The sequence below is a fragment of the Schistocerca piceifrons genome, chromosome 5, assembly GCF_021461385.2.
Source record: "Schistocerca piceifrons isolate TAMUIC-IGC-003096 chromosome 5, iqSchPice1.1, whole genome shotgun sequence".
Classification (NCBI taxonomy): Eukaryota; Metazoa; Arthropoda; class Insecta; order Orthoptera; family Acrididae; genus Schistocerca; species Schistocerca piceifrons.
The window spans coordinates 567,819,692-567,891,780 of NC_060142.1; the positions used below are offsets into that span (position 1 = coordinate 567,819,692).

General features: G+C 40.4%; 1 protein-coding gene across 1 annotated transcript; it reads right to left on the reverse strand.

Moving 5' to 3' along the window:
* Nucleotides 1-3,745: 3,745 nt before the first annotated feature.
* On the reverse strand, nucleotides 3,746-37,946 carry LOC124799144. Its single transcript, XM_047262682.1, has 4 exons — nucleotides 37,855-37,946; nucleotides 35,902-36,120; nucleotides 4,833-4,938; nucleotides 3,746-4,722 (listed from the first exon to the last, which is right to left on the reverse strand). Exons 1-4 carry the CDS (start codon nucleotides 37,944-37,946, stop codon nucleotides 4,510-4,512), a joined length of 630 nt encoding a protein of 209 aa, XP_047118638.1. The 3' UTR covers nucleotides 3,746-4,509.
* Nucleotides 37,947-72,089: the final 34,143 nt, after the last annotated feature.

Consider the following 72,089-nt stretch of genomic DNA (forward strand, 5'->3'; position numbering starts at 1 on the left):
ACATCAACAACAAAATTTTTGTAGAGAATATACAAGGTGGTGCAAATAAAAGTGGTCTGTAGAACATAGATCCAGGGTACAAAGAAACACAGCAGAGGAAAGGAAATACAGTACTGACATGACTACAATGGATGTTGAAAGTGACCACCATTCATCTCTTGGCACCTTTGGGCCCTGGTCAGCAAGTTGCTGAAAGTAGATTGAAGCTCTGCAATCTCATCTGAAATGTTCTGCTGCAGTTCTGAAATACTACAAGGGTTTCTGTTATATATCTTACTGCTGAGGGCTCCCCACATAAAGTAATTGCACACTTACAGATCAGGTGACCTATGTGGCCAGCTAGGGCCACAACCAGACTAACCTCTCCTAACGACTCTGACAGGTGTGAAGATTCTGTAAATGTGGTCTAAGGTTTGGGTGGCTGTATGGGTAGTTGCTACATCCTGTTGGAAGTAACAGTAGTAACAGTAGGTCTTTTCCTCCTCCATTAATGCTGCCACAAATGGTTTCAAAATGTTGGCAATGTAGCACATCAAAGTCAGCATCTGATGAAAGATGATGGGATTAATAATGCAGCATGTGGACATTGCACATCAAACCCCAATCTTCTGATCATGCAATGGTGTTTGTGGAAGTTGTTCAGATTCACTGCTAACCAGAACCTGTGATTCTGTGAGTTAACACAACCACTCATGTGCAACCAAGCTTCTTCAGACATAAAGAACAGATCCATGTCCAAGCTATCTCAGTGAACAGCCACTCATAAAACTGGAGGTGCTGAGGAGCATCTTCTGGTCTTAATGGACAAACAAAGGACACTCAGTAGGGATGCACATGCAGGTCAAGGTGGAGTATTCATCTGCATGATCGACATGATATGCTGGTCTCTTGCAATGTGTCAGGTTGATTTGATAGGACTCTGAAGCATTTTCTGGTGAACTGCAGATACATTCTGTGGTGTTCAGGCGCATTTTGGAATGTTTTTTGACTTGTTCAAAATGGATCCTGTCAAATGCCATTTTTGGACTAAGTGCTGAATGGCACTCTTTGGTGGCAGTTTAATATCTTTCAACTTCTCAGCAAGCAACTGACCATACTGTTTGCACTACTCTGTTGTCACCCAACTTTCCACAACAAACACCCACTGCTCCACTGTGAGCAACGTCATCCCCTCTGCCTTGCTCCACTTGGACTGACACAGGCTGCACTATGCTCTGAACAAGTGTGGATCACCATACGAGTGTGGGTCACGTGGTGGGTGCACACATGTGTGCACATCACAGAGTGTGGTTATATTCATACATTCATTTCCAACTGTATCCACTAATCTGGGCCACTTTTATTTGCCCCACCCTGTATATAATGAACCTTTCATCCCAAAATGCAGAGCCACAGCATCTTTGCTGATATTTGCAACTTTATCACTTTATTGAGCAACAAATAAGAGCACACCCAATGATGGCAAATTCGACAATGCCAAAGAGGCATTACACCACCAACTCATGAAGACACCAGAGAAACAGTTGTGACATCTGATTTATGACGACGTAAAGGGCAACAGAACACCATCTCAGCTTTAGAGACATCTCTGTATTTCAATCAAGTCATTGCTCATGCCAGACATTACGCTTTGGATGCTATTGCTTATGAAACTACCACCACAAATACAGGTGGGAATGACCTTGCATGAAAACAAAATGACAGATATTTGGAAACCTGCAGCAACTACAATTCACACATGTACTAGGCAACAGTGACCACTGCCAGTGCCTTCCTGGTACAATACACTGCCTGCAGCCACTACTAGCCAATGTGATCTGAGAAGTTCTGTACATTCACAAGACTGATGTCACTATCTCCCACCTTGAGACCACTGGCCTTCGGCCAACTGCACCAACTGAGCCCATGGCAGACAATAACAGTGCTAATGTATCATAATTTTTACCTAACATTCCAAATGATATATTTTTCCACTTTCTTGATGTACAATGTGTGAAATAATACTGAATCACAGTAAAATTAGAATATAGACTTCTGGATGACAAAAGAATGATACAGGCAGGCTCTTGTGACTGTGATTGTGTTGGTTCCATGATCACTTTGGCGACCAGGCACACAATTACTTCAAGCCATGCAACCACCCAATAAAACATACAGATTGCAGCAAACACTGATGGTACCCACTGCTTAGACACAAGGGGCAAACTAGTTTTTCCCCATCTCTCAGAGACAGTGGTAAGCTTTATTTGTTAGATCACTGAACAAATCAGTACTTTCTGATTTAAATTGGCTTGGAAGTGAGCTGTATCCCCAGGGAGAATTCTTCAATGGATTTTACAACACCATCCATCCAACTGTGAACCACAAACAATACCCTTATCAAACTCCACAGCACCATCACATGAACCATAGACCCTGGCCTCCATAAACTTTTGTGGTAGCTCTTCAGTATGGATTTTCATGAGCCAATCCTGATTGTGGATTTTTTCCACTGCTCTCATATCTTCCCAGATTTGACCAAGGAATACTTATACAGACCAATAGTGGAGAATCAGTACTTCAGGTCACCGGTAGCTTGCCACTTTATACACATCTGCCTTCAGAAGACACAACTCTATGTGCATCTTCAGGTATGATCCACATGAATGGGTCAGCAACCATCATGATGTCAACAGTGAATACATATGTACAATCAAGACAGAATGCAGTACTTGTTCCACCAAAGACATAAGTCAGTACAATGAATTTTTCTCACAACTTGATGGCCTGAGCACATACCTACGATTCCACTATGACCAACCCCACCAAATCCGAGGATCATAACATCAAATTTTTTATTTCCCTCTCACTGAGAAATGGTCCAACTGTGCCATACATAGCAGCCAGCTAAAGCACGATTGGTCACACACAGCTGCTTGAAGATGACTTCAGCAGTTGCAACCTCCAGTAACCTCCACCCCCAGTGCTCCACACTCCCAGGGAATGGGGGAAGGGGAGAGGGGGTGTCTCCGCAGAACCTCACCATCGATAAAGCAAATATAAGATGATAAGATTCTTTGATCAGTGGTTCAGCTCCTGCAAGGTGCATATATTTAATGTTATCAGTCTGCCGCATGCTATTGTATCATGTCCATATATCTTGCTGTCTCTCCATATTAAACAATAAAGTGTGAGTGAATTCCATTTATCTGCTCTCTGACTTTCAGTAAGAGCATTCCAACAGAGGATTTGCTGCATCTATATTAAATATTTTAAAATCTCTATGTAAGAGATTTGTCAGGCTTTGTATAGTTTTCATGTCTTATGTGATAAATACAGTCCACTGTGTATTTTAACTCAGAAAGCTTGTAAAATTGCATGTCAAAAGCCAAGCAAGAAAGTTTGCTCTGTATTACTTACAATGATGATGCCCTTCATCCATCCTCAAAGAAACAACTTAAATTTAACAAATATTATATTCTGTAAGGTTTCAATCAATTATGAATTAACAATGAATGTTATTAGTATCTGTGGCTTAATAGTAAACCAAATGCAGAAAAAGTATCTTTGAAATAATAACATTAGAAAAAAGAAATTGGAAAATAACAAGCTGTGAAATGTGGACAAAAAAGTGTATCATCTTATTTAACATTTGCAATAAACTCAAAGTCAGGCCAATTAAAATTATTTACTAAAGAATTATCCAGCTGAACATTTTGATTACTATTGGTAGGGTATAGTTTGAATAAAATTTTCATACAGCAAATTAACAATTGACTAACTTTTACTTCAAGTCTTTGCTACATCTACTTTACAGGCACTGTAATTTCTGGGTGTAAATTTTTCATTGTTGGGGTGCATGACAGTGCAGCTATTAGTGTTCTTACATGGCTATATTATATATCACTGCAGGTAAATTAAATGGAGATTATACAGCATCTTTAAAGATAACACAATAACAGTTGATACATAATAAGATTTCTGAAAAAAAAAATTTGTAGTAAAAAGCATTTTCAAAGGCAAAATTTGAAGTTTTCAGAACATTAAAATTTACAGAAAAAGACCTTTAACCTTATTCTTTAAAGTTTAAATGTAAAATGAAAACTGTAGTGGATGTAAGACTGTGCTGTCTAATCAGACTTTCAAATGAAGAAACTTTATTTGCTAGAAATTAACCATCTTGGTAACTTGAACACAAAAATGATAGGCTGATAACATTTTTATAGAGACAATGAAGATAATCAGCATGGAATAGAAACCAAAACAAATTCTCTCATCATTTAGTTTTGCCACTCTTGCATTGGCTGTGCTTTGCATAACTGGTCAACCTTATAACCAGTAATGAACTCTCTGACTTGCATTCAGTGTAACTCAAAAGAAACCCTTAATGACAATACATCTACATGCAATATACACTGTAAGAAAAACAATAAATTGTTAGTTGAAAAAATAAGTTTACTTTTCCATGTCAAATAAATTATGGTGAAACAACACATGTAAATACTGTCATATAAATATATCTTCAAGATATTATTTGTTTATTGTCTCTTTAATATTGCTGTACTCTCCAGTCCCTGGATTGTAAGAAGCATACAGATCATATTTTTCTGTGCAATTCCTATAAAAATCTCCCAGATTATCATCAAAAAACTTGTTGATACCCCTCCGTTTAGGTGAATTTCCATCTGTCAGCTCTGACAAGTAAATGCGATTCTTATGAGGTTGTTCTGGAATGGGAGTGACCTATGTACAAATGAAGAAACAAAAATATTATAATTTTGTTATATATTTCATTATGTAAATATTTTTGTTGCATGCCTTTAACAATTGTCATCTAAAACATTTATACTCACAGGCTTTGTCCATGTCTGCTGGTGAGGTCGATAGTCATACATTGTTGTAGTACGATAATCAGTTAAACCATAACTTTCCTTATCAACATGTTCAGACAACTTCTTCCTACAACACACACAAGGAACTAGTGACAAAATAATAAATAAGATATGTAACCTAAAACATCATAAAATAAGTGATCACACGCTATACTTAGCACAAGATGAAACTAGTCAGTTTTTGTTGTTACTCACTTTTAAGAAAACTAGGATTAAAAATAGAAATGTGTAAAGATGATAGATAATCTTTCATTTTTTTACTGAAAGGCTTTCTTCTAGATCACTGAGAGAAAAGAGACATGATATTTGCATGTCCCTGTTGCAATGGCAGCTGATCAGAGGAGGCAAGGGGGGGTAAGCTTCCACACATTTCTGTGGTAAAAGTAGCAGCAGTAATTGTTTTTACAATCAACCTATACACATCTTTGTCAGTGAGAGTGAAAGACATAGCTTCTGTTATTTCTTGTAAATCACCAGCACCAGAGAGCAAGTCAAAGTGCGAAAGCTGAACCCTAACCTAATGCAGCCAGAGGCATGAAGCATGCGGCGAGGTGACCAGATATGTGCGTGCCTGCCTGCAAATTCTCAGTTGCTGTGGTAACCTGACATCACTAATAGGAACAGAAGAGATGGTACAGGCTTCCATAGCCATGATGCGGTGTGCTTCACTGTCACAGGAGGCCAGCAACTGTGGTATTGCCCTCTATGTTTCTTTTATATTAGTTGTCCTGTGTGTAGTGAATATGGATGAAGACCAACCTTGTACAAGGGCTGATGTAATGTTTTCAAGCAAGGACATCATTACTTCCTTGCAGGAACTTTCTTTTTCAAGGAGATGTGAAACTGAATGGGTTGGGTTGATTTGGGGGAGGAGACCAAATTGCGTGGTCATCGGTCTCATCGGATTAGGGAAGGACGGGGAAGGAAGTTGGCAATGCCCTTTCAAAGGAACCATCCCAGCCTGAAGTGACTTAGGGAAATTGTGGAAAACCTAAATCAGCATGGCCGGGCGTGGGATTGAACTGTCGTCCTCCCAAATGCGAGTCCAGTGTGCTAACGACTGTACTGTCTTGCTCGGTGAAACTGAATGACATGAAATTTTGAAGAAAGGACATCTAACACTGGCACTATGCCTTCTTCAGAATGATAAGTTCAAATCACATGCATTCCAGAGTTCATGGTATGAGCAGCACAAGTAGTTATGTGCTAACCCTACAAAAGGAAAATTATTCGGCTGGCCATGTCTGCTCTTAAGCACAAGAAAACCTGTGTGGTCTGCTGAGGGTTTTGATGATCTGAAGAATCTGTCTAGAGGTTTATCACAGAATACTTCTTCTAAAGATCATATAAGTAATTTTATTTCATATAAATAATTATGAAAACAAGTGTTTAGTATTTCAGAGCTACTTAATGAGCATCTCAAACTGATGAAAATCAGACATAACAATGAAGTAAAAGCTAACAGAGACATCACGAAAATTACAACTGATGTCACAAGTCTTTTGCATCAGCAGGAGATAGCTTTCAGAGGTAACAGTGAGACAGAAGATTCCCTGAACCCCAAAACTTTCAGAGGCATTTCAGGGATTTTCAAAAACTATACAGAATGAATTGGTTGAATGTAGAAATTAGGAGATTTGTGAATAATTGCTACTCACCATATAGCAGAGATGCTGAGTCAAAGGCAGGTACAACAAGAAGACTGTCAGAAAATCCATGGGTGTGCCCACACAAAAGCACACTTTCTGGCTGCTGAGGTGTGATCATAACAACCAGAGACTCGATCACATGTGTATGTGAGTTGTGTTTGCAGAAGCATATGTATGTTATATCTCTGACAAAGGTCTTGTTGGCCAAAAGCTCATTTTCTGACAGTCTTCTTCTTGTGCCTACCTGCGACTCAGCATGCCCACTATATGGCAAGTAGCAATTACCCTTGTCATAATATTGTTACATTTTCCATTGTTGAGATTTGTGAATATAAATGTTTCAATTTGAATAGAATCTCATTTTATGCCTGCATTTTGAATGAAACAACAGACATTTCAGACAAACCACAATGCTTTAGTGTTGTGCCATTAGTGCACATCAATGGTAGCATTCAAGAACACTTCTTGATTTTCATAACGTTAGCCAAGCTAGAACGTCTACTGCTTTATTCACTGTGCTAAGTGGCATGTTTCGAATTATGATATGAGGAACAAACTTATGGGTCAAATCTATGACAGTGCTTCTATTCTGGCAGGAGAATGAAATGGGCTGCAAGCTAAGGTCCATGAAATTACTCTCCAAGCTAATTTTACTCACTGTTTTGCACATCACCTAAAATTAATATTGCAGCAGAGGTGTTCTTACATAGAACCATTAAGAATTTTTTTCCCCATTTTTCAGGATATTCCTACTTCCTTCCACCAGTCTTCCAAATGAACAGCAATTATCGACAGTATTGTTGGTAAGCACAATCATTCAAACAGTGAAACAAGATGAATTTATAATTCTAGAATATTGTCTGCCGTTAATGAATCTGTTCAGTGCTAATTGAGGTCTTAAATGAACTGATTGACAGTTGAGACTCCAGGGCAATGACTGCATGAGCAGTGTTTGTTTTTCAAAACATTTTTTTAAAGGCTTATCTGCTGTTTAACATTCTTCAGAAAAAACAATGACACATAATGTTGCAACAATGCTGTCTCAAGAATGCAATAGGTTAGAAGAAAAACTTAAGAAATGAAGATAAATTGATCAACTTTTTAAATTCCACAAAACACTTGACAAATTCTCAAGCCGAAGCTTCCATGAATAGAGCTGAAATAATGGATGAATACATTGGCAATCCACTTGTAGGTTTTATATGGTGTTGAACTGTAATAACACACTTTTAGGCTCGAAAGGACATTTATTACGTCACACACGAAGTGTGCGGCTCGGGCTCAAAATCATCAGGGTCCCACGTGCAGCTGGTTGTGATTCAAAAGGGGCCACAGTTGCAGTTGCAGTGGGTGAGGCGTCAGTGGAGTTTGGCAGGGAGCGGCAAGAAGTGACTTCGGGAGGGACCACACAGGCTTTAAATGTTGTATCGAATCTGTACTCAGGTGGCCGTTGAGCAGAATCATGAATGTATTGGCCCCGTGATGTAATACGCTGTGCGGGCTGGAGTATGGAGGTTGAAGAGCTGCACACACAGAGTCATCTTGTAACATGATGAAATTGTATGATTTCAAGTCCTTATGAACAAGCACCTGTGGCGTGGTGTGAGCGCGAGTTAGAAGCAGGTGAAGGCAGGCCACATGAGCACACACTCATTTGATGTGGGCCAGTAGGTTGGTAATGTCCATCATAGAAGTGTCCTCAATGAATTTGGCAGGCAGGACAAGCGGTTCACCATACAGGACCTCCGCCAACGAAACATTGATGTCCTCCTTGGGTGTGGAGCAGATTCCCAGCAATACCTATGGCAGAGCCTCAGACCAAAGCCTGCCGTGGCACATGAGTGCAGCTTTTAGCATTCTGTGCCATCGCTCCACTAGTCCATTGGCCTGTGGACGATATGCAGTAGTGTGAAGTTTCGCCACCCCGTACAACTCACACAGGCGAGCAAAAAGCAACAACTCGAATTGGCAGCCCTGCTCCATGGTAAGTGACAGGGGGCAACCAAATCTAGCCACCCACACCAAAATGAATGTACGAGTGATTGTCTCAGTTGTAATGTCCACCAGGGGTACCGCCTCAACCCAATGGGCGATAGGTGATGCGGTCGATTACGGAAAGGATCTATTTGTATCTATCGGAGAGGGGAGGAGGACCAAGCATGTCAATGTGCACATGGCACAGGCGGCCCCTGGGGACATCAAACTGTCCTAAAGGTGGTTGCGTGCATGTCTGCTCACCTTGCTCCATTGACAAGGAATGCATGCGCATAACCATGGGCGGCAATCATGCGTGCGGCACGAAACGTTCGGTTACGAATCATGTCATTGCCCGCGTTCTGGGGTAGGCAAGATTATGTAACACGTCGAAAATCCCATGCTGAAAGAGTGAAGGCACCAAGGGGTGGGGTGAAGCAATAGAAACGTCACAGATGACAGGAGTTGATGACCTGTGCAGGACAATAGGTTTGAGGATGAGTGAAGATCGGTCATCCGAGAGAAGACATTGTATGTCTGCATCTTCAGCCTGAAGCCAGGCCAGTTCCTCTAAGTTCAATGAGGTGAAGATCATCAAAATGCGGGACAGGTAGTCAGAAACTACATTTTCCACACTGTGGATGTAAGAAGCATGTGAAGAATGTTGGCAATTGTGGATGCAAGAAGCATGTGAAGAATGTTGGCAAATAAAGTCCATGTGCCGGTAGCGGCACAGTGGGATATCTTTTGCTGGGTTGTGGATCGTGTCAACAAGAGGTTTGTGGTCTGAATAAATGGTGAAAGTGTGTTCTTTGACATCACTCCTGAAATGTTTGACTGCTTCATAAAATGCGAGGAGCTTGCAGTTGAAGACCGACTATTTACATTGACTCCTTGTTAGCATTTTTGAGAAGAAACAGAGTGGCTGCGTTGAGTTGGCAGTGTGCTGTTGGAGGACAGCAACTACCACCAACTCACTGGTGTTGGTAGTGATAGAAATCCGTGCCTCGGGGACATTGACAGAGGACAAATGTAAACATAAGTAGAATGCACACCCCTCATTCCACCAACCATCGTCAGTTGAAGGGTTGGGTGGCATTTCCACGTTGATTCTAATCTCATCAGACTGCATTTTGTGATTACATTTGATTTAGTGCTTGGTAACAGCTGATTGACTTGGTGAAATGCCATTCAGAGTTCTTGTATACAATTTGTGGTTCACTCACATTGCATGAGGTAAGCACTGCCCAAGAAAGATTAAATGGTTCAAGAAAATCTTTACTTAATTTGAACGATGTAGGAAAAGTTGGATTGATACTTACTGTAAAGAAGACATGCTAAGTTGCAGGCAGTTACAATTAAAAGACACTTACATAAAACTTTTGGCCACAGCCTTTATCAGCAAAAGAGAAAGAAGCAAGCAGCCATCTGGAAGGGACAGAGAAAATGAAGAGATCATAGTGTATGGGTGAGGAGAGACGCATACACTGTCTGATGTGCAGGGACTAGAATGCCAACAGGACTAGAATGCCACAACCTCCTAACACTGCATCTGTTGGCATTCTAGTCCCTTTGCACTCTGCCAGACAGTGTTCAGTGTTCTCTCCACCCATACAATACTATCCCTTCCCCTTCATCTCAGCTGTTTCACTAACAGAATTCGTACGATTCTGTATATGATGCGTTATGTTTCAGGCTAAAATGTATAAAAAAGAATTTAATGTGTTACAATTGATATGTACTAACAGTTAAAATTACTCTTCTTTTAAGAATAATTGAAATTATAAAATTTCTGGAATACTTAAAATTCATATTATTAATTGCACAATCAAACACTAATTATTAAATTTGTTTCTGAGTTTATTTATGAAATAATGATATAATTTGGTAAAGATTCTTCTTTTGTTGAGAAAGTTTGTAAACTCTTTTGCTTTGTAAACTCTTTGGAAATTGTGATTACTGCAGAGTGCAGAATGTAAGTAGTAGTGGGCGTGTCTCGGCTGGATGTAGATGTTATTATAAGTTTGTTACCAACAATATAATTGTTGTTTTTTTATGTGGAAATTAGAAAGTCAGCGTGATTTAGAAGAATGGGATAAAATAATAAAGAATTCATAGCAACAGACAAATCTTCATCAGTTATTTCGTCTGCAGAAACCCGTTAAATCAAAATTTGAGCAACAGGGATGTACCCCTAGACTTGGAGTGCATGACAGCAAGATAATGAATATAAGTAAAAAAATTCTTCTTTTGTTATCTTACTCCTCTCAAAGTTTTCATAATTTGTGCAAAGAATGGGAACTTTAATGGTGAAGTGTGGGACGGTAAGATTACAAGTTAGCAGTCATGTGCATGAGGACAACTTGCTTATGTGTCTGAATAGTGTTAAGCCATTAAAAATTTGTTTGTAAAGTGCAAAAGTGAGTTCTTAAAGTATAGTGAACGTATTGCTAGATTAAAATGTGTAATCAGCAGTCTAAGAGTAGAAACCGACAGCCTGAAGTCCGAAAATATGGAGCTGAAGTTGAAGCAAAACATGGATCCACAGAAGAACAAAAACTTTCGCCAGAACATGGATACGTTGTAGCAAAATGACGCTGATAAATCATCAAATTGAAGGTAGTACACAACAAGCGTCAAACACTCAGTGCTAAAATGTCGTCTACAGCAAATGTTTGGAGGTTCGAGAATGTAAACAATTTTGATGTGCTTTGTTCTAGTAATAGTCTCACAAAAAGTGAAAACAATCATAAGAAGAGTGTGCTGGTAAACCATCAGAAAAAAGTTAGGTTTGATCTTCTAAAGCCACAACATTCAGTTAATAGCAGTGAAAGTGGCAGTGGTGTGATCCAGTATGCTGTGAGTGAAACATCAATAATTTGTCTTCACATTTTCACTGATGGTCATGGTAGAGGCATGGCTGATATAGTGAAAAGCAGTTTTAATGCTGTCAATGTTTGTGGAATCATGAAACCAGGTGCTAAACTTGAAGATGTTGTAGCGTAGTGTGATCTTAATAGGTGGCTCAAACAACGTTGCCTGCAATGAAGAGAATGATGTCATACACTCGCTCAGGAAGAAAATATCAGCGCTTCATCAGTCTAAGGTATTTGTTGTGAACATTCCAAAGAGACATGACTAAATCCCACAGTCCTGTGTAAATGAGGCTATCTCACAAACAAACTCTTAGTTCGCAAAGTTGTGTAAGCATTTTAACAATACTTGTGTAGATATAGGCAGTTTTGAACGAGAATTACACTATGGGCCATCAAAATTGCTACACCATGAAGATGACATGCTACAGATGCAAAATTTAACTGACAGGAAGAAGATGCTGTGATATGCAAATGATTAGCTTTTCAGAGCATTCAAACAAGGTTGGCGCCGGTGGCAACACCTACAACGTGCTGACAAGAGGAAAGTTTCCAACCGATTTCTCATACACAAATAGCAGTTGACTGGCGTTGCCTGTTGAAACATTGTTGTGATGCCTCATGTGAGGAGGAGAAATGCGTACCATCACATTTCCGACTTTGATAAAGGTCGGATTGTAGGTGGTGGTGGTGGTGGTGGTTAGTGTTTAACGTCCCGTCGACAACGAGGTCATTAGAGACGGAGCGCAAGCTCGGGTTAGGGAAGGTTTGGGAAGGAAATCGGCCGTGCCCTTTCAAAGGAACCATCCCGGCATTTGCCTGATAAGATTTAGGGAAATCACGGAAAACCTAAATCAGGATGGCCGGAGACGGGATTGAACCGTCGTCCTCCCGAATGCGAGTCCAGTGTGCTAACCACTGCGCCACCTCGCTCGGTTGTCGGATTGTAGCCTATCGCGATTGCAGTTTATCGTATAGCGACATTTCCGCTCGCATTGGTTGAGATCCAATGACTGTTAGCAAAATATGGAATCAGTGGGTTCAGGAGGGTAATACGGAAAGCCATGTTGGGTCCCAACAGCCTCATGTCACTAGCAGCCAAGATGACAGGCATCTAAACGCATGGCTGTAATGGATCGTGCAGCCACATCTCGATCCCTGAGTCAACAGATGGGGACGTTTGCAAGACAACAACCATCTGCACGAACAGTTCAATGATATTTGCAGCAGCATGGACTATCAGCTTGAAGACCATGGGTGCAGTTACCCTTGATGCTGCATCAAAGACAGGAGCGCCTGTGATGATGTACTCAACAACGAACCTGGGTGCATTAATGGCAAAACATCATTTTTTCGGATTAATTCAGGTTCTGTTTACAGCATCATGATGGTTGCATCCATGTTTGATGACATCGCAGTGAACGCACATTGGAAGCGCATACTCGTCATTGCCAAACTGGCGTATCACCCGGCGTGATGGTATGTGGTACCGTTGGTTACACGTCTCGGTCACCTCTTGTTCGCATTGACGGCACTTTGAACAGTGGACGTTACATTTCAGATGTTTTACGACCTGTGGCTCTACCCTTCATTCGATCCCTGTGAAACCCTACATTTCAGCAGGATAATGCACGACCACATGTTGCAGGTCCTATGCGGGCCTTTCTGGATACAGAAAATGTTTGACTGCTGCCCTGGCCAGCACATTCTCCAGATCTCTCAACAATTGAAAACGTCTGGTCAATGGCGGCCGAGCAACTGGCCCGTCATTGATGAACTGTGGTATCATGTTGAAGCTGCATGGGGAGCTGTACCTGCACACACCATCCAAGCTCTGTTTGACTCAATGCCCAGGCATATCAAGGCCATTATTATGACCAGAGGTGGTTGTTCTGGGTACTGATTCCTCAGGATCTATGCACCCAAATTGTGCGAAAATGTAATCACATGTCAGTTCTAGTTTAATATATTTTTCCAATGAATACCCGTTTATCATCTGCATTTCTTGGTGGTGTAGCAATTTTAATGGCCAGTAGTGTATTTACAAGACATGGTATGCACCTGGAGATGCCATCAAAACATTCAAAATTTAAAAAAAAAAATTATAAGTGAGTCGCTTAGACAGCTCACGAAAAGTGTGGTTAGATTAAAAACTGTCCATGTCCATCAGTAAGTTGGATGCAAAACTTGCCTTGTCCCTTTTGACAAATCGCATTGCAGGCTGGGGTCATGTGACTGTAATGCAAGATGGCTACCATTAGCATGTAAACATTGTACTTGTGTGGTCTATTACAGCTGTTTATTCTGAAAGTTATACACATTCTCAGAATGCTATAAAAGTCCAAGGGGAGCCTAATTATAATTCTGAAATCAACCTACCGGTGTCCATATGCAAACGTGGGTAACACTTAGGACACATAAACTCGAGCTGCATTATGAACACTGTTGTTCCTATTAATGAAAAGAAACTGGAGGATGTTTCAAAACTCCTCGAGAAACACTATGGTGAGTCCTGGAGGGAATGTGAATCCCTGTCATGGCACATGACATTACTAGGTTCCAGCGGGTCAGGGGCATCAGCTGAATCAGAATGCCTAGCAGGAGAAGATGAAGACATTGTTCCAGATATGATGTATTAAGTGGATTGCAGTTTGTCAGTTGTTACACCATGTACTTTCAGAAATATTAAAAGAAATTAAAACTGAATACACAGTTTTATGTTCACCCCATATCCTCTCCTCATGTACAGGGTGATTCAAAAAGAATACCACAACTTTAAAAATGTGTATTTAATGAAAGAAACATAATATAACCTTCTGTTATACATCATTACAAAGAGTATTTAAAAAGTTTTTTTTCACTCAAAAACAAGTTCAGAGATGTTCAATATGGCCCCCTCCAGACACATGAGCAATATCAACCCGATACTCCAACTCGTTCCACACACTCGGTAGCATATCAGGCGTAACAGTTTGGATAGCTGCTGTTATTTCTCGTTTCAAATCATCAATGGTAGCTGGGAGAGGTGGCCGAAACACCATATCCTTAACATACCCCCATAAGAAAAAATCGCAGGGGGTAAGATCAGGGCTTCTTGGAGGCCAGTGATGAAGTGCTCTGTCACGGGCTGCCTGGCGGCCGATCCATCGCCTCGGGTAATTGACGTTCAGGTAGTTACGGACAGATAAGTGCCAATGTGGTGGCGCTCCATCCTGCTGAAATCTGATTTGTTGTGCTTCTTGTTCGAGCTGAGGGAACAGCCAATTCTCTAACATCTCCAGATACTGTAGTCCAGTTACAGTAGCACCTTCGAAGAAAAAGGGACCAAAAACTTTATTGGCTGAAATGGCACAGAAAACGTTCACCTTAGGCGAGTCACGTTCATACTGAGTTGTTTCCCGCGGATTCTCAGTGCCCCATATACAGACATTGTGACGGTTGACTTTCCCGTTAGTGTGGAAAGTTGCTTCATCACTAAACACAATCTTTGAAACGAAAGATTCATCTGTTTCCATTTGAGCAAGGATAAAATCACAGAAATCGATTCTTTTAATCTTATCAGCTGCAGACAGTGCTTGAACCAATTTCAGACAATAAGTTTTCATAACTAACCTTTTTCGTAGGACTCTCCATACAGTTGATTGTGGAATTTGCAGCTCTCTGCTAGCTCTGCGAGTCGATTTTCCTGGGCTGCGAACAAATGCTTGCTAGATGCGTGCTACATTTTCATCACTCGTTCTCGGCCGTCCAGAACTTTTCCCTTTGCACAAACACCCATTCTCTGTAAACTGTTTATACCAACGTTTAATACACCACCTATCAGGAGGTTTAACACCATACTTCGTTTGAAATGCACACTGAACAACTGTCGTCGATTAACTTCAGCCGTACTCAATAACACAAAAAGCTTTCTGTTGAGCGGTCGCCATCTTAGCATCAACTGACGCTGACACCTAGTCAACAGTGCCTCAAGCGAACAAATGTACAACTAAATGAAACTTTATAGCTCCCTTAATTCGCTGACAGATAGTGCTTAGCTCTGCCTTTTGTCGTTGCAGAGTTTTAAATTCCTAAAGTTGTGGTATTCTTTTTGAATCACCTTGTATAACTAGTCAGGTTCAAAACTGTCCATGTCCATTTCAGTTGCGTGCAAAAGTGGCCATCTGCAAAGTCAGATGCAAAACTGTCCAAGTCCATTTTTATTTTGCTTATATCTTACATGCATTGAGTTCCTGATTTTTTTTTCAATAGGCCAAATGGTTTTGTACTAATCCATACTTATGTATACAACATATAGTGTAGGGCAGTGTGCATTTACCCAGTGAAAACAGTTTTTCCACTTTTTCTCAAAACCGGTTATGGAGGACATGGACAGTTTTGCATCTAGGCGACTCAAGTATAATGGAAGGGGTAGATAATCGCAAATCATGTAGACCATTGTTTCAAAAAAGAATGATTCTGCCACTTCCTTGCATATATATACTTGAAAATATAATGTATTTAAAGCAAAACTTACATACAATAAGACCACTCATCACTCAAAATCACACAATACACAGCTGTGATACAAGACAAAAATTGGATGTACATGTTCAAAGCGCCAACACAAAGTTATTTCAAAATGGCCTTATCCATCCTAGTATCAAATTATACAGTGCCTCACCAGATACCATTAAACACAAACAAACCATTGGTCACTTCAAATCTAAATTGAAGTCGTAGTTGGTTGATCACTGCTTTTACACAGTAAATGAATACCAACAAAACTAAATTTTTTTCTACGTAAACCCAATGTAGACTCATCTAGAATAACATTTGTATTTTATCTCACTGTATATAGCATAATAACATTTATTTAAGTATTAATCATTAATTGATATATTAATGTGTGTTATTATGTACAGAGGTATATTATATGTAAAACTGTTAATATTAACATAAAAAGCCAATTATGTCTTGCACATTGTGCAGCTGTAGATGAAAATGGATCAATAAATCAATTAATCAAACCTGAACAGATCACGAAAAAAAAAAAAAAAAAGAATTAGGTACCCTTTTAAAAACAAAAATATTGGAAGAAGTCCACAAATGTACCCATAAGTTGGAACCATTCACACGTAAATGGCTCCAGCCACCAAGTCAGACTCAGTTTCAAACTCAAATATTTCAGGAAATTTTTAGTAGTAAGGAACGTACAGCTTCTGTAGCTTCAGATAAGTTTTTAGGTAAAAGTTTACATCTACATGTAATTCCAAACAATGACAATTTTTCAACAAAATGTGGGAGGACTTGGTAATAAAGTAAATGACATTACTGTTCTGTTAGAGGAACCACAAGGAATAAAAAATACTGATGTATTATGTTTTAGTGAACATCATGTGAAAGATATTGAAAGGTTGCAGCTAATTGGTTACTGTCAGGCGGCGCATTACTCTAGAACCATCATGGAAAAAGGTGGATTGGTAATTTATGTAAAAAACAACATATCTTACAATGCATTAGATTTAAAGAGCCATTGTATAGAGCGACAAATTGAAGTATGTGGCGTTGAGATTACTGTAAATGACTTCACAGTTCCAGTGTTAGCACTGTATAGATCTCCCTCAGCGAATTAGACTGTATTTCTTAAGCACTTAGATTCTTTATTATTCAAACTGTACTCAAAATCAAAGAACTTGATCACTACTGGTGACTTTAATGTTGTTTTCCTAAATGAGAACAATAGTAAAGCTGATTTAGTATATTTAATGGAGTTGAGGGAATATGGTATAGTTGTAGGTAAACAACTAGAATTCTCTCATATACAGATTTATTCACACTTAGCGTCTACACAGATACAAGTCCGGAGGCTAACCGCCGTTAGTGTCCAACATGCTCTCTCCAAAGCCCTCTCCTCAAAGATAGCACACTTACGTACAGAACAAATATCAATTTTTATGGCGCTCTACGCCACATAGCCCCCCCCCCCCCCTAATGTATGGAGTACGTCCCTGTGAATGGGGGGGGGGGGGGTGAGAAGTTAGGAAGGTAACGCACAGTTCTTCTGCGTCAGGAGGAAGCGGTCGACTGGTAGGAGACCGGGAGGTGAAGCACGGTACGTCGACGGTGAAGTCAGCAAGCGACGCCAGCGGCTGAAGACGATGTCCCGTCCTGGAGTGAAGGTGTAGCACTTCGTCAGCCGGCAGGCGGAGAATCACCTTTCCAGAAGGCCTAACAAAGGCACGCAAATTGCCACATGCAGCACTTCTGCTCAATTTAAAGCGGCGCACCACACGAGTTTCTGCACTTCCTCCCTCAATATTGTCACACACGAGTACCACACACACTGTATCGCCATCTACGACAACAGATAATTTATGTATGTCATCAGGGTGCACATGTGTTGTGAATTCTTGGATGGCACCTGTACGAGCAATGGTAGGGAGGCAGGGAGGTGTGGGAAAGCCATGGCAGGGGGAAGCATCTGCTAAGAGAGGGGTGGCAGGTGCACTAGACTGTGCAGGAGACAACCTCGGGCGATCAGCTGACAGACGAGGGAGCGTGACCGAAGGCAACGAGGAGCCAGCGTGGGTTGAACGGCATGACAAAGAACTGTCACACGAAGATGGTAACACAATGGTAGAATCCGAGTGGTTGGCAGTTCGACTGCGAGGGCTGTGAGGAGTGAAGCCCCGAAAAGATTGGCCACTCGAATTAGATGAACGCGGAGAAGGAGCAGTGCTCGGCAGAGAAACACGCTGTGGAAAATCAATACCCAAATGCATGGTGTGGGAAGATGGATGGCCGCTCGAAGCAGGAGTGGGAGAAATAGGGGCAGAATCAGGGAGGTTCACCTGAGGCTCAATGAAAGCTGGTTTCACTCGGTTGAGTGAGACCGTAGTTACAGAGTCTTTTATGAGGAGATCCATGTTATTCTCAGAGCGTTTGACGACCTTGTAAGGACCTGTGTAGGGCGACTGAAGTGGGGCTTTGACTGAGTCATCTCTCAGAAACACGTACTCACAAGAGTCTAGCGTGCGCGATACGTACACGCGCAGAGGTGTATGAGCAGCCGGAGGTGGCGGCTGAATTTTGCTGCAGTGCAAGCGCACCCACTCGAGAAGTGAAGGGAGTTCAGAGGGCCGTGGAAGTGGGGTCGGAGTGACTAATTCTCCAGGCAAAACCAGAGGTTGGCCATATACAAACTCGGCTACGGACCCCTTGAGGTCTTCCTTGAAAGTCGCACGAAGGCCAAGAAGCACGAAGGGCAGTGCCTCTGTCCATAGTGAGTCATGGCAATGCAGGGCAGACTTCAGGGTGCGATGCCATCGCTCGACAAGACCATTGCTTTGGGGGTGGTATGCAGAAGTATGAATTTTGACAATGCCACACATTTTACATAAGTCAGAGAAAACTGAAGACTCGCATTGTCGCCCCTGGTCAGTGGTGAGGTAAACAGGTGAGCCAAATCTAGAGATCCACGAATCTAAGAATGCTCGACTTACTGTCTCAGAGGTAATGTTCAGAATAGGCACAGCCTCAGCCCACCGAGTCATCCTGTCAATAGCTGTAAACAAGTAACGGAAAACCTTGGAGGGGGGCAAAGGGCCTACGAGGTCAACATGAACATGGTGAAACCGTCCTGGAGGTTGGGCAAAACAGCCAAGGGGTGGAGAAGTGTGCCTGGAAACTTTGTTCTGTTGACACACCATGCATGCCCTTGCCCAAGACTGACAGTCACGGTGCATGTTTCTCCAGACAAACCGTTCAGCTACCAGACAGGTGGAGGCTTTGACACCGGGGTGTGCTAATGTGTGTAGTTTGTCAAAGACCTGGCGTTGAAGGAGCTTAGGAATGAATGGCTGCAATGTACCAGTTGATTCATCACACCACACTAAGTCAGATATGCCAGGGAAAGTAGAGCGTACCGGTTGGAGAGAGGAGCTGTGGTCTGAAATTAACTGCATGGTATCGGGGTCTGCGGATTGCAACCGAGGTAGGTCCGTTAAGTCAATTAAGGTTGTGACAGCACCAACACGTGAGAGAAAATCAGCGATCACATTGTCCGCTCCTCGGATGTAGCGAATGTCATTTGTAAATTGCAAGATGTAATTGATGTGACGAAAGTGTCGTGGGGGCGGATCAGCCGCAGGATTTTTTATGGCAGGAACCAATGGCTTGTGATCAGTGAGCACATAGAAATCTCGTCCCTCAACATCAGTTCTGAAGTGTCTTATGGCCTTGTAAACTGCAAGTAGTTCTCTGTCGAATGCTGAGTATTTCTTCTGCGTGTTGTTTAGTTCTTTTGAGAAAAACTGTGGGGGGGGGTCATAACATCGTTCTATGTCTGACTCAGTACTGCGCCGATAGCATTGTCACTAGCGTCAGTAGTGATAAACATTGTGGCGTCCACCCGTGGGTGAGCAATAGTGACAGCAGAGGCCAACAGCTGTTTGAGTTCATTAAATGCCTTGTCCATGTCTGGTACCTGGCGGGTGCCAGAAGTTTGTGGGCCAGCGAGAGCATCTGTGAGAGGAGCCTGCACCGCAGAAGTGGCTGGCAAATGTTTCTGGTAATAATTAACTGTTCCGATGAACCTGCATAATTCCCTGTAGGTCTGAGGGTGTAGCATCTCGAGAACAGGCTTGATCTTGTCCTGTGGTGGTGTCAGACCGTCCGATGACACAACATAACTTAGGAATGTGACGGATGACTGGTGCAATTGAGTCTTTTTATTGTTCAGTTCAATACCAGCGGCTGCTAAAATATCTGTCACGACTTGAACACACTCCTCACTCTGTTCTAAAGTAGAAGCAAAAACCAATATGTCGTCCATATATACGAAACAAAAGTCTAGATGGGATAAAGTTTGATTGATGAAATGCTGCCACGTTTGGGGTGCATTTTTCAACCCAAACGGCATAAATTTGTATTGGAAATGCCCGAAGGGGGTGGTTATGGCAGTCTTTTCAATGTCCTCCGGAGCCATAGGAATCTGATGAAATGAGTGCTTACAGTCCAAAACAGAGAAGTACTTTGCACCTGCGAGCGCATGATTGAAGTCTGCGATGTGTGGGACCAGATATTTATCAATGATGGTGCGAGCATTTAAACGTCTATAGTCTCCGACCATACGCCAAGTACCGTCTTTCTTTTGGTCAAACAGGATAGGACTAGCCCAGCAACTGGAAGAAGGTTCAATTATTCCCTTTTGTAACAGATCGTCCAATTGTTCTTTTGCAATTTTCATAAATTCCGGCTTGAGGCGGCGTGGACGTTGCGATGTGGGTGGCCCATCGGTTAGACGTAACCGATGAACTGTGCCATTAGTGACTACTGCAATACGTGGCGCAGCACGATAGTAAGATGTCCGTGGAGCGGAGCAGGCAGTGGCGGACGGGCCAAGCTGTGGCGCTGAGGGCACGGAAGTACAGGTGTGCCACCCACTCGTAGGCTGCGTAAAGGCCGCACACGTGTTAACATGGGCGAGGTTGGTATACTGGTTCTTGGTAGCGGGCCGTGCCGCTACGAGCGCTGTAGGCATGAGTGGGCGTGGCCGGACAGCAGATGGCCATAGTTCATTGCCACAAGCTTGGCAAGTTAATTTTCCATTCGGAACGCAAGGAGCATGAGCACTCGGGCATACCCTATCATTACAAAAGGGGGTGCTGACACAGTTTACAGAGTTCACAACATTGTCGTTAACGTGCGTGGGCATGGGAACACCAGATTGGCACGGACTGACCTTGTCTGTAGCCGACGATTCGTCTGCTTGTAGTGCCGCGAGGCGTTGTTGTGTGGAGGCCAACTCATGGTGTATGTCGCGGAGATGCAGCAGCATTTCCATACGTTCCATCCACAACTTAGAAGACTTGGCGCACTCCAGTAGCCACTTGTTTGTCCAAGATTGCAGCTTCAAGGATAGGTTTACACACTTCTTAGCACAGCACACATGTTTGGTGTTAGCCGAACTGTCACTCGGCGAAGCGAAAGGAATATGTTTGTTAAGGGAGGGGTAAAACACAGTATTTTGCACAAAATCTAGTGACAACTGATAGTGCTTGAGGAAATCAATTCCGAGAATAGGTTCTTCAATTGTTGACACTAGAAACGTCCACTCCAGCTTGCACTCGGGCGAAAGTTTCACTGTATACAAAGTGGAACCCGAACACTGTAGGGTAGGCAAGATCACTGCACGAAGTACTGTTTTGTGTGGTTGCACTTTATTGGTTGCTAGGCAAACCGGCAGCAAAGAGACGTCTGCGCCAGTGTCTACCAGAAAACATACACCTGATCGTAAATCGCGAACATAGACTCAACCACACTTACTGTTATTGTCCGAAACGGGGTGCAACGTCGGATGGTGCCCGTTGTTTACATTGCAGGAGGTGGCACCGTAGCCTACCTGCGGTTGGAGTTTGGGTAAGAACACGGTGACTGGCATTTGCGAGCTTGCTCCCCGAATCTCGCGTGGAAGAAACAGTAAGGTTGGGCGGGCCTGTGCCCTTGTGGGTAGTTGCTAGGTGACGGAGTATGTGCCCCAGAGTTTTCCACAGAGGACGATGCACTGTTGTTGCGAGGAGTTGAAGGTGCAGGCAGGGCGGCTAGTTTAAAAAACTTGTTATCAGCAGCATCAGACAAGGGCGTGGCGTCAGAAAGCGTCTTAGTGCGGTCACGTCCAGAATGCAGTGCACGGAGCTCACGTTGCCTGGTGGAGTATGCTCTGTCAGCGGCGCGTAAACGTTCATTTACTGGCCTATCTTCATACGCAGAGGTTGCAGTCTGGACAGGCAAAGGCAGCTTTTCAGTCCAGATTTCTGGGAGTGTGTCATCAGGCATAACTTGCTCATCGACGAGAAGATGGATGCACCGCCACAGCTGGGACGGAGACCTGTCGCCGAGACGTTCTTCGTAGATGAGCTGTCGCACATTTTCTCTCCTGGTTTTAGAGACGTGCTCCAGTATCGTTTGTTTCGCCACAGCATACTTCCCTGCTAGGGGGGGTGCTTTAACCAGATCATAAATTAAATCGACGCGGTCGTGAAGATGGTTCATGAGGCAGGCGAAGTGTTCGTCGTCGTCCAAAGCACAGACATTGAATGTTTGCTCAACCAGGTTAAACCAGAACTCCGGGTGAGCGGGTTTGAAGTCTGGTAATTTCGGCAGATTCGGCACTGCAGTCACTGCGGAGGTGCGCCTATTACTTCGGACGGAAGTAGAGCATGCAGAAGATTGCGAGTCCGGATTATTGGCGTCCCGTAATCCGGGAATCGCGAAATTCACTTGACGCCGGGGGGGGGGCGGCTGAGAAGCGACGGACGCTCGAACGGTGTGAGGATCGTAGTCAAAATGTGCATTCTCATTGATGTGGTAGCTCGGAGAGAAGCCACAAGTGTTTAAGTACGCCGGTGAATGTCCGTTATGCACACAGTATTCACTCGACCGTGAGTGGTGGGGCTGGTTGTAGATGTCGGAGTCATTACTATCCAGCACAGAACTGTTGACCTGATTAGAAGCAACACAAGGATCCCACACATGTCCACTAGGATGCACACTCGGTGTGATATTTGCTGTTTGGCGAGCATTGAACATCTGTTGACTAGCCGGCGCGGAAGGATACACACGTGGCGGGAACTGATTCGAGTTTGAATTTACTACTGGATTTTCCAAAGTAGCAAAACCTCGCTCGACGCCACGAACTGTATTGAAATGTTCCGACCAACACTCTGTGGAGAACACGTAGGAAGGTCCAGGCTAACAAAGCCAAAGTCCACGACCGTTGGCGGTTGGAAGAAACTGGCGGCACTCGATGAATTTCACTGCATGTTCTGGCTGAAGGATTCTGAAGGTTCTTGCGGCCTGTCCACTATGACAGCAGGAGTGCTGGGGAGATGTTGCTGGAATCCGGTCAGCGGTGAATGCTGAAAGGCCATTGTCTGGAGCTGAACAAAGGCCCTCGCGATTGCGGAGAAACCTGACACGGTAGGCGCATAAATAACCTTCAGGCGGTAACTCGGATGCGTATTACACAAAACCGGGCCACCAGTGAGGGAATATGGTGTAGTTGTAGGTAAACAACTAGAATTCTCTCATATACAGATTTATTCACACTTACCGTCTACACAGATACAAGTCCGGAGGCTAACTGCCGTTAGCGTCTAACATGCTCTCTCCAAAGCCCTCTCCTCAAAGATAGCACACTTACGCACAGAACAAATATCGATTTTTATGGTGCTCTACGCCACAGAGTCTTATAATCTGATGGCAATAGTAGATTTCCCAACTAGGGTTACTGTTAACAGTGAAAGTCTGATAGATAATATATTTATAGATACATCTAAATGCAATGAGATCACTGTACATCCAATCCTCGGCCTTTCTGATCATGGTGGTCAATTGCTTAGACTCAATTACATCACTGTGTGCTACAGTCCTGAGCATTTTTGGAAATCTATTAGGATAATAAATGAAGATGGCCTTAAAAAATGCAATGAATGCCTAAAAGAGATAGGTTGGATCCCAGTTTATAGGGAAACAGGTGTAAACAAAAAGTACAATTCAAGAAGTCTTGGATCACTACAGAGATAATAACATCTTGTAGAACAAGGAGGATGTTATACAGTTCTCTCAGGACTTGTAATGATCCAAAGAAATGACAACACTACAATCTTTACTGTAGCATTCTCAAGAAGGTTATAAATAAATATAAAAGTATGTGCATAAAATCAGAAATTGAAAGCTCAGAAAATAAAATTAAAACTATATGTAATGTAATAGAGAGGGAAACTGGCAGGAAAACAGGGAACATGTCTCAGGTAGAGATTAAAACTTGAGTTGGTTGAAGAAATATTTAATAACCACTTTTTGAGAGCAGCAGAGAAGACAGGCTGTAATGGTTCTATGGAAGAATCATTGTCCCTCCTACAGAAAGCTATTAGCAACAGAATCCCACAGTTATCTTTACCTCCAGTTACTGTAAGCAAAGTCATAAGAGTAATAAGATCATTAAAAAATAAAATTTCTGCTGGTGGACAATATCTCTAGTAAAATACTGAAACACTGTTATAAATTTGTTAGTCCTGTCTTATGCAACATATACAATACATCCCTACAAGAAGGGATTGTCCCTGACAGACTAAAATTGGCTGTAGTGATTCCTCTCTGCAACAAAGGTGATAAAAACAATGTTACAAACTATCGCCCAATATCCCTATTAACTATCTTCTTGAAAATTCTTGAAAAACTCATGCACAGGAGGATTGTAGATCATCTCTACTTCCACAGTATCTTAAGCAAAAATCAGTTTGGTTTTCATGCTGGTCTTTGTACTGAACAGGCAATATTCTCTTTCAGCAACCAAGTTTTGGAAGCCATTAACAAAAAAAATGTCTCCAGTGGGTATTTTTTGTGATATTACAAAAGCCTTTGACTGTGTAAACCACCAAATTCTTTTGAAAAAGGCAGAATACTATGGTTTAAGTGGTACTGTTGGCTTGTGGCTACAATCATATCTAAAGGATCGGAAGCAGACTGTAATGCTAAATGGCTCTTCTGGAGAACCTGCCTCGTCTGAGTGGGGCGCGATAACGTGTGGTGTGCCTCAAGGCTCCATTTTGGGACCACTGCTATTCCTCATCTTCGTTAATGATTTTCCTCTTCGTTCTGAGACAAACAGAAAATTTACCCTGTTCACTGATGATACCACAATTCTAACTGATGATTTGATAGATCACAATCTTGAACGAACTACAAATACTGTTTTTAATGACATCTTAAATTGGTTCTCCTCAAATGGCCTCTCACTCAATGCAAATAAAACTCATTATGTGATGTTCCATACATCACAAAGTAATCTCGATGAAATTAATATAAAATGTAGAGATCAACCAATGCAGAAAGTTGAAAATACACAATTCCTGGGTGCTTATATAGACAGCAAATGTAATTGGTCAGTTCACATTCTTCATCTATGTAAAATACTTAGCTCGGCAACATTTGCACTACAGGTAATTTCTTCAGTGGCTGAAGTTGACAGCATTAAGGTTGCCTACTTTGGCTACTTCCACTCATTGATTTCATAGGCTATCATATTCTGGAGGAACCAACCACTAGCAAAAAAAGTTTTCACTGTCCAAAGAAAAGCAATCAGAATAATGTGTGGGGTCCATCAAAGACACTCATGCAGGCACTTGTTTCAAAAGATAGGTATCCTAACAACTGCCTCACAGTATATTTTTTCCTTGCTGACCTTTGTGTGCAAAAATTATTCTATCTACCAAGACAACAGAAATTCGATGGCTATAACACCAGAAACAAAAACAATCTACATGGCGAAATGAAACATCTCACTCTGGTACAAGAGTTTACTACTCCAGCATTAAGCTGGTCAATGCTCTCCCACTACATATCAAATGTGTTCATACAGAACTGCCAAAATTTAAATAAGTTCTCAAAGATTACCTGACAGAGAAATCTTTTTATGTGGATGAATATTTGAAAGAAAATGTACACAATCACTAGATTTATTGTGTCTAGGACTAGTTCAATTGATTTTATTGAACATTTGAGCATTATCACACTTTTTGTAACAGCAGATTGGCTGTACCTGCATTTACTCTTGTAGGCCTAATATCTGATTTAACTTTGTGCTCTTATTTATAGCCGGCCAGAGTGGCTGAGCAGTTCTAGGCACTACAGTCTGGAACCGCAAGACCGCTGCGGTCGCAGGTTCGAATCCTGCCTCAAGTACAGTACAGCGTCAATTATCTGAATGTTGGCCAACCGAACGACCGCTTAACTGAACTGCATACTCGCTCACACCTGTTACTCTCCCACCCTACCGTCCATCATCCCCCTGTAATGGTCGCCTAGTCATTGATATAGCTAATTGCTGTAATCGCACTATTTCACTCCCGTTTACGGAGCTTGTTAGCACTTGATGTTTGGTTGGCGCCATTAAAATGCGTTGTAGTAATCGCTGCTGCTTGCTGGATCGCTGCTGTGTCTCGATGCTGATGCTGGCTCTAAATCTGGTCGTCTAGGGTTAAAAACATGAGGTCCCGTGTTTTTTATGTGCTTTTGATGATAAAGAATGAGCGAAACCAACAAATATGTAAACCTCAAATATTTATTACTCAGGTGGCCATCTTAATTCCACTGTCCACCAAAGACCATGAAACAAGACAAAGTAGTATTTCTGTTGCATGTTCTTTGCATTGTTTGTCCACCTCAAACAATAACACACAAACACACTGTACCAAAGTGACATTCCGACTGCTTCTCCGACCGTTCTTGCTGCTTGTATTTATAACATTGTCAAAGAACTGCTAAAAAGAGATATAGTTTACAAGTCACATGTACATCTGTTATCATAATTTGTGCAGAAAAGTTATGACAGACAGATTTGTAGACTTGACAGAATAATTCTTTGTTATAAAAAGGCCGTTTTTTAGAAGTTTGTCAATTGACTTCTCTAATTTGCATAAATAAGTAATTAACATGAATTATTAAGAATTACATTGGTTTTCGTCTAAAATAGGATTGATTACGTGAATACTGAGTGAAAACGCTCCTAGTGAACGAATAGGTTTCACTGGGTGATTTTTATTTAAGGAGATCCAAAATACCTAAGTTGGCTACTATTTTTCGTACTTCATATTAATTATTTAAGATAAACTTAGTGTTTTTACATGATGACATTTGCTGTATCAGTGATCAAGTGATATTAACTTTTGTGTGGGTCAGTTATTCAGTATAATTTAATGGGTTGACTGTTTATGGAGACATGTTGTGCAATCATTGTTAACATACACAATAACTTTTCTATAATCATAAATACTCGTTAAACTGGTTGAATTTGGAGGGTATCGAATACTTCGGTAAAGTAAAGCCTTTAATATGTTCTGTTACACCCCTCACTCCCAAACCAAGTTTCCCACAGTAGTCGCCGCACTGGGCCACCGCTGGCAGAACATTGCTTCTAATGGGGCCTTCACAAGGTGCTGCTGACCGGCCAAGCCGCCAGTTGCTGTGTTTCAACAATCAGCACACTTCTGTCGGCTTGGCACTGGTAGTAGAAGTAGTGGCAGTATCAAAGCTGTTCACAGCAACAGCTGCGCCAGCTTAGAGTTGAGGCGTGCTGCTCCGCGCAATTTGAAGGATTGCGCCCCCCCCAAGAAGAGCTTGTCATGGTGCAAACAGTCACCTTCTGTTCTCTGTTACGACCACTTGTGTGCTGCTGCATGAAGAAGAGAACTTGACGATACAAAATGCTTAAACGTAAATGTGTTGTCCTTTCTATGAGGGACAAGTACGAGATTATTAAAAGGTTAGAAGAAGGTGAATCTGCAACTACTTTATCCAATGAGTACAAGGTGGGGAAGTCGACAATTACGGATATAAAAAAACAAAAGTCGAGCATAGCAAATTTTATAGCTATGCTTGATTCTACTGATGGATCAACAAGCCATAAAACTATGATGCTCACCACTAACACAGATCTAGAGGATGCTGTTTACAAGTGGTTTACACAAAAGAGATCGGAAGGAGAACCTATCTCAGTTCCCATTCAGTGTGAGAAGGCTATGCAGTTCAACGAAAAACTTGGAGGGCCTTTGAACTTTAAAGCAAGCACGAGCTGGCTGAAATGCTTCAAGTCAAGACATGGCATTCCTGAGCTTACAATACAGGGAGAAAAACTGTGTATACTGAGTGTATTGTATTGTTCATGCATGAAAGAAAATGTACACAATCACTAAACTTATTGTGTCTAGAACTAGTTCAATTGATTTTATTGAGCATTTGAGCATTATCACTTTTTTTGTAACAGCAGATTGGCGGTACCTGTATTTACTCTTGTAGGCCTAATATCTGATTTAACTTTGTGCTCTTATTTATAGCCGGCCAGAGTGGCTTGACAATCACATCTATTCCTTAACACATCCAAACTGAGAATGACTTTCAGGCTCAAAGTGTCCAAGATCATAGATCAATTGTTATATCAACTTACCTATTAAAATATGACATTATGCAGGTGATTAACAGAAAACAATCTATGTATATATTTTTGTTTAATAAACTGTGCCACATACTATATATCCCTACTGAAGTTGCCTTTGTATGTTACTTTGTAATACTAAAAGAGATGCATGTTTTTATGAATAAATTTACTGTACAGTACATCTTTTTGGAAAATAAACATGTACAGTTCGATTATCCGAACAAACCAGTTTTCCGGACACTCATGTCCCCCAATTACTTCGGATAATTGATGCTCTACTGTAGTTCTAAGTTCTAGGGGACTGATGACCTCAGAAGTTAAGTCCCATAGTGCTCAGAGCCATTTGAACCATTTTTTTCTTATTTATAACCTTTATTTGAAACTCCTTTTTCTGTTAAATGGTTGTTATGTTATCTAGCTGACATTGTATCTATTACTGTATTTATAGTATGTCTTACTTAAACTATATTCAATTTGGAATTGAATTGCCCTTGTATTTATTGTAAGTTTAAATTGAAACCTGTACAATTTGACATGTTCCATATCCTTGTGATTGACTCACTAACTGGATCTACGGAACATGAAATAAATAAATAAATAAGTGTGTGTTCTCTTTTCCTGATGATGGCTGTGCCTGAAAGATTTATGTGTCTTTTAATTGTGTCTGTCTGCAACTTAATGTGTCTTCTTTCCAGTAAGTAGCAATCTCTATGTTGTTGATATTCCTACCTGGAGTGTTTAAATTGTTTGATTTTACTTAATTTGATTCATGCTGATCTTCTACAAGTTGAAAATTCATTGTGTATCTTCCAGTGCACTCTGACATACTGTGTAGAATGTGTTTTAAACAGAAACACTGGCCATAAAATTTGTTACACAGCTTCATTTATTCAGTTGTTGGATAACTTCTACCCAATGTTATCATAAATTGCGTAGTACATAATAGTGTCATGCAGAAATTCCATATACAGAGTACTTGACAATCACATCTGTTCCTTAATACTTCCAAACTGAGAATGACTTTCAGTCTCAAAGTGTCCAAGATCACAGATCAATTGTTATATCAGCTTACCTATTAAAATGTGACATTATGCAGGTGATTAACAGAAAACAATGATAGTGCTAAAAATTAACTGCATGTTAACAATTTCTTGGATAAATAATGCATTGTTGTAGTGCCTTTTATTTATGGAAATCTATTTTTACAGTTTCTGCTGTTAATAGTACAGTTAATTTGAGTAAGAAGTCATTTAGAAAACCTGCTTGACAAATATACATTTTGAAGTTAGCTTTTTAAGAATGTGATTTCTAAGTCTTGTTCATTAATTTAGTGATGCAAAAACTTGGAACATAATTTGACTGTCAACAAGTATACAAACCAGTTTTATTTTAAAAAGCTTAAACATAATTTGGCTGTCAGCAAGTATACCAACCAACTTTTTTTTTAAGTTTTAAATTATGATGCAATTTGAATGTTATTTATTTCAATATAACCTCACTACAATGGAATGTATTCCGGATTCTCTGTCACCAAACCTTCCTGTTGGGATATAAAAGCTTAAGAACATAATTACCTTCTGTTACATGGTAACTTTGCAAATTACGTATTTTATCAATTTATGTTCTGCTTCTAATAAGGTAGTGATTTAAATAGTCAGTTATGAGTTGTGGTCCACATCAGACTAGATTGAAAGGTATTATGATTTAAATTGCTTCACAGTTTATCCGATATCTAGTGTAAGGTGTTACACTACCTATTCATATTCCACTAAGGATGGAATTCTAACAATTTTGTGTAGATTTAGATCATTTCACAACCTTTTTCCACCGTAATTCTGTGTACCTAAGAATGTGTGAATATAGGTACATATAATGAACAAATAACAACCGTATAGTGAAAATATCAAAGTGTGAAATGGAATATTCCAAAGCAGTTTAGTAGTTAAACTAGTATTAAAAATTTTAGTCTGTGTACACAGTAAGCTGTGAAGTTAACATCGCTTTTCCAATTAATTTGTAAGTATAAAAGAAGTTTGAAGTGTTCACATTTCTTCCAGACCCATCAAAATGTCATTTTTGATCAATTGTGGTGCTTTGTTTACTTTGATTAATAAGATATTTTCTCTTCAGATTGACTCTCCTATGTGCTTTTGTCCAACAACAGTGGAATCCTTTACAACTGCAGAACAATATTGTTCTACCTACAAACATGACATTTTATCTTTCTAGTCCTTAATGAGAGAAAGGTGGGCAACATACCCATGAAGAAAAACAAAAAAATAAATTCTGTAATGAAAACCCTCACATGGAAAATACAATTCTGTATTTGGGATAACACAATTCCCTTAAATTAAAATAGTAGATATTGCATAAAATTACAGCATGGAAAGAAATGTTTAGAATATTTTTAAATCTAAGCAAAGACTAGAAGTATCAGAAGTGGGCTTTCTCAAAATTCAGTAGACTTTCAAGAAAGCCTCTTATATGCTACTATCCTGTGAGTGGCAACTTCTTTTAAATATAACAGCAAAATTGAAACTTAGAGAAAGCATGTAACTTATGTACTAGTAAACATATGAACTATTATTAAGAAAATGAAAATTGTCCAATTAATACACATATAAAGGTTATTTGTGCATTTCAAACAATACACTCCCTTTGTCAGAAAAGTTCCAGGACAGGTTTTTAAAAAAATAGAAAATTGCACTTACGAAATAATGATTCTATCTCCCTTCGAAGTAGCCCCTTGGCTACCTATATACTGCTGCTAATGTCTCTGGAGTTCTCAGAAGCAATCAGGGAAATCTTCAACTGTGATGCTCGTATGGTCGTTTGTCACAGACCGTTGGATGTCCTGCAATATCTTGATGAAGCTTTCCTTTCAGTCACCTTCTCACTCAAGGAAATAAGAAAAACAAATGCAAGGTGGGAGGTCAGGCGAATATGACAGCTTTGGGACAGCAATAACAGAATGCCTAGCTAGGTACTCAGTAACAGATAAAGCAGTACAGGGTCATGCACTGTTATGCACTAAGAATCAATCCTGAGAATATCACGTATCAGGGCAGCAACATCGAATTGCTTGTCACAAATAGTTCAAGACTTGGATGTAAAGAGTTTGGTTCACTGTTTGATCTGAAGGAATATACTCATGGTGAACTAATCCTTTCTATCAAAGTATGTGATCAACATTGTCTCTGTTCTCTAAGGCTGTTACCTGATTTTTTTTTAGGACTCCATCATTCAGCACTTGGTCATAATGGTAGCAGCAACTTTCATCCCCAGCAATAATCTTTGACAGAAATCTGGAATCACATCTAGCTCTATCCAGTAGTTCAGCAGAAATTCCTCATTCAGTCCATCTCTTAGTGGGTGAGAGACAAGTTTTACATTTAGTTTCCATTTCACTAAATCTTCAAGTAAAATCTTATTACACACATCATGATTCAAATTAAGTTATTCTGATACTGCATGCAGTTACATGATGGTCTTCTTGCAGTAACAGCCTTACATGTTCCATGTTTGCATCCATATGTATTGCAGATGGGCGACCAGCTTTGCGATTGTCTTGCACTGAATCTCAGCCATCACGAAACATTTTGTGCCTCACTTGAATATACTTACTTCATCACTAGGATTCCCCAACCTTAACACAGAACTTACTGTTCACTCTTAGCTTAAAATCTGCTTCCGTAGTCTGCCACTGTAGCTCAGTGGTCAGCGCGCCAGCTTGTCGTGCCTGGGGGCCCGGGTTCGATTCTTGGCTGGGTTGGAGATTTTCTCTACTCAGGAACTGGGTGTTTGTGTCATCTTCATCATCATTGTTTCATCCTCATCAATGCACAAGTTGCTGAAGTAGTGTCACATCAAAAGACTTGCACCAGGTGATCAGGTCTAACCGCCGGGAGGCCCTCGCCACATGACATTTCATTCCAGCTCCCATTTTGTCACCGTTACAAATGCACAGAGAACCCAAATAGTGTGTTGATAAGCACAGCCCTGCCACCTAGTGAGCTTGCAGGGAAACCTGGCCAAGGTCATTTCAAAGATGCACGCATATCAGGTAACATAAAAATAACATTTGTCCCTTTTTAGTGTTGAAAACTCATAAAAAATAAAAATCTTTTCTGACAAGGGAGTATATCAAATGTTTTGCTGCAGTTTCTGTGAACACCACATGTTATGTTCTCAAGATCAGATGCTGCAGTTTCTAGAAATGACACATGTCCTCCAGAAATTGGTCTAATGTTCGTTTTCCAAATAAATTAACAATAATATTAAATAATTAAGACATTTTCTTTTTGCCTATAATTAGGTTATTCCTGTAGACTAAAATTTGATGTATTTTGTGTGGGAAATAACCTCATTGTTAGCAGCCCTCACTCACACACTCACTCCCTCCTCCCCTTCCCCAAACACACACACAATTTGATTTAAAATAGCAAATAAGTGTGATTTTGATATAGAATTTATTACTTCTTTATGTGAAAAATTTGAATACGTTATTCTTAATGGCATAGGAAGTAAATATGTTCTGAGTGAACACACAAGGAAATATGCACATAATGTTGCTAGATGCAGTATATGATGAGAGTAAGGTATACTAACCCTGTCCCGCCAATGAAAAATTTCCATTTCCTTAGAAATAAACTATGAATCATTGACAGGTAGGATTACCCAAGGTTTCCCTAGTCTGTGTTATGTATTTGTATTCTATATTTAACAGAATGGTTCAGCTGGTAGCTTTTCTTACAGAATAAAGTTTAATAAATTTGGAGAACACATCTACTATGACTAAGATGAAGTTGTATCCAACTCTTGAACTTGGGAGCAGGCCATAGAGATTGATAGTGATGAGGCTCTTAGGTTTGTCTCAAAATATTTTGTGTCTATTGTTGTGACAGATTCATTATTTACTTTGACTCTCTGACATTTATGACAATTTGAAGTGTAGTTCCTTACCTGCTTTACCATACTGTGAAAATAAACATTCTCCTGTAACTTTTGTGTACCAAAATGATCAAACTTTTATGGGTGTAATTTACCAGTTTTTCTATGAACTGCTCTGGCCAACATAGCTTCCAACATAGTTAGACAAGCTCTTCACCTTTGTGAACTTATACAACTTAACAACTTTATCTTCCGCTGGCTTACCTAAAATACTGTATACTAACCTCAGTTCATTATTGTTTTGATTCCTCCTGATGACATTACATATTTCTCTAGTTGTTTTCTTGTCTTTTACCCCTTATAAATACACATGTTTAAAGTATTCATCTTCAGTTTCAAGGAAATTCTGGTTACCATGAAAGAGCATCAGCTGCTTTGTTTTCAGAACCTTTTATTTATTTTATTTCATAACCAAGTTGTTGGAGAAAGATGCCCACATCATTAACCATCCATGATATAATCTTCATTCTTGCAGATAACTTAATGGTCAGAGTATACTATCGCCATATGTCCCATTAAGTAAATTTTGAACTTATTAAACGCCCAGTGTACAGCAAATAATTCTTTTTCCATAATTGTGCATCTCTTCTGATGTTTCAGTGCAATTCTACTGGCAAAAGTGATGGTATGATGTACTGTTTCTCTATTCTCTACACTTATTTGAAATAGATGGGCTCTCAGCCCATAATCACTGGAGTCAAAACACAAAAAAGGGTAAAGTAAAGTTAGGACTAGATGAGCTATTACAGTAACATAAAGCTTATTTTATTTTGTTTGAAATTTCTTGATAATTTTGGTCCCATTTACTGATGGAATTCTTTCTCAAAATTTTACTTAAACTGAAATGTGGATCATTCATACATTGTGCCTGAGTCTATCAGGTGTCTTCTTTCCCAGGCTTCAACCTTGATGGTGACAAGGCTTCCTACTAAATCACAGGGAATTTTATCCACAGGCTCTTGTGATAAGTCTCCTTCTATATCATCCAATTCCATATCTTTACTATTATTGCCATCAGTTACTCTTTCAGTTAGTTTAATGCTCACTTTGGAATTGTGATCTCCTACGTCTGCACATTTACTGAATTTTGTCTAAGTTTACTAATTCTCTCTTTAAAGTATTTATAAAACATGTTATCCTATATCCTCCACCACTCTGGATACATTTGTTTTCATATTGCTGCCAGTTTATCTCAAAAGGAAACTCAGTCAAATTTTGTGAAGAAACTTTTTGTTTTTCCCATAGAAATATCTGGTTCCACACATTGTGAATTATCCAGTATTTAAATGATCTTCAACCCCATCACTTTCTGACATATGAGCAGAATTAGGCACTTCCAACACAACACACTTTAGATAGCCAGCTTCTCCTTCACGAGCCCCCAAAGCATCTAACAGCTTCACAATAGCTAAAACTTCACTTTTATGCCAGATATCAGTCAGTTCACTATATAATCTGATCTCTTTTGAAGCACTGAGGTGCAGGTTGAAGGGTATCATTTTCTCAGTTTATATTTTTTACACTTTGGTTTAACACTTATAATTGTAATTAGAGTCTTCCGTATACTATTTGTGACACCTACATTTAACTAACACACTTTGATGCCCTTTAGTTTTTCAGAGCTTACTTTTACATTCCACACATTGTCTCAAGATTTTCCAGGTCTTGTGTATTTAATGCCTACTGAGATTTTAATAAATTGAGTGATGGACAGCAGGCATTATTGAAATTGAAACTTCTGTTTCTGTTTATTAGGTTTTTATTTTCATAGAATACTTATTTATGCTATCCGAGAAACTTGGTGTTTGCTCCATGATACTGGTCTCATCATACTTCATTTCATGATTATGTTCGAGGCAGTGCTCAGCAATACCTGATTTGCTTGATTTTTTTAGTCAGGTGGTCGCTGATGTTCTTTGCATCTCATGTCAACTATTCTGAAAGTCTGTCCCATGTAAGACATGCCACGTTCACATGGAATGTATACACATGTGTCTTTTGCAGAAATGAATTGTCTTAAACATAACAAAGAATATGTTTTAGCTTAGTTGAAGGGGCCAAAATACATTGAATTGTATGTTTCTGTAGTATTCTACTGATCTTTCCAGGTACTGGAAACTAACAATTTTTTGCTTCTCTTTTTTGGTCTCAGTCTCATCCTCTTTCTCAGGCATTCTCGATTTTGACACTGTTGCCTCTTCAATTTGATGATCTGAGAACTGATTTCTTCATGACACAATTCATAGAAGATGCAATTCCTTGGAAAGGCTCTCATAAATGTTTTGTTGATTTTATTGAAGCTTCAATGCAAACTCATGCATAGGAATTCTCCAGTACTGATGAAATCTGAAAATGTGGCTGAAACATTTATCATTCGAAGTTATCAATACTGTAAGAAAACTAGGAAAATATCAGCTGCTTCAAATAACTCAAGAACTTTTGACAGCTATGTTTTTCAGAACAGCTGTACAACAATCTGAATTTTGTAGACTCTTTTATTTATTGTTGCTTTGAATCATTTATAATTTAATGCCTTATCACACCCATAAATTTGTTAGCCATATTGTAATGGTATTAGAATTGATTAAGCTATAAAACAAACTTACTCTGATAGAGGATATGACAAGAAGTTCAGAATACTTTCTCTGGGACTCCGTTTAGGAATGCACATAGTATCAAGAATCTGTTTCAGCATATCATGTGTTTCACTTGTTGCTGTCTGTGCAGGTGATGTTCCAAAATTTTTGTATGCAGATAGAAAGTAATTTCTACACTTAGGGTTAAATGGATTGTTATCCTTTGGATCAGATTCATCCAAAATCTGCCTACATATAAAATAAAACAATAAAGGTAAATGTTACTTGGTTTCATGATCCACTTTCACAAAATATGATAACCAAGAAGTAAATAGTAATACTAATTATGAGATGTAATAGAAAGGAAAAGAAATTAATAGTTCATGATTCAAATTACTGAAAAGGAAGAACATGTTGTTCGTCAATATGTAAGAACACAATCATCACTACAAAACAAATAAAACAATGGCTCCTAATCAAGTGTCAGCTCTGAGTAACTTGTCAGAACTTTCCACCTTCATACATACTCTTTCATTAATAGAGAATTATGTACAGTTATTATAGCACAAAACAGAAAGAGTATGCAGAACTTCAAACTATATACATAAATAGCCTGTGCCATCAAATATTCTGTGCACCCTTATTTTAAGAGAGGAAAAAAAAGAAAGAAATATTGGTTTGAATTTGTATTTGTGTGTGTACACCATCCATTGCATATATCACTGTTTCAGTGCAGCTGTGAATGGCCAATTACACAAAAATCTAGTGGTTGCAGGACAGATGTTAGACCTCCAGGAATAATGACCAAGTCAGTTTTCCATTTTTGTAACTTGTACGCCACTTCCTCAGTTGTATGTCTGCAGGAAATGTCAAGGACTGACATGTTATGTAAATTCGGTAATGGACTGGGGCAACATTTCCCTTTTAAATATCACACAAAGTGGTTGCTTTCATCCAGCACTAGATGCACACATTACTGTACACTTTTTCTTCTCATTGTCACCAGTTCATATCATGACGGTGGATTCATCTGTGTTACCAATTTGTGATAATATATAGGAATGTCCGCAGTGCAAATATATCATGTAGTAATGAAAATTCACAACATTTTTATCCATAACCAGCTGGAAGCTGCTAAACAGTGGTAGATTTCCTCCTGAGACCTAATCCATTTCAACTGAAAAATCTTGATAGCCAGCCATGACTATCTTTGAAATCGGTGATGCCTAGTCCTTTGGCTGAAACCAGTGTGTGAGTTGGCATGTTTCACTAGTCGACACAGATTCATGTTGTCACTTCTCATCTACATAACCACAGAGCCTTTTGTCTGAAGTCTAGATACTTCACTTTTTTCCCACAAAATGCCCAGTGATTACTGTTCATTTCTTGAAGCCATATTTTATTTTTTTCACCACCACAAATAAAACCCTTACTCACATTATAATTTCTCCCCACTGCACAGTTTCCAGTGCTCTCTGCTTCATCAGTAATTTAATAATTTTAAGCTTTTCTTTACTAGTGTATGAGCAATAACAAGAACTTGAACCCATAATTAACAAGTTAACATGTCATTAATACTTCACTTCTAACATGCTACTGATGCATTACAGACTGAGTCTGCAACAATACTATAGTAAAACATGATCTATTGTTGGAGATGGAGCACTACCAGCCTTATTGCAATTAATCCACACACACCAGCTTTTCGTCCTTAAATTCAGAAAAAAAGTGTGAATTATTCACATATATATGGTACGTATCTTGTTGATTTTGTTTCACTGTGATGTTCTTTGAGTCTTACATAAGAACATGCACAGGTGAGTTTTTCAACTAAGCAATGAATCAAACTTGTGTTATCACATTATCACACACAATGTCAAACGTGCACAAAATTTGGTACATATCTGCCAAAATGTCTGTTGCAAAACTGTTCCAATTCATATTCAGCCTTACACAAATGAACAACAGTTATAAACGTTTTACCTTTTATCATCATAATCATCATCTTCCTTCAAGGTATTAGTTCTCTTTACTTGTTGCTGTGTTGTCATGAAGTTCTCCAACCATATTCTCATTTGTTAACATAGCAGTCTTGCCCACTGTAATGGTAGTGTAGCATGGACTCTGGGATCATGCTTGAGCTGTTCCTTATAGAAGTTTCCTCTATTTGTTTTGGTAGTTTTGAATATAATGTGTGATTAACCCATTTTAAGTTCCTCCAATACATCTTCATTCCTTTTCTGATCCCATTTGGTGTAAGCAGCTGTCCATCTCAAGAATTAGTCTGTTCCTTATAGAAGTTTCCTCTATTTGTTTTGGTAGTTTTGAATATAATGTGTGATTAACCCATTTTAAGTTCCTCCAATACATCTTCATTCCTTTTTTGATCCCATTTGGTGTAAGCAGCTGTCCATCTCAAGAATTAGTCTTTGTCTTTTTGTATCATTTGTCTTTATTGTCCAGGTTTCACTGCCCTACCACACCACAGATCTTGCTGTGGTCTTTTAAAGGAATGCTCTGGTGTGCTTCCCAACTAGCATAGGTTTCATTACATTGTTTTGTACACCTGGTGGCTTTTCGGCTAGGGTTCTTTCTTCACACAAGGTTAGTTTATAAACATGTGAATGTATTCATTCTTCATAGAATTTTATTTTCCAAACAAATATTATTTTGCAGTGGGCATTTTCTGCAGAAGGCCATGGCCCTAATCTGTAAATTTTGTACAGAATGCTGTAGACCATCCTCTGAAGATGCTTCAAAAGCTAACTCATACTTCTTACATATTATTTTCATAATTACATTTAAATAACTACAGTGAAGAAATTAATATTCACAAAATCTTACGTTTATCAGCAAGCATTTGAAAAATTCATTTTATTGCATATTGAATTTTATATATAAATTTGTGAAATTTTATAATAAGCATTGACATAAGAAATATACAAAGTATGAATAAACTCATTAAGGTTTTTTTGCTTTCATTTACAAACATTCCACTGTTGAAGTATTATCCATAAAGACGTCTTTCAAATCATACTAAAGCTTATAACCAGAGACCAGAAGTTAGAATCATAAATCATTAAAAGCCCTTATAAATAGCTAAAATAGGCAATAAAAGGCAATATAAAGAGCTTTACATTATACCTATTTATTTATAAGATTGCACTATTAACAATCATAGCATATTTATGTTCAAATTGTGTTGTATTATATTTTTTATAGTAACTTTTAAGTCTTAAACAAAATGCTTATTGTACTTGACTGAAAATGAAAATTTTTCTGAAAGCCTATGCATTCAAAGGTGTAATCAGCTTACTGGTTGTACATGTGAGCCAAATGCTCTTAAATTTCTGGAGTCATGTTGAGTCTCCAGTTAGGTAATACAGTCTTCATCTGAGAAAAGGACCTCTAAATTTCTCCACAGGTAACTGGAGCAACAGTAAAACTATGAACTATTGTGGGGTACATCAAATATTGCAATAGAATTGTCACATTAAGAATATTTGAAATGTTTCTAAGTTTGTCAAGAACATGATTTTTCAAAAACAATGTTTTACAGTTTTTCCTAGGGAACCCCATTTCCCTGACACACTCTCAAGTCTTTGCACTGCATCATCCACAATTTTCACTGACATTGTCAAAGCCCGCCCTACTTCTTGAAGATGGCAGATCACTCGTGGCAGGCTTACTGTCAAAAGTATGATCATATGTGGTATCCAATGAGATTTGTGACTAGTTTGATGACTTTTTCCTAGGGAGAACACAGCATGTTATCTTGGATGAAGAGTCACTGTCAGATGGTAGATGCTATTTTTCTTGACTTCCGGAAGGCGTTCGATACAGTTCCGCACTGTCGCCTGATAAACAAAGTAAGAGCCTACGGAATATCAGACCAGCTGTGTGGCTGGATTGAAGAGTTTTTAGCAAACAGAACACAGCATGTTGTTATCAATGGAGAGACGTCTACAGACGTTAAAGTAACCTCTGGCGTGCCACAGGGGAGTGTTATGGGACCATTGCTTTTCACAATATATATAAATGACCTAGTAGATAGTGTCGGAAGTTCCATGCGGCTTTTCGCGGATGATGCTGTAGTATACAGAGAAGTTGCTGCATTAGAAAATTGTAGCGAAATACAGGAAGATCTGCAGCGGATAGGCACTTGGTGCAGGGAGTGGCAACTGACCCTTAACATAGACAAATGTAATGTATTGCGAATACATAGAAAGAAGGATCCTTTATTGTATGATTATATGATAGCGGAACAAACACTGGTAGCAGTTACTTCTGTAAAATATCTGGGAGTATGCGTACGGAACGATTTGAAGTGGAATGATCATATAAAATTAATTGTTGGTAAGGCGGGTACCAGGTTGAGATCCATTGGGAGAGTGCTTAGAAAATGTAGTCCATCAACAAAGGAGGTGGCTTACAAAACACTCGTTCGACCTATACTTGAGTATTGCTCATCAGTGTGGGATCCGTGCCAGGTCGGGTTGACGGAGGAGATAGAGAAGATCCAAAGAAGAGCGGCGCGTTTCGTCACAGGGTTAGTTGGTAACCGTGATAGCGTTACGGAGATGTTTAATAAACTCAAGTGGCAGACTCTGCAAGAGAGGCGCTCTGCATCGCGGTGTAGCTTGCTCGCCAGGTTTCGAGAGGGTGCGTTTCTGGATGAGGTATCGAATATATTGCTTCCCCCTACTTATACCTCCCGAGGAGATCACGAATGTAAAATTAGAGAGATTAGAGCGCGCACGGAGGCTTTCAGACAGTCGTTCTTCCCGCGAACCATACGCGACTGGAACAGGAAAGGGAGGTAATGACAGTGGCACGCAAAGTGCCCTCCGCCACACACCGTTGGGTGGCTTGCGGAGTATCAATGTAGATGTAGATGTAGATGTAGATATAGAAGTAACTTTGGGTATGCCCCAGGGAAGTGTGTTGAGACCTTTGCTGTTCATGCTGTATATCAGTGACAATGCAGACAATAGTAAAATCAGGCTTTTTGCAGATGATGCAGTTATCTATAATGAAGTACTGTCTGAAAGAAGCTGCAGCAATATTCAGTCAAATCTTGATAAGATTTCAGAGTGTTGTAGAGATTGGCAGGTTGCTTTAAATGTTCAGAAATGTTAAATTTTACATGGTAACCCATGACTATAATATCAATGAGTCACTGTTGAAATTGGACAACTCATGTAAATACCTAGGCATAAAATTTTGTAGGGACATGAGATGGAATGATTACAAAGGTTCAGACATGGGTAAAGAAGTGGGTAAACTTCAATTTATTGGTAGAACACTAGGGAAGTGCAATCAGTCTACAAAGGAGATTGCTTTCAAATCACTTGTGTGACCCACCCTAGAATACTGCTCAAGTGTATGGGACCTGTATCCAGATAGAACTAACAGGGGATGTTGAATTTATACAGAGAAGGGCAGCACAAATGGTCACAGGGTCATTTAATCCATGAGAGAGCGTCACAGAGATACTGAAGGAAATGAACTGGAAGACTCTTGAAGATAAACATAAACTACACCAAGAAATTCAATTAACGAAGATACAAGAAAAGACATTAAATTATTTCTCTAGGAATACTAAGACCCCCTACATATTGATCACATAGGGATCATGAGTATAAGATTAGAATAATTACTGCTTGCACAGAGGCACTGAAACAAACATTATTCTCACATCCAATGGAACAGGAAGAGGCCATAATAATTTGCACCATGGGACATATCCTCTGCCACGCACCCCACAGTGGTTTGCAGAGTCAAATGTAGATGTAGCTGTAGAAACCAATTTCTGCCACAATGATAGTCAAGTCATTTCTAACTTCCAAAAGTTCAAGTTTATTTGCTGCTACGATTGAAACTGTTTCATCCTCCAGAGTGATCACCACCTTCATTATACTAGGAAAATTTTACAACATTTTCGCCCATTTACCAGGGTGTAGGCAATGTATGGCTATTAACTTTGAGCATGCTCACTAACATCAAGAGGGGGTGGCCAAACGTTGTTGTTCTTTAGCCCAACAACACAACGTTATAATGTTAATACCAAAGCCTTATATTAGCAGTGAGACATTAGTGAATAATTGAATAAAACAAGTACTGAGGCTGGGTCTGTTGGTCAAAACCCCAAAGGATAATAACATTGCTCAAAATATATTGATTTTAAGTTTTATGTAAATCCATTTTAATTATTTTTTAGAGAAACACAGTGTTTGTGAATGGTGACCATAAACAGACAGCTCATTGAATAACTGAACATTGTCTATCACCAGTGTAAATTTTGGTATTACTTTGTGCAGATGTAACATTATACCCAGCAGCATGCACTAAATCAAAACGTAAAAGTCCTGGTTCATAAAAATAACATTTGCAGTATATGCACCACTCATAGCATTACCAGCTCCAGACAAAATATCTCCACCAACATTCCAGATGCAAGGCAACAGATGAAAGACCACAAGCTTTGCCCTGCATGTTTATTTAAAGATTCACTCACATGACCACCCCTCAATTCAGTGCAGATATATGTTTCATATGTTTATTTATTAGCCATTCAGCATGTTTACCAAACAATTGGCTTTGTCAAAATACATTTTACATGTTTCATATAAGTATAGTTATTCCTAATTTTTACATCATACATTATGCATACATATACATACGTACATCTTTTTAGTAGTTAGTGATTTGCACATTTTACTCACATCATCATTTTACATACACATAAATACATATAAATACATAAACTTCTTACTAATCAGACAATTTCAGCAATAATCATTATACAGAATTAATTATATGGTTTGACATATTTAGTTAATGATAGTTATATTATTTTATTGTTTATACATTCCTTTCAAATTACTTCCGAGATATTCTTCAATTGAGTAATATGCTTTATTTTTGAGCCATGTGTCTAATACCTCCTTAAATTTAAAGTGGGTGTGGGTTTTGATAGATTGTGGCAGTCTGTTATATAACTTTAGACTTAGGTGTTTGAGACTGTTGTGCGTCAGTGACAGCCTAGAATATGGTATATCAAGCATGCAGTTGTTTTGAGTGCTGTGCAAATGTAAATTCTTTCTCTGTGTGAATTGTTGTATATTTTCTTTTACGTATATTAAGCAGTCATACATATAGAGACTTGGGAGTGTCATTATGTTTAATATGCTGAAGTGCTCCTTACAGCTTTCTCTTGGACCCAATCCCTGTAAACATGTAATTGCTTTTTACTGTCAGATACTTTCATCCTGACCACCATTCATAATTTTCAAAACAATTTCCAACAATTACTTATGATGAAACATATGAAAATTTTTGCAGTCTTTCAAAATCTCTTAACAAACTCATTCATACAATTTTTTAACAATTTTAGACAAATCACCACATTTGGTACTCTAGTCAAAACACTAACTTGATGTATTTTATAAGTCACAACTACAATTCAATACACATTGAATGTTATTGGAATATTAAGGAAAGAAACTCATGCTGATAAGATCATTTGTGTCTCTGTGGAGGAGTTCATAGTGATGACACTATTTAAACAAATAAACTAAATCGTTTATAATAGTTTCTAGAGTTGTTTAATTAGAAAATTAATGTGTTCATTATGTTTCAGGCATTATCTGCTTTCATCTGGTGTATCATGAGTGTAACTTTCATGATTGAGTCAGTTATTACAATTTACTGTAAACAATAATGATAATAATGTCAATATCTTTATAACTATTAAAGCCCACAGTCGAGCTGTCAGATTTAGTACATCCTGCGGCAGTCAAACTAGCTGTTTGTAACGTCACATACACTGCCTTCATATATGTCTGACATGCTGAGTCATAGATGAAGTAGCACATACCACACCATTCACATAATGTCAAGTAGTACCAATTTTTTTTTATATATTAACTGTGCCAAAACTAATTTGATAATTTAGCAAGTGGTGAATTAATCAGCATGAGCATTATCTCTGGCATACATATACAAATATTAACTTTAACAGAATTGATGTATCTGTATCTAAACACATTGTTAATAATTTGATAATCAAGTCTTTGAAAGGACTGGCGACCAAAATGATTTTACATGAAATAAGACCAATATAAGTCCTTCTGCATGCAGCACTCAAGATTAGAATACGCTATCACTTTCACGTTTTTGTACGCATACATACACACAGTTGTTCCTCTATTTGTGCCAGGTTGTTGCAGCTGGTTTCTTGTGTACAAGGCAGTCTTGGTACAGTTTTACACTTTCCACACTCATCATTTTCAGCCAACAGTGCTGTGCCATCCATCACCAGTGAAGCCATACCCTATCAAAATGTTCAAATAAAAGCCCCAATGAGTAAGTGTTCATTACTTTTTACCCATGTCTCCCCAGTGAACAGGCTACAGAAGCCCTTTCCTGGTTCACCATGTTTCCACTGTGTTTAGATCTCTACTGAAACTTATCAAGACAACAATACAAATGCTTAAATATGTATTAATACACTGAATATTTCCATATATTAACTGATAACAAACAAATCATTTTAAATTTTTAGATAATTTTGTTTGCATCCCACAAGTTACTCATGATACTAATTGACAAAATAAATAGTTAATTCTGGCTTTCACAACTGCACAAATAGCCACAAAACTAGATTAACCTAATCCCAAACCACTGATTCCCATGATTCTAAATCTGAACATTATATTTACGTACTGACACAAGAGAGAACAATCAAACAATGTACTGTGTGCATCCCAGTGTTCAGTCTTATCCCAATGCACCAGACTTAACCCCTATTAGTTATTTCCCCTGACACAGTTGTTTTATCTAATGTTTCCCACGTTTATACATATATCCGTATAACTCTTCCTTTACCTCTGATAACCATATCATTGTAAAGATTTAAATTTTCTTATGTGTTCACTCATGTACCAATAACAAATCACTTATTTTTTTAATATACTGTAAACACATGCATATCCTTTCATGAACAGCAAAATAGATTGCTACCTACTGTCAATAAGACAAGTCAAGTAGCAGACAAGCACAATTAAAAGAGACACACACAAAGATTTTGGCCATATGCTTCATAAGTAGAGAAGTATGAGGGGATGGGGGGGTGGGGGGGGGAGGGGGGGAGAGACAAATGCTGTCTGGTGCAGTGTGGACGGACTAGCCTGCCAACTGGTGCAGTGTCAGGAGGTTGTGGGGCAGGAAGGTGGGGAAGAAAAGGAGCAAAAACGGAAACGATCAGGGAAAGATGGGTGGATGCGTTGGCACACATCTGCAAATAAAAAGGGTGGGAGATGAGAATGGGAAGGAGATGACAGGACAGAGTGGGTGGAAACTGTTGGGTAGAGGATGTGGGAACAGTATGTTACCATAGGTTGAGGCCAGGATAATTATGGGAGCGGAGAATGTGTGGTAAGGATAACTCCCATCAGCGCAGTTCAAAAATGCTGGTGGTGCATGAAAGAATCCAGATTGCCTGAGTAGTGAAGCAGCCATTGAAATCAAGTGTGTTATGTTCCACTGCATGTTGTGCCATATGGTGGTCTACTTTGCTCTTGGCTGTAGTTTGGCAGTGGCGATTCATCCTGTTGGACAGGCTGGGAATGGTGAACAGTCAGTAAAGAAGTGGTTGATGGCTTTGACATGGGAGGCTTGATTATGGGCAATTGGTTGGGGATGTTGGTCAGTGAGGGTCAAAATTCTTTTAGTGGGGGCACAATATCCAGCCACAATGGGCATCCAGGATTGTTGGGTTTGTAGATTTTGGGGAGCATATAGAAGGTGTGTGTGTGGGATGTCATAAGGGTGAGGAGGGAAATGGATTCAGGGGAGATGTTCTGGGAAAGGCCTACAGTTTTAAACACAGATTGAAGTTTGTGTTGGTCTTCTGGGATAGGATTCCTCTGGCAGACAGTATAGGTGGAGGGGCCAGAAATTGATGGAGGCCTTCAGCCATATAGTCACCATGATTCATAACAACAGCAGTGGAACTTCTGTCTGCAGGTAGGCTGATTAGGTCATGATTTGGTTTGAGGTTTTGTGTGGCTGTTCATATTTCTATTGAAAGGTTGGTGTTCTGAGGAAGGGACAGGTGGAAGAATGGCGAGTCTAAGTTGGAAGTGAGGAATTCCTGGAAGGTGACCAACAGGTGGTTAGGTGGGAGGAGGGGACAATCACAGTTGGATGGTGCTATTAACTGGAAGAGGATGGTTTAGTGTTGAAATTATGGTAGTGTTAGTTGGAGGGATTGGTGGCTAAGAAGTGCTTCCATTGCAGGGATCAGGAGAAGGAGAGTAGGTCTTTGACAAGTCCAGCATGGTTAAACTTGGGGTGTAGAGCAAAAGGTGAGGCCTTTGGATAGGACTGAAACTATTGTGGAGATGGGGGTTTTGGTGGAAAGGTTAACAACAGTGTTACAGGAATGTTCTGGCTCTGGACATGGTGCAGAGTTGGTAGGGAGTTTTGGGGTATGTGGCAAGATGAGAAGGTCAGCTAGGCAGGGTTTAGCTGTTATGAGGGGTGGACAAGGAGAAACATTGTGGGTATGATAGGGTTTGGATAGTGGTGTACCAAGAGGCAACAGTAGGATTTCAGTAGTTTGGATAACTTATGGAGGTGGTGTCTGGAATGCTTCTCCAGATGCTGGAGAGGAAGGAATTCTATTTCAGAGATATGCTGTACGGAGTAGGGATTGCAAAGTAGTAGTATGTTGCAGAGGGAGCAGAGATGGTTCTGGGATGTCTGTGCCATGGAGTTGTGTTTCTGTAGTACCAGGTTTGTGAGGGCCAGGAATTGGCACAACCAGAAAAGATGTAGGCCATTGTGAAATGAGGGGTGGGATTCAGAGAAAGAAATCTTTACAGTTAGGCCAATTGGTGGGATTCCATGGTATAGGCAGCATTTGAGAAACAGGATGTGGGACTGAGTTTTAGCCAGGGAAAGGGATTCTTTACCAAACTGGTGAAGAAAGATGGAAATGACACAGAAATATGTGAAATAAGTGTTGATGGTTGTGAGAGAAACTGGATATGCGTAAAGACGAACTGAAACACGCACAGATATGTAAAAATATGTAAAAATATGTGAAACCATGTTAAAATACAAATATGTTAAAAACGTACAGAAATGTGGATGAAAATGGAGTGTGTGTGTGTGTGTGTGTGTGTGTGTGTGTGTGTGTGTGTGTGTGTGTGTGTGTGTGTGTGTGTGTGTGTGTATGTTTTGCAATAAGTGAAGAGAGAGGGAGGAAGGATGGGTTAGCTCGATGATCAAAAGTTCGTATGGCATGGGCACGTGTGGATAAAAAAGCACTAAAGTATGTAAGGATGAGGGCTGAAGTGGGATCAATAGGAATAAATACAAATGTAAATTACTTAACTATACAACTTGGTAATAGATATAAAATTTATATACACTTGAGCATACTGTATTCTCCCTATTCACTTTTCAGTATCCCTCCTCAGCTCAATTATACTTTGCAGGCCTAAGGGCTTCTTTGACATTAGGTACACCAGTCTGTGGCATTGAGATGTGGTCACTCTGTTACTTCAAATAGCCCATGATAAAGCTCAAATAATTTTTTGGTTTCCCCATCAATTTCACTGCATTTTTCTTTACTTCTAAGACTATTTCCCCACTTAAGTTTAACTGTTCTTTATTTTCCATCACATCTTTTCTTGCTTTCAGAATCTTTCTTTAGCAAATGTTATTAATGAGTGCATACCTCTCCAGCCTGGTTAAAAGGTTAGCTGAAAGAAACTCAATATTTTCTGCTATTAAATTATCAGGTTTTCTTCCTATCATCACTTCATATGGAGAGTAACTAGTCACTAGTGGCACTACTTTTAACTTATTTATAAGATTTTCAAATACAGTCACATGTCCCACCCAAGAAATGTGTTTTTCACTGCAGTAGGTCCTGCACAACCTACACAGTTCTTGCATGTGCACCTCAGCAGGATTGCTTGCCAGGTGGTACACTTATATCCTTGTGTGTCTAATGCCTGCCCTTTCTACAAATTTGTCCCACAGTTAGGAAGTAAATTGTGGTCCATTGTCTGATGTGATCGTTTCAGGCAATTTGACATTCACTATGTAGTCCTTTTCTACACTCATGCTCATAAATTAAGGATAATTGCAGAATGGGGTGCCACACAAAGTGGCACTACACAAAACTGGTGCCAATAGTATAGGCGCATAGGTAACACACACGACACAGATCTGTAAGTCCACGGTACTGGTGATAAGTTGAGAAAACCATCCCGAAAAACACTTGCTACAAAATGTCAATGTTTCCTGTGCATGTACCCGACATCAATATGGGATTATGATCACCACGCACACATACATAAGCCGCACAATGGGTCGACATACTCTGGATCAGGTAGTTAAGCAGCTGCTGTGGTATAGCCTCCCATTCTTGCACCACTGCCTGTCGGAGCTCCTGAAGTGTCGTAGGGGTTTGAAGATGTGCAGCGATACACCGACCGAGAGTATCCCATACGTGCTCAATGGAGTTTAGGTCTGGAGAACAAGCAGGCCACTCCATTCGCCTGATATCTTCTGTTTCAAGGTACTCCTCGGTGGGGCTGTGCGTTATGATCCATCAGGAGGAAGGTGGGACCCACTGCACCCCTGAAAAGGCAGACATACTGGTGCAAAATGATGTCCTGATACACCTGATCTGTTAGAGTTCCTTTGTCAAAGACATGCAGGGGTGTATGTGCACCAATCATAATCCCACCCAACACCAACAAACCACGGCCTCCATACAGGTCCCTTTCAAGGACATTAATGGGTTGGTATCTGGATCCTTGTTCATGCCAGATGAAAACTCGGCGAGAATCACTGTTCAGACTACACCTGGACTCGTCTGTGAACATAACCTGGAACCACTGTTCCAATGACCATGTACTGTGTTCTTGACACCAGGCTTTACGGGCTGTCTTGTGACCAGGGGTCAGTGGAATGCACCTTGCAGGTCTCTGGGTGAGTAAACCATGTCTGGTCAGTCATCTGTAGACTGTGTTTCTGGAGACAACTGTTCCAGTGGCTGCGGTATGGTCCTGAGCAAGGCTACCTGCAGTACTCTGTGGCTATCTGTGGGCACTGATGGTGAGATACTGGTCTTCTTGTGGTATTGTACACTGTGAACGTCCTGTACTGTAGCACCTGGACACGTTTCCTATCTGCTGGTCTCATTGCCATAATCTTGAGATCACACTTTGAGCACACGGAGGGCCCGTGCTACGACATGCTGTGTTTGACCAGCCTCCAGTCAACCTAGTATTCTACCCCTCATAACGTCATCAATATGTGTTCTTTGAGCCATTTTCAACACACAGTCACCATTAGCACGTCTGAAAACATCTGCACACTTAATCACTGCACCATACTCTGACATGCACCAACACACCTTTGCATATGTGGTCTGCTGCCAGCGCTGCTGTGCGACAACTGTGGGGCAAATGCACCGCATTGTCACACACAGAGGTGATTTAAACCTGCAAACAGCCCACCAGAGTGTTGTTTCACCATGTATCACCATTATCCTTAATTTATGAGCATGAGTGTAGTTTATTAACTGCACTCTCCCTTGTGGCTCTTTTTAGAGGGTACAATTTGACTTGTTTAGAGGATACATCTGCTGCTAATAACATATACTTCAGTTGAATATGACCTGATGGCAGGGGCCAAACTAATCGATAGCCAGTAACCCACCTGCTCTACTGCTGATGGTGTTCTGGATTTCTCTCAACATAGCTACTGTGCCAAACTTCACTCTCTGATGCTGGTCACAAGCAGCCGACTGTTTCTTTATTCTTCTAGCAATGTTACTAAAGATGGCATGGTCCTGCATTATTTCTAAACACTTCTGTTCTCCACAGTCCCCATGGCCTTGATGAATATAATTAATTAATGTTTTCAGCTGTTCATCTGGGAAACATTGCTTTCATTCTTCCCTTTTCAAAAATGTTTTGTCTAAATCATATACCCCTATAAATCTTATAACACTGCTTAATTTTTTCATATCCTGTACACCGAAAATTAATGTTAACAAATTTCAATGTTGAATCCCTGTTTTGGAGCCTGCACATATCTTTGTATATTGCTTTCATCTACTTCTCTTCCCCAACACCTTTTACACACATTATTTGGAACTCTTTCTTAGACTTCATTTCCTCCTCACACTCTTCCTCTATGATTGGTAGATGGGACAAGGTATCTGTCACGTTGTTGTCCATCTCTTTTATACAGGATGAGTCACTAACTATTGCCACTAAGAGTAACTACGAAAGTATGATAGGGGCTGAAACGTTTGTGGGACAAAAGTTGTATGGGACAACGGGGGCCATAATATGACATTGTTTTTTTGTTGCTAGGTAGGGTCACATCAGATATATGAAGGTCAACTTTGTTGTTTTAAATGGGATGCTATAGTTTGGTGCTTGTTTTCTGATAGTGGCTATAGAGATGAATCCAATAATGTGTAACAGTAAGGTCTTTGTAGGTCAACGAAGGTCACAAAGGTGGCATGAATGTCCATTTACAGAAGATGTTTGAAGTGATGACCATTGGTATCAATACAGTGCTGCAATCTTCTTATCATGGACTGAGTGGTATTCCTTATCACATCAGCACTTATTGAAGCACGTGCTCTGATAATTCTCTCTCCCATACCTTCAGGTATAGTTAGAACATCTTTATAAACAACGTCTTTTATGAATCCCCACAAGAAAAAATCCAGAGGTGTCAAGTCTGGTGAATGAGCCAGCCGTGACCCATCTGTTCCGTGTTCAATCCAACGATTTGGGAATTGTCTCTGCAACTCATTTCTAGCCATCAGCGAAAAATGTGCCGGACACCCATCGTGTTGATACCACATTCTGTTCCTTGTTCCTAAAGGTATTTCTTCCAATAACAGACATAATGTTTCTTGCAGGAATGTGGTGTACTTCTTACCACTAAGATTTCCTTCAATGAAATAAGGGCCTATAATTCCATCCTCCAGAATCCCACACCATACATTCACTGACCACGGTTTTTGGTGTGCAACATGCTGTAGCCAATGTGGACTTTAAGTTACCCAATAACGCGTAATATGCAAATTATTATTTCAATCATTTGTGAATGTAGCCTCATCAGTAAATAAAATCAAATTAATAAATGTGTCATCCCTCTGAAACTGAAGCTGAGCCAACTGGTATAATTCAATATGATGCATACAATCTGTACCAGTTAATTCTTGGTGGAGACTGATATGGTAAGGATGATATTTATGGCGATGCAGAACACGAACAGCACTACTCTGGCTCATGCCACATTCCCTTGCAATTTGATGCAAACTAACACAAGGACCTCAAACAATAGTGGCAAGAGTACCAATTTCCATTTCCTCATTAGTAACTTTCCTTTGCCGGATATGTTTCTGATGCGTTAAAGATCCAGTTGTTCTCAATTTATGATACACATATTTAAATGTATGACACATATTTAAATGTATGAGTGATTTGTAGGATGAGCTACATGTGAGTGTGGCACAGGAATGAGCAGGAAATACATAAAAATACATGAGAGTGATGCAGCGAGAGTAATCAAAAATAGATCTGCCATGTCTTATCTCTTCAGTCACCCATTACATCCTAAATTCCCACACATTCTCCACCAGGTTTTTGATTACCTCTTGCTGTGCCCTGAAATCAGGAATGTCCTACCCACTATCCTCCCCACCCCTCCCACAGTGGTACTCCACTGCCCACCGACCCTACATAACATCCTCATCCATCCTCACACAACCCCTGCACCCAACCCATTGCTAGATGGCTCATATCCCTGTAATAGACCTAGATGCAAGACCGGTCCCATACATCATCCCATCACCAGGTACTCCAGTCTGGTCATGAGCATAACCTACCCCATCAAAGGCTACCTGTGAAACCTGTCATGTTATCCACAAACTAAGCTGCAACCATTGTGCTGTATTCTATGTGGGCATGACAACCAATAAACTATCTATCCCCATAAGTGGCCACTGACAAACTGTGGCCAATAAACAGCTGGGCCACACCATTGCTGAACATGCTGCCCAACACAATACTCTTCATTTCAATGACTGCTTCACAGCATGTGCCATCTGGACCCTTCCCACCAACACCAGCTTTTCTGAATTGCACAGATGGGAACTCTCCCTGGAATATATCATACATTCCCATAACCCTCCTAGCCTCAGACTTTGTTAGTCATTGTCCTTACCATCTAGCCCCTTCCCTGTTCCTATTCCAGCACTACACTGCCCTCTATTCTGCCAGCACACCCACAGTATTTTTACTTCTCTCCTTTTCCACTATCCTCTCCACCCTCCACCCCACACCCAGCTTCCAACCTCCCAACTGCACCTAGCTGCCCTACCCACTCTCCACATCATCTGCTTATGCCCTCACAAGCAGCATTTTACCGTCCCACAACCCTGATGCAGCTATCCCTCCCCCTCCCTGCCTCAGCATCCTGCGTAACCCCTCCACCTGATTGCTTCTCTTATCGTGCACTGCTGCTCACAATCTCACCTCATCAGCCAAAGACTGTGATTATGAATGTGTCAGCTGCATTTGCATGTGTGTGTGTGTGTGTGTGTGTGTGTGTGTGTGTGTGTGTGTGTGTGTGTGTGTGTGTGAGTGAGTATGTTGTCTGTTTCCCACAAAGGCCTTGTTGACTGATAGTTCACTTTTTGATAGCCTTCTCATTGTGCCTTTCTGTGACTCAGCATTTCTACTATATGGTGAGTAGCAACTATCCTTTTCATAATACTGAAACATTCCATCCCGGATGTTCCACTGTTTGAGTTTGCGTGACGGCATTTCTTCCATCCCGTAAACCAGTGCTGTTTCTCTCTGATACAATTTTCTAATGCATTATTATGCTCAGTGTGCGTCCACCTTTCTCTTCTTTCCTATGTTTCTTTTGTCACCTTCCAAACTTCACAGTATGCTCTACTTACCAGGCACACTGTAAGAACAATCTCAGCTGCACACAACTGATGGCTACACAACCACACTGATTATTGGAGCAACATCTCATGTCCCTCAATATTGCTGCCGTTATCATTAATCCTATACCTTCAAATTGAACACTCTTCCTGCATCACTCTCACATATTTTCCCATGTTATATCCAATACCTTCCTGTGCCACATAAACATCACATCCTATCAACAGCCCCCCCCCCCCCCTTCTAACATCATCTAATCTAGTCACAACTGCCATCCCCCTTCTCAAACTTCACCGAGCTGCACACACACACTACAATCTTTTTATTTATTTTTTTTATTTGATCTCATTGTGCCTTCAGACCAATTTCAGTTGGTTTTTGCCTTTCACTATCTGGCCAACTTCCACAGATTTCATCTTGTTTCCCTTTGATTCATCTGTTTCATCATTTTAGTGATTTTTTGCACCTATTTCAGTGTATTTTTGCGAACTGTTTCAGGTGTGTTTCTACATTATTTGCGTATTTTTATGTATTTTTTTGTCTTCCACCATGGATCCTTGCTCCTTCCATCTGCGTCAATGCAGAAAACTTTCCTTATTTCTAGACAGAAACCAGTCCCACAAAGTATCCCTGCATTGTTGCTTGGCTTATGGAATCCCCTCAAGTAGCCTTACTACCAAATTACGTATCTCTGGCTGCCACCCTTTCTTCCACAATAACCTCCATCTGTTCATATTCCACCAGTCCTTAACCCTAACCAACATAGTCATGCAAAATCATATCAGTCAGGCCCAAACCTCCTTGCAATACCTCCTTTCTGTTCATAATATTCTCCTGTTATGCAATTCCAAATTCTTGGAACCCCCATCACACCCTACCGATCAGACTCAACCAAATACCAATGTTGAACCCTGGCTGACTCAATTCACTCCTCCATCCTACCATAATCCGTGCCCACTGCCCCCAAATCACCCCGTTAACTTTCCAGAATTTCTTAACCTCTATAACATTCCGCTTGGATCGTTACATTTAACTTAACTTTCTATTGCCTGGAGATCATTTGATGAAAGAAGATAACAGTTTCCAACTTCACAAAATTTATTGACAACTGAACTGCATACTTGTCATGTTAACAAAACACTGACTGACATACTTCACAGATCTCTTTGACCGGCTGACAAAACAACTCAACAACTGGCTAACTTGCACATCACTGCTTTTCTTTATATAGAATTTTAACAATAAATTTCAAAATAACTCATTATTAATTTAGTACAATTTTGATGTTACAATTAAAATTTAAGAAACGTAAAGAAACTGATGTTACAGCCGAATAAGGTATAAAATACAATATTAATTGACATAATTTTTATAGTATCATCACTAGTTTTAAATATGAAAATTGATCTGAACTTTAATTACAATAATGTCTCTTGTATTATTTTAGTTATGTAATTAATTACAGTTTGGATTCAGTTTTTTTCAGTATATTCCACTATACAGTATATTTGATCCCCCGATCTCATTTAAGTCTTTATCTTATCAAACATGAACTCACAGACTGTCCATCATCACACCATCTTGTAATAACCAACTTCTCACAAAATGTCTTTTGTCACAGTGCAACTTGTCCATTTAGTAACATGTGTACATCTTTAACATTGTCCGTTTGTATATCTCATTAGCAGATTCATAAAATCATGATCATGCCTGTAATTCTCAAAGAACCATCCACAAAATCAAATACATGCTCTACAGAGTATAACTACAACTAGTCAATTACTACTGTAGGAAAGGCAAATTTAGTACACAGTTTACATTTTCAAATCATTCCTCAAATAATGTCACTCAATAGTCATATTACATACAGGAAACTTATACTACAGAGAATGGATAGTATTTTCAGTAAGAGATAACTTCATTACAGGTTTATAGATGAGTAAAAAGTGTAGCATCCGAAAAACAAAAAGAAGAAAATAGAACGCTTCATGGCTCGGAGACCTAGTGCTCGCCACACACTTGACACAAAGAAATGGTGTCCTCTTGAGGGCTTTTTCATGATCTCATTTGTCTTGGTGTTTGACACTTGCTTATAGGGTTTCAGTTCAGTTACATTACGTAGACTTTGGATACACTGACCTGTATGCATTTGGGTGTGGCATAGACTGAATTTTGATTGGACCAATATAGATGTCAAAGAATTTTTTAAATTCATTACTTGTAGCCTTGGATTTTTCACGTATTTTCATCAGGACCAGATCATTGATTTTAATATTTGTAGATTCAACTTCTTATCATGTTTGTTTTTCCTCAATTTCCCTTGTTGTTCCATTACTTTCTTGACTATTTCTTCTCTTTCCTGTGGACTCATAGCCTTACATGCTGAGAATTCAATTAATTCATTGATCAGATTCGGTGGTTTCTTGTGGTACATTATTTCATATGGGCAGAACCCAGTAGACGAATCTCATAAACTGTTTAGCACATATTCAAAGCTGTCTACATGCTCTATCCAACTTACATGATTTTTGTTGCATTAAGTTCTAAATAATCTCCCCGTTTCTCTCATGTAACATTCAGCTGTATCGCTTGATGTGTGCTATGCAGATATCAGAATACGGTTTATGTTCTCATCCTCAACAAATGTTTTCCAAAGTTTAGAAGTAAATTATGCTGCATTGTCAGAAAGTATGCTCTTCGGTTTTCCTACCTTTGTGAAATAGTCTCTTCTAATTTTCAAAATGATGTTCTTGCTTGTGGCTTTCTTCAACGGATATAGTTCAATGAATTTTGAAAAAAGATCCACCATGACAAATATGTAACATAATCCTCCTTTAGCCTTAGGAAATGATCTATAAAGATCAACTGCTACAAGTTGTAGTTGTTCTTTTGGCAAGATGTTTTGCATACATCCTTTGTAGGTTTGATTACTAACCTTTACCCTCTGGCACCTGTCACATGTAGATAATTGCTTCCTCACTCTCCTGGCAATGTTGTAAAAGTACACATTTTCTTGGATCTTTTGGATCCATTTCAGTGTCCCACAATGTCCAAAAGTCTCATGTACATACTTTATCAATGCTTCAAAACATTGCTCTAGCCAACACAATCTCCAAGCATCACTGTCTGCACTGTACCTTCTGAAAAGTATACCCTTGTGCACTTTATAATACTGCTCTACTTTCTCATATCCTCTCTTATCGAGACAACTTTTAACTAACTTCCAGTTGGAATCATGGTTCTGATATCTAAGAATGTCATTACAAATTTTCCTAATTTCATTCTCATCTTTTGCCCCCTTTAGATACATAATCCGAAATTCCGTTTCACACTCTTCACTGTTATTTTCACCTTCTCCTCCCATTGGCAATCTTGATAGAACATCAGCAATTAGATTTTCTTCTCCTTTTAGATACTTCACCGTATAGTTGAACTGCTAGAGGAATAGTGCCCACCTGGTTATCCTGCTCTGATGCAAAGTACACTCTTGTATATAGATCAAAGCTAACAAGTAATTCTTGAACTTGGTGAAAGCCCAGTAAACTACTAACAATTCTTTTTCAGTGACAGTATATGACTTCTCACGTTTTTGTAAAGTTCTACTGGCAAAGGCTATTGATCTATGCTCCAACACACCATTTACAATCTTTTCTTGGAACAAATGAGCTCCCAGTCCATAGTCACTTATGTTAGTCATAATGCAAAATGGCTCCATAAGATTAGGTCTGTATAACATTTTACTATTGCACATCTGTCCTGACAATCATTGTCCCATACCCAAATGGTGTTCTTCTTCAACAAGTTGTTCAAACGTGGTGCTTTTAAAGCTTGATTACTGACAAACTTCTAGTAGTAACCACAAATTCCATAGAATGATTTAAGTTGTTTCTTAGCCTTGGACACAGGAAATTTTTGCAATGGCTTCAAGGTTTTCTTCATCAGGCAAGATTCCTTCTTCTGATATGGTATGGCCTAAAAATTTGAGAAGTTTAACTGCAGATTTGCACTTCTCTAGTTTCAATGACATGCCGCCCTGTCTCAGTCTGTAACACACTTCACCCAACGAAGGTATATGTTATTCCCAACTCTCTCCTGTTAAAAGTATGTCATCAACATAAAGGAATAGTTTGCTTAACAGTTCTTTTCCTAGAACAAAATCCAGTGCTTGGATAAATTCTGCAACTGATACATCAAGGCCAAATGGTACAACACAATAGCAATAACATCTTCCTCCATACAAAAATGCAGTATATTTTATGGACTGAATCTTCGATGGTACCTGATAGAAATCTGCTGGTAAGTCTAAACTAGACATGTAATTCATATGTTCAAACTTATGTAATAACTCATCTATGTTCTCTGGGTTTCCCTCTCAAGGTATTTGTTTAAATGTCTTGAATCGAGCACAAGTCTTACTCCACCATCACGTTTGGAAACTACCACCAATGGGTTATTGAATGCACTATTGCACCTTTCAATTACTTCCCATTCTTCCATCTTTTGTAGTTCTTTCTCCACAACTTTTCTTTTTGAGATGGGTACTCCATATGGTTTGATGAAAAATGGTTCATGAGGTTTTAGATTAAGTCTACATTCATAGTTTGTAGTGGTTTGAGAATTTCGGCGTAAATTCTAGAGACAGTCATACTTCCACCATCTCAGACACACATTATTTCAAAGATGAGTGTGTGAAAGTGGAACTATGTCTACTGCGCCATGATTATGTGTGTGCAGGACTGGCATGTATCGGACAGTTGATCAGCACGGGCAGGTAGTCACAGCGCTCGCCTCAGAAGTTACACGCCCAGCACAAGAAGCAAACGTGACGTTCCATGATGGTGCTACATCAGTCGTTATTAAGAACAGTTAATTGTTGTTAAGGAGAAGAAAAGACACTTACTTATTCACTTACTTTCGTGAGGTCCAGATGGTGGATTTGCTAGAGCTTTCTAGATTGTATTTGTTATAAAGTATGTAAGAGTATCTGTGAGACCAGTAATTGTTGGGCTTACAAAAAATGAATCATTTATATAGTGTCTTGTTCGTGGAAGTGAAAATAAGTGAGGTTGGTTTAAAAGTATCCTGAGTGTATGGAGTTATTTTAAGAATATAAAAAATTCCTCCAAAACAGCACCTTATCTTCGGAGAAGAATTTGGGCAGACAATCGCAGCTGGCTATCCTGAAAAGAAGGTCACTGAAAAAGCTCCACATAACCTCAATAATAAACTGTGAGTGTGATTCTGGCACACCAGCACCACACTGCTCCCTCTAGTTGTCGGAAACTGCCAGAATGTGGCGACTGTGACAGGACTCGAAAAGGAGGAAATTTTTTAAGAGTAAACTGAGACAAGAAGAAGTTGAGAGTTGCCATAGCAAACCTTAACATCAAGACAGAGAAATTGGTTCATAGGATTCAATTAAGAAGATTTGGGTGTTGGAAGAAAGCAGTCGTCACACACGCAGTAACCAGCCGACGTCGACGCAGTAACAAGTTGACGTCGATGCACTAACCAGCCGATGTCGACGCAGTAATCAGCCGCCAGTGATGCCGATGCAGTAACCTGCCACTGTTGCTGGTTGCCATTTGAGTTGCTGACTTTGCCTGCCAACTCGGATGCTGCGACCAACATTCAATGCTACTGGCGCCCGTGCTATTCACTTGTGCCGATTCTAACCTCACCGATGCAGCGTAGAACTCTATGCCGGTTGAGCTAAAGACAATAACTATTTGAATGTAATGTAGTGTGGTCATTATTCACAGAGGCCGTTTTTTAATGTTCACAAGGTCAAAAAAAGAATAAAAATATGGAGTAGGAACAACTACCAACAGAAAGTTCCAAACCGGTCATGGCCATAAGAATTAGTAGAGAGATCCCAGATTGGACTAAATAAGCAAATTTAATAACTGCCAAATTTCCTCTTAAGTGATAAATTAGATACTGATTCAGCTTCTTTAAGGCAAGAACTAAATGTTCAACATGCTTCGTTAAGGGAAAAAAATAGAGGGACAAAGTGTAGTTGCAGCTGCTCACATTGATTCTTTGAGAAATGAAATAAGTATAACTTTAAGTGAAAAACTAGAAGCATAGGTTGAAGATTTAAATTCTAAATTTGAGGTGTTAAATGATAAAGTGGAAAATTTATGAGTAGATTTAAAGAATGAATTAAGTAATTCTTTAACTGTACAAATAAATCAAATGTTTACAGACTTTAACCAAAAGCAGGATGATCAATTTCAGCAGTTGACCCAGAAATTGGAATTTGATATTGAAGGCATGTATAATTTAATGAAAAATTACGATCATTTCAAAACATGTTACATTCGATGCAGTGAAACAAAGACTACACACCTTAAAAGATAGCATCGAAAGACAGGATAAACTGATCCTTATTGCCCAATTGCAAATTGCAGGAGTCAAATTATGTGCTGCTCAGGCTGGCACAGGATATCTATCTTTCCAGAGCTCCCTTATTACTCAGTCCTGTAATATTCAGATGAAATAAGCTAATCTTACTTTTCTATTCATTCTCAAGCATTTTGTTGGGCTCTCCTCTTATTTTGATTTCTTTCATAACAGGATGTGTTCATCCTGATCCTACTGTATTAACACCTGGTCTCAAAGACATGAATTTCACAAGGTGAGTGCACACATTGCTTTTTTCTGTTCAACTTTGCAAATACAGGACCATGCATTTAGCACATTGCTACCCATCTTCAGTAGAAATCTTTGTGCTTTTTAGAGCAGATGACAGGAGGCTGGGGGCCTGGTGCATTTCATTGTGTACTGTTTTCAGGTTATGCTCTAAAGCAATTTATTTATTTGTTGATTCCAAAGGAAGCACGTTTAAATATAAGATTGATTCCAGACAAAGATAAGTCTTATGGAAAGCTGCTTTTAAAGATAATTTGAATAAAATTTTTAGGCGTGATGTCCTGAGCATCAAATATTAAATAAAAAAATCTCTGGTAATGTGACAGTAATGGATATAATTCCGTAAGTTTCAAAGTAGGAAAAGAGAGCATAATAAACCAGAAATTTATGAAAAATATATATGAAAACTGTGAATGAACATTCATGCTATTGCTAATTGATAGTGCTCTTTTGTTCCCATGCGTCTGCAACTGCACATGAGGGGAGAGGCATCGAGTGGACATTAGAGATCAGAAATGGAGTGCGTATGATTTTAATGTTCGAAGTTGTATACTTCATAAATCAAGGTGCCGCCATTACATCAGTGTTAATGGGCTTCCTTTGTTCCCGCTGTAGATCCACGAGTATGAGAAATTGGAAACCTGTGGCTTCACTTCATACTTGTCGGCTTGTTCTCTCTTACGCAACTTGTAGGAGTGTAGGGTTAGTCGTGACTTATGCCGGGTTCACACAATATCTAATGTGGTGCCACAGCTTGTAGCTTTCTGTAGTGGACCATGAGCTACCTTTAACACAGGACATCACAAATTCGCCAAAGTTGCACAGCTTTCAATATGGTACCAACTGAAATCACGTGGGCTGGTTATGGCATTAGAGCTGTGACAAGAGATAAATACAAGGAAAATGAAACCCAAGTGTTGGATCCAAAAAGGGCTTTTGCACAGGGATAAGTCAGAGGCCACATACATATTTATAAAAGCAATAACACTCAGAGATGAAATTCTGTCTGCAAATGTCAACCTAACCAACAGCTGGAATGTAAATATGACCTGCAAACATGCCACTCTTAAGCCAGGTTCACACATGCATCTAATGTGGTGCCACAGCTTGTGGCTTTCTGTAGTGGCATCATGAGCTACTGCTCACACAGGACACCACAAATTTTACGACTTGCACAGCTCTCAGTATGGCATCAATTGAAATCATAAGAGCAGATGTGAATGTTATAGTGCAGGTTATGGCCTTTTCAAGTTATGATAAGAGTTAAACACAAGAAAGATGAAATCCAAATGTTGGATCTGAAAATAGATTTCACACAGGGATAAATCAAGGGCCACAAACACCTTTATAATAGAAATAACATTAGGAGACGAAAATACTGTCTGCAGTGACAAACTAACCAACAGCTGGCATATAAATATCATCTACAGATACACCAGCCTTCCAGAATTTTAGAATCTTTTTGTATTTGTTGATATATGCATTTCGAATAATTAATTTTTAGTTTAACAGCTGCCACATCACACTCTGGAGCTATTTCTTGCATCTAATCCACAACTTATAAAATGCTTGGTCTCACAAATCACAAAGGTTATATGACTCACTTTTTTGATTACACATATTAATTTTCTCTGGCGCAGAGTACCCTATCTTTGTGACTTTTTCTTCTTTGGATTGCTTTGTTCTAGTGTTCACTTTTGGCATGTAACTGGTTCTACTGCCATGTTTGTTATGTATCAGTGATTAATAAATGCCTATTCGATACACAGTTTGTGTTATCTCCAACCGACCCCACGTAATAACCACAATGGTAACCCCGACACCATCATCGTCTCATTGCGAGTTATTTTGTGCTTGTTTTCATCATTTACAAATTTCGTGTGCCAGCCCACATTGTTTGCACCACAATGGATCTACCAGTGTCTTTCAGTGCAAGTGTAATGGGGCTCATTAACTATGCTTGCAACCATGAGTGGACAAGTGTACCTACTTCAAAGCTGGTTGAAAGTGAACAATTATTTAGCCTGGCCACGCCGGCGGCCTACTAACCTTACCCAGCACAACATGGTCACCGCCAAGTATGGCAGCACAACAACAGCCACAACACGGACAGTGCTCGCCGCCTAACGACAACATGGACAACTTTCCAGTTAAAGACATTGTGGTTTATCCTTCATCTATGTCGTTACCTTTGGGGTGGTTTAATGTGCCAACGAAGTTCCACAACTGTGAATCAAACATTTCTATGCATGGGGTAGCACATTCTAATACACCCTTGTTCGCCATCTCGGTGATGCCAGTCACCTTGACTGCGCCAGCTTCCATGACCATCGCACCATGGTTGCACCACAACCACCTTCCGCTCACTTTCATAATGGCATCGGCTGTTCCACCCTTGCCGGTTATCGGTTCAGCCCCCTGTGGCTTCACCGCTACCGCCTCTCATCCGCTTTTGCAATGGCACTGGCCGTTACACTCGCACCATGTTCTTCATCAGGCTTGCACATTGGACACACCATGCTGACTTATATGCCTGCTTCCTCTGCACTGTAGGCTGCACGCAGCCACCGCCCCATGCAGACCTCGGGCAATGCTCTGTCCACTGCTGCCACACTTCCGGTGTCAGACACGGCCTTCTCTTCACACCGATCTCCGTCTGCTGGTGCTGCCTCAACATGTGTTACCTGGCAGGTTTCCGAAGCTACCTGCTTTGCAAAAAGATAACCCAAAGACTTGGTTCACCTTAGTGGATCGCCTACTGGATATACACGGCATTTCAGATGTCACCACCCATTTTGTCTGGCTGGTGAGCCACCTCCATGCTCATATGGACCTCATCAGCAACTTACTTCTCTCACCGCCTGCCTCGCACAAATATTCAATGGGGAAAGCACTGCTTATCCAGTGCCTTTCTCACCCTCCGGTGAAGGCTATCCACCACATTATTCATGATGAGAACCTCGACGACCACACCCCTTCGCAGCTTTGGCAGCAATTACATGCACTAATCAATGATCAAGCGTTACCTGACATTGTGGATGGTCAAGATGCCTTTGGATCAGCATCTTTCTCTACTGTCTCACGTTGCTGACCCACTAGACATCCATTTATACACAGCGGTTCAGGCTTATGCTATCATTTGTCACCAACACCGCCTGTCACAAACGACTTCTCCATCACCATCAGTTGGCATGCCTGCACCTCCCGATCCATGCCCTGCTGGCAGAGGCCAGCGTGCTCACCTCAGCAACCTCAGCTGTCAGTGAGGAGCTGCCACCTAGCAGCCTACATGTGGTACTGCCAGCGGGCTCTGGACAGCCGCCAACTTCACTCGAGCAGCAACCCAATCAGCTACTGGCCCCGACGCAGTCAGCTGTGGCCCCCTGCTGCATTGTACCGCCCCACCAACCGGCCTACCTGCTGTGCTGGTTCCATGATACTTACGGGGATGCTGCCTGCAACTGCAACGTGCTTTGCACCTACCCAAACAAGACCAGTGGCCATGTTCAGGTGCCATGTCCCTCCTTGTCCCTTCACGGTGCCTATCGTCTGATGCCTCTATGCCACAGACATGTCAACGGGCATCCACTTCCTTGTCGACATTGGCACCAATGATAGCGTAATCCTGGTCAAACACACTGTCAATCCTCTGTCACCTTCTACCTTTGCCTTGATTGCCACCAATTGTTCTCTTATTGCAGTGCATGGCTCCATCCAGATGGCACTTCACCTGGTACCAGTACACACCTACCATTGGACCTTCCACATTGCCGATGTGGATGAATCTGTGGTTGTGTTGGATTTTCTACACCATTACGAACTTTTACCACATCTGCAAGCAGCTGCACTCTGCCCCACATTTGACTCTGCTGTTCCATGCTCACATGTGTTCAGCATGACTTTGCTCTGTGCCTCCTTGGTAATGCTTTCCACATGTGTGTCCCTGGTCGAGCATATTGTTACATGGCTCTCTGACCTGTCAGATGTGCGCTCACAAACTGATGAACTCTGCACCCACAACAATGCCTTATGCACCTGAATCGCCTCTACCTCTGCTGAATTGTCACATGCACAATGTACTATACATTGCCTATCTGCAGACCCACAATGAGGTGATCTATCACACACCTCTACAGCTTCTCACCAATCTGCTCCTGTGTCGAGCATTCCACCGCCTGTTGGTGTTTTCCCACCACCATGGATGAATCTACAAGATGCGTCTGCATGCTCCCCTCCTGCATTGCGTCTTCCATCACTGATTTCAGCTGATGCCCCAGTTCACCTAGGTCAGTGAACTGTTGCCTGAGGGTAGCTTCTTGACTCCTATTGCCAACCCTTCTACGTGAGTGTCAGCCATCAGTAATGGAACTTGTCATTGGATTCGCACCACCAACGGCCCACCTGTTCGTTATAGGGTCATGCACCTTAATGCTTCCAAACTTCTGCATGCAAAGGAGATCATTCAGGATCTGTTGGCTTCAGGCATCCTCCGCCCCTCTGATAGCAACTGGTCTTTACCTATTCACCTTGTTCCCAAAAAGGACGGCACCTAACGCATCAGCAGGGCCTACAGGTCCCTTAATGCTCGCACCATTATTGATAACTACCCCATCGCACATATCCAGGATTTCACACAATTTCTCCATGGTTCTGACTTTTTCTCCATTTTAGATTGTTCCAAGGCATATCATCAGATCCCAATGCATCCACCAGATATTTTGAAGACAGCCATCATCACATCCATCGGCCTATTTCAGTACTGTCTTACATGGCTTATGGATTGAAAAATGCTGCACAGACATTGCTGTGATTCATTGATCCCTTTTTGCTCCCTCTGCCATTTGTTTATGCTTACTTAGATGATATACTGACTTTTTCCTCCTCCACTAAGGAGCATTAAGTTCACCTTGATGCAGTCCGTTTGGCTCTTGCTGCCAACAGCGTGGTGATCAACCATGATAAATCAGTTACCTTTCTAGGTCATACTGTCTCTGCTAACGACCTCCGACAGATGGTTTCTCGTGACAAAACCATACTTGATCTTCCTCTCCCTGAGGATTATGGTCAGCTCTGTCATTTTCTGGGTATGGCAAACTTTTACACCCGCCATATTCCTCAAGCTGCCTCTGTCCAAATGGCCCTCATCACTAATCTCTCCGGCAAACACACCACTGGGAAATGGAAGTTGGGCTGGACCAAACCCATGCTTGATGCTTTTGGTAACCTTAAAACTGCCCTAGCCAAAGCCATCACACTCACTCACCCTGACCCTGAGGCCTGTGTATCAATCACGACTGATGCCAGCAACTCAGCTGTGGGCACTGTTTTACAACAGCTCACCGCCAACTCCACCAACCCCCTCCGCTTCTTTTCCAAGAAACTCACTAAGAGTCAGTGCAAGAGGTCAGCTTTTGACCGTGAGCCCCTTGGTGTGTACGAGGCAATTAAACAAATCCGTAGTAACCTTGAGGGGCGACCCTTCACCATCTTCACAGACTACAAGCCACTCATGGACGCTATTCGTAATCAGGTTAAGGACCTTCCTCTGAGGTGTTTCCACTATATGGACTACATCTGTCAGCACTCTTCCAATGCGTGCTACATCCACGGCATGGAGAACGTTGTGGCAGACTACCTTTCCCATATCTGCATGCTAACTGCACTGCTGAATCTGGAGGAGCTCACCTGACTACAAGCCAATGATGATGATATACCGTGAATAATAACAGACAACGAATCAGTGCTCTCTGTCCAGCCTCATATACTATCTGGGCTGACAATCCCTGTTATTTGTGACGCCTCTATGGGCACTGTCCACCCCCTGGTCCCTACCGCCTTGTGTCATAGGGTCTTTATTGCCTTGCACACCTTAGCCCACCCTGGGATGTGAGCCATGATGCAGCTGGTTACAGAGTGCTTCATCTGCCCTGGTGTGAACCATGACTGTCACACTTTGAGCCATGCCTGTGTTCTGTGCCAGCATGCTCAAGCCCCATTGGGCAAGTTTGACATTCCAAAAGGGCGTTTTCAGCACGCTCAAATTGATGTTGTTGGTCCCCTCCTCCCTTCCAAAGGTTACAGATACATCTTATCGATCACTGACCATGTGACCCGCTTGGTCAAGGAGGTCCACTTATTGACATCATGGCCGAGATTGTCGCCCGTTCTTTCGTCTCAGCGTGAGTTGCTTGCTTCGGCTGTCCCCTGTCTCTAACAACCAACCAGCAGTGCCAGTTTGAGTCCACCCTCTTTGGATGATTCTGTGAACTCTGCAGCATAGCCAAATTTCACACCACAGCTTACCACCCACAGGTGAATGGCCTGGTCGAGCGGTGGCACCGCATAGTCAAGGCCACGCTAATGTGCCACAGTGGCCTATGGTCAGTGGCCTTCCCATGGGTCCTGCTGGGTATTCGATCAGCCCCTAAAGAAGATTTGAACACCTCACTTGCTGGGATTCTATACGGCGAACCCCTCCTTCTTCCTGCACGTTCGTCGAGGATTCACCATCAGCCGCAACTGAGGATCTTCCCGCCTTGGTTGAGCAGGTTCTCTGAATGGATATTAAATATTAAAGTAAATTTACAGCAGAAAAGTTTTACTAGTATCTAAGTATGCATAAACAGAACAATATTCACTGTTACCAGTCATTCATTATGCTGGTATATAATGACTGTAATGCCCAACGGTTGCATCTGTCATTTGCGTAGGTCGGACATTTTGTGACATCAATTCCTTGCGAGAATAGCTATAATGATTGTACAAAACAAAGGAATATTAATTTACAGTTTAATGGTAGAAATTTACTTCAAAATGGTTGCACATGTAGCGGGACTGATGCGAGTCTGCAGTTATATTTGCAAACTTTCTCCTTTCCGAATGAGTCAAATCCACTTGTACACAACAGACTGAGGTGACAAGTGGGCTGTGGAAGAGATTCATGAGTCAGGCCTACAGGCACATCCTGATGGCAAGTTCGGATATGATGTCACAGGAGGTCATTCCTGATCTGTAGTCAACATACTTTCACACATGCATCCAACCACGAACACCCTTACACGCACATTAATGTTTCCACAGGCCTGAGTTGGAAAACAATTATGCATCTTTCAAGACAGCAACAAGTGAAATTATTCCTATAGGAGCTGCACAGATTTTAGCTGAAGAGTTTGCAATTACATTGATGAAGGAAAAACAGACATGCAGATGTTGGATATCGACATGAGCATCTCGTAGGAATTGTTTGGGAATATGAAATGTGCAAATCATGGAGTTATCTGATGAGGATGATGTTTCATTCAAAAATCATTTTTGAATGAGTAAAATCAATTTTTAAATCTTTTTGATCCATATTTCTGGCCCTGTAAAAAACATCTGATGCAGTATGTGAGATGCTGTGCCAGATCACATCAATTACAAGTAACACTGAAGCATCTAGCAACTTGAGTCACAACAATATGCAACTGATTCCAAAGAGCACTATTTCTAAATTTTTCTGTTGTCTACAATACACTGAACATACTTTGGAAAGCAAGGTTTTTCTCTCAAAAGTTCAGCTTTGTTTCTATTTTCAGAGTTAGTCAAAATTGTGAAATGTCACATGTGCAGTAAATATACACTCCTGGAAATGGAAAAAAGAACACATTGACACCGGTGTGTCAGACCCACCATACTTGCTCCGGACACTGCGAGAGGGCTGTACAAGCAATGATCACACGCACGGCACAGCGGACACACCAGGAACCGCGCTGTTGGCCGTCGAATGGCGCTAGCTGCGCAGCATTTGTGCACCGCCGCCGTCAGTGTCAGCCAGTTTGCCGTGGCATACGGACTTCCATCGCAGTCTTTAACACTGGTAGCATGCCGCGACAGCGTGGACGTGAACCGTATGTGCAGTTGACGGACTTTGAGCGAGGGCGTAAAGTGGGCATGCGGGAGGCCGGGTGGACGTACCGCCGAATTGCTCAACACGTGGTGCGTGAGGTCTCCACAGTACATCGATGTTGTCGCCAGTGGTCGGCGGAAGGTGCACGTGCCCGTCGACCTGGGACCGGACCGCAGCGACGCACGGATGCACGCCAAGACCGTAGGATCCTACGCAGTGCCGTAGGGGACCGCACCGCCACTTCCCAGCAAATTAGGGACACTGTTGCTCCTGGGGTATCGGCGAGGACCATTCGCAACCGTCTCCATGAAGCTGGGCTACGGTCCCGCACACCGTTAGGCCGTCTTCCGCTCACGCCCCAACATCGTGCAGCCCGCCTCCAGTGGTGTCGCGACAGGCGTGAATGGAGGGACGAATGGAGACGTGTCGTCTTCAGCGATGAGAGTCGCTTCTGCCTTGGTGCCAATGATGGTCGTATGCGTGTTTGGCGCCGTGCAGGTGAGCGCCACGATCAGGACTGCATACGACCGAGGCACACAGGGCCAACACCCGGCATCATGGTGTGGGGAGCGATCTCCTACACTGGCCGTACACCACTGGTGATCGTCGAGGGGACACTGAATAGTGCACGGTACATCCAAACCGTCATCGAACCCATCGTTCTACCATTCCTAGACTGGCAGGGGAACTTGCTGTTCCAACAGGACAATGCACGTCCGGATGTATCCCGTGCCACCCAACATGCTCTAGAAGGTGTAAGTCAACTACCCTGGCCAGCAAGATCTCCGGATCTGTCCCCCATTGAGCATGTTTGGGACTGGATGAAGCGTCGTCTCACGCGGTCTGCACGTCCAGCACGAACGCTGGTCCAACTGAGGCGCCAGGTGGAACTGGCATGGCAAGCCGTTCCACAGGACTACATCCAGCATCTCTACGATCGTCTCCATGGGAGAATAGCAGCCTGCATTGCTGCGAAAGGTGGATATACACTGTACTAGTGCCGACATTGTGCATGCTCTGTTGCCTGTGTCTATGTGCCTGTGGTTCTGTCAGTGTGATCATGTGATGTATCTGACCCCAGGAATGTGTCAATAAAGTTTCCCCTTCCTGGGACAACGAATTCACGGTGTTCTTATTTCAATTTCCAGGAGTGTATGTTTTTTTTACCAGTATGGAGCTTGATTTTGTGACCAGAGTTTGTACTTCTTTGCAGAACAAGCATTACTCAGTGATATCACCAATACAAACATTGTTATGTTCACATAGGGTTTTAATGAGAATCAAGAGTAGTTTTAAATCTCTAGGGTCACAAATAAATTTCCATTTCATGGTAATATTTATGCTCATAGACTAAAGCAAAAACTTATTACACTGAAATAAAAAATACCTTTACAGTATTGACTGTTCTGAGGTAATATGAATCTCAGGAAGTTGACACTCCCAGATTTAGTACATTATAATCTATTTCATCATTTCAAATGATGGTGTCTTTATTAAAAATGAGTGATTATAAGGAGTTGCTAAATGCTAGGGTGATATTCCTATCACACTGTTGAAGAATGTTTTGCTGCTTTAGAAAATATTTATTTATTTAGTTGAAACCTAGTATTTTAGCATGACACTAACTTTCCACATACATATACAAATGATTCTACATCTATACTGCCGAGCAAATCAGAGCAGAATGAGAGCAGGTTCACCCACTGGCAGTTGCTGAAGCTCATAGTTGATGGTAGGGGAAGCGACATTGGCCAAAAAAGTAGAATGCTTTCAACTTCCATAACTTCCACATAAGTTGAATGCCAGTGTGCAAGTTCTAAAACGTCAAGAAATAACGGTAGAAACAAGTTGTTGACCTAAGGTCAGGTTTCCACAGACATGAATGTCATACACATAAACCCCCAGTCACCACTTGGGCAAGTCATGTTACATGTTTCCACTCATAAGCTGACTTGCCCGTGTGGTGATCGGGATTTTTTCGGGAGGTGGGGGGGAGTGGGGTGCATGTTTATGAAATTCATGACTGTGCAATCCTACAACTTGTTTCTGCTGTTATTTCTTGAAGTTCCAGACTTTGTTGTGAAAAACTTGAAAGAAATTTATGATTCAAAGTATTTGCCATCGCTGGCCATTACTTTCTCCCATCTTTCGAGCAGCATACGAATCCCATAGGGGATCCATGAATCAATCCAATTTTGCATTTCTTCATACAATCAGAAGTGCTAGTTAGCCAGGGCGTGTGCCATTGGTAAAAAAAGATAATAGTCAGAGAGAGCAGCATCGGGTATATTACACATTACTTTTTGCTGGAACTGATGTAATCTTGATGTGGTGGCACTGTGAAGGTGACCAGAAATGACACTACGGTATCAATATGTCGATCGCAATGCGCCGAAGTGATGTTTATGGACATGTTAGCGGCAGAAAAGCTCAGATGTAGTGAGAAATGTTTCAGCAATTTAAGCTGTCCTCTTAGGTCCCTGGCTAACCACACACTCGAAAATCACCATGTATTCAGAAATAAACAGCCAAATATTTATTTCAGCCTTCTTTCTCCTCACTTTCAACTTGGTATGCCACGACTTCATCATTTAAGCTTTGTATCATGTTTTGTTTATGATCAAGATCTCTTGAAGGCTTATATGGTTGATGTTTAATTAACGGATGTTTAATGATAAGTGTTATATGTTTGTGATATGTTTTCAATGTGCTGTTGCTTTGAAAGGGCATACTGTGGCGCTCTCTCACACACACACACACACACACACACACACACACACACTACAAAGGAAGTGGTGTCATTCACACACGCTCACAAAAGCTGATAGTTGAAAACCCGTTAGGAACGTCATGACTGGAGCAATGTCTGGAGGATACGGCGGTTGGGGTAATAACTCCCATTTCAATGTTTCCAGGTGTGTTTTGACTGGGTGTGCAACATGGGATCAAGTATTGTGATGCTACAAAAACAGCTTTTCATGTCTATCGCTGTATTGTGACCATTTTCATTTTTCAGCTCACATACATTAAGTACTTTCGATAACAATCTCCTGCGATTGTTTCCACCGGTTTCAGCAGCTTCGAAAACCTTCTCTCTTACAATGCCATGCCAGTCTTTGAGGTCAAAATCACAGTTCATGGAATGTTGAAACCAAGTAACAGTTTGTAGTATCATCTATTACATTGCTAGGTAGGTCATTCATATATAATATGAACAAGAGAGGACCCAAGATTGACCCTTGCGGAACACCATGGTTAATGGGTAAGAAACTAGAATATTGGTTATTGAAGTAAACAGTTTGAGATCTATTAGATAAGTATGACTGAATAATTTTAACAGCAGAGACAGAGAAACCTACAGTTTTTAATTTCAGCAGCAGAGTGTTGTGGCACACAGTATCAAACGCTTTTGATAAATCAAAAAACTTTGTACTTGCAATAAATTTTTCTTCTTTTGCTTCAAGACAGTTACATATGTAGCACTTAACAACATCACATGTTGATAGATTTTTCCTAAACCCAAACTGGCTATTTGAAAGTAATTGATGAGAATCTAGAAAATTGATTATTTGAATACTCATTAGTTTCTCAATGACCTTGGATAAAAGTGGTACAAGAGAAACTGGCCTATAATTGCTAGGCAAATTATTGTCACCTTTTTTTGTGGACTGGGATTACTTAGCTACTGTTAATTTTTCAGGGAAACAACTTTCATCAAAGCAGTAGTTTATGATGTGACAGAGAACCTCTGCTATATTATGACTACTAAGTTTCAATATTTTAGAGCTGATATCATAAATATCCAGTGAATCACTTTTGCTAAGAGAAAGAATGACAGAATGTACATCTTCACACAAATGTGTTCAAAATAAAACACATTTTCCATAGCATTTTGGTTTTTATAGGCAACATCTAAATAGTAGCTAGGTTCATGTTTACTATCAGGTATCTTAGTAACTACACTATCTACACTGTTTACAAAATACTTATTGAAACTATCAGCACTAATTTTGGATCTAGATACAAATTCTTTGCTACCCAATGCTAGATTCTCGTTAATCATTTTCCACATTTCTTTTGGTTTGTTAATAGCTTGTGCAACCAATTTGCAATTATATTCTAATTTAGCTTTCTTAATACCCATTCTGTACTGATATTTGCATTCTTTATATCTTACTTTGGCATGCAGACAAGATGAATTCTTTGCTAGGTAGTAGAAATTGTTGCATTGATCTTTAAGTTTTCGTAGTCCCTGTGTGTACCACTTATTTTTATTGATAGTTGATACCCTGTTCATTTTAACACATTTGTTCTTAAGTGGCAGGCCAATGTTAACTGCCCACATGAATAATTCAAGAAAGTTGTTGGACTGGTTTTCTGCTCTAGTGTTACCATACACACACAATCAATTAATTTCTCTGAGACATTTTATAAAAACAGATATATTACAGTCACTAATTGTACGTTGTGTCTTATAAATCTCAGAAGGCTTGGTGGCATTAAAAATCATTGCATCCATGTTTACATGAATAATAATTCCATGATGATCAGAAAGAAGAGTGTCAATCACATTTGTATTGTATTTTGAAGAACGAAAAGTTATAACAGTACTGTCTATACAAGTACCCATGCTTACACTACCAGGTCTGGTGATTACATTCTTCAGCATG

Coding starts and splice junctions, on each gene's coding strand:
- LOC124799144 (XM_047262682.1), bottom strand. CDS start 37,946: ATGAGAATATGGTTGGAGAACTTCATGACAACACAGCAACAAGTAAAG. Junction 4,939..35,901: donor TTGTCATATCCTCTATCAGA/GTAAGTTTGTTT, acceptor TGTGTGTTGTAG/GAAGAAGTTGTCTGAACATG. Junction 4,723..4,832: donor AGCAGACATGGACAAAGCCT/GTGAGTATAAAT, acceptor ATTTGTACATAG/GTCACTCCCATTCCAGAACA.